This window comes from Phascolarctos cinereus, unplaced genomic scaffold, assembly GCF_003287225.1.
Source record: "Phascolarctos cinereus isolate Bilbo 61053 unplaced genomic scaffold, phaCin_HiC Scaffold_8;HRSCAF=390, whole genome shotgun sequence".
Lineage (NCBI taxonomy): Eukaryota > Metazoa > Chordata > Mammalia > Diprotodontia > Phascolarctidae > Phascolarctos > Phascolarctos cinereus.
The window spans coordinates 5,591,732-5,663,007 of record NW_027556291.1 but is presented as its reverse complement, the minus strand read 5'-3'; the positions used below and the strand labels follow the sequence as shown (position 1 = coordinate 5,663,007).

General features: G+C 48.5%; 1 protein-coding gene across 1 annotated transcript; it reads left to right on the top strand.

Moving 5' to 3' along the window:
- The first annotated feature begins 13,516 nt into the window (after positions 1-13,516).
- Positions 13,517-43,273, top strand: LHFPL1 (LHFPL tetraspan subfamily member 1). The gene is made up of 4 exons (XM_020980030.2): positions 13,517-13,772; positions 21,355-21,940; positions 29,688-29,786; positions 42,226-43,273. The coding sequence occupies exons 2-4, from the start codon at positions 21,499-21,501 to the stop codon at positions 42,378-42,380; spliced, it is 696 nt and encodes a 231-aa protein (XP_020835689.1). The 5' UTR covers positions 13,517-13,772; positions 21,355-21,498; the 3' UTR covers positions 42,381-43,273.
- The last annotated feature ends 28,003 nt before the right edge of the window (positions 43,274-71,276 follow it).

Below are 71,276 nucleotides of genomic sequence, written 5' to 3'. Positions count from 1 at the left end.
AGGCCTGCTTGCCACCCCTCTGTGTGATGCACCATTAGGCTGGCTGTTCCCAATCCCTCCTCAACTCTGCCTCTCAGAATCCCTGGTTTCTCCCAGAAGCCTTTCCTGGTTCCCCCTGCTACTGGCAAGTGCCTACTTCCCCTGCCAACTAACTTGCATGCACTTTGTATCCATTCTGTATAAACTTCTATATGTACATGTCGTCTTCTACATCCTTGATGGCAGGGGCTGTTTTTGTCTTTTCTTTGTGTCCCCAGTGCTTAACACAGCGCCTGGCACATAGTAGGAGTTTAATCAATACTTACTGCTTGATTCATCTGCTTACCTCTCCCCCCCCCGCCCACAACATGCCGCCCATGGCCTGACATTCAGATCCTGAGTAGGTCCTGGGAGGAGGGGGCCATACCCCACATGAAGTACCTGAAAGGGAAGCCAGAGCTCAGTGGGCAGTGCCAGGGCCCCTCCAGACCCTAACTGCTAGGGGAGACCTAGAGGAAGCACAGACTAAGCAAGATGTAGGCCAGCAGCAAGACACATGAGTATCCCAGGGGTTCATCACAGAAGCATTGAGTCTTAGAGGTGAAAACAATGTTAGAGGCCCTCTGATCCGATCTGTACCTTAACAAAAATCCTCCTTGCAACATGCCTGGTCATGGTCTTCCAGCCTTTGCTGAAGACTTCTAGTCAGGAGAAATGCGCTGTGGGTCCTGGGTTCCATAATCCTCCTCTCTCCCTCCACCCCAGCCCCCCTGTATCCCCTTCCACTTTGAGGCAGCTCTGAGCCCTAAGAAGTGTTCCTTGAAATCCAAAATCTGCCACTCTGCGGCTCTCCTCCCCCCCCCCACTCTGGGCCCAAGCAGAACAATCTAATCCCTCTTGTCTGCCCTTCAGATACTTAAAGGAGAGCTCTCATGTCCCCACTCCATCTTCTTATCCCTATGGTTTGATCTGGAGGCCCTTCACCATCCTAAAGGCCATGCTCAATGCTTGCCTGCTTACCCATGACCTTTGAACACCCCCCAGGATCACTGCAGTCACTTTCTTGGCTCTGCTGTTGATTCGGGGCAGCCTGCACTTTGCCCAAACTTTCCTCCTCCATCTTGTTTGGAGGAAATTGACTATTTTGAACCCAACTGGAAGGTTTTGCTGTTGCGGGGTGGGCAATCATGACATGCTTATCAGATGAAACTGCATTTCATCTGATCACATTTGGCCCAGTGTTCTCACCTTGGGAGATGTTTGGGGATCCTGAAAGTAGTCAGTGGCACAGGGTCAAAGACAGATCCCTCAGGGCAGAGGGTGCCAAGCCTTTTGAGTATACATTCTTGTTGGAAAATATTTTTGAACATGTACACCCAATGTGTAGAATACCTTATGTATAAATTATATACATATTCTACAGTAATAATTATAAACTCTATAGAACTTATACAAAAATAGAAGCTAAAAATAATGAAATAAAGATGAAATATTATTTGATCTTAAAGTCACTGGGAAGCCACAGTAGCTCATTGAGGAGGGGGTTAATGTGGTCAGATCTGGGCTTTAGGAGGATAGAACAGATGAGAGACAGCCTGGAAGCAAAGGGGTCTACTTAGAGAGTGATTATGATAGTCAAGGCAAGAGATGAGTGCTCTCATTGAAGAAGGGGGTGGCTATGTGAGTGCAGAGAAGGGGACTTATCTGAGAGGTATGAAGGAAGAGAGGACGAGATTTGTGAGAGGATCAGATACAAGGGACTGGAGTGAGGGAGGAGTCAGGAAACACACTGAGGTTGATAGCCTGGGCGTCTGGATGGACAGAAATAGAGAAGGAAGAAAGAGAATCCAATGAGAACTCCAATGTGGACCATACAACACATCCATGCTGGCTTGTTCTGGGTGACTTGCCCTCCCCTGATGAAAAAGTGAAAGGTGTGTGTGGGGAGGTCAGGGCTCTTCCTCACTTGGCCACTGCCAGGAGCAGAGATCCAGGGGCTGCCTCAGCTTTGAGATGATCTGGGGGATTGGCTGGGGGGATACTGAACACTGGACTAGTCAGTCACTCGGCAAGCATTCCTTAAGGTCTTGCTCTGTGCTAGGCGTTGTGTTACAATGAAAGGCAAAACCAGGTTGTCTGCCCTCAGAAAGCTTACATTCTACCAGGGGAAACAACATGCAAGTAATGATATACATGCAAGATCTAGACAGGCTCTATCTAGACAATCCCAGAGAGAAGGTGACAGGAAGAGGCAGAGGGGCCTGGAGAGGCCTCCTGGGAAAGGGAGGATTTGAGCTACTGGGAAAGTCTGAGTTGGGGTTAGGTTTTCATTTCTCTCAGGGGTCATGACTGTAAGAAGCCAGTGCTGAAAGAGCAAAGGAGGACACTAATGGGTGATAGTTGGTTAAGTTCTATTGGAGAAAAATTCATAATTGGCTTTCAAGGAGGAATATATTTCATCTCCCAATTGGTTGGTCCCTTGAGGTCATGCCATGGCCCTCTGTGGGTACAAGGATCCCTACCTGCAAGTTGACATCTACCCTTTTGTTGTTATTGAATCCTTCCAGTGTCTCCAACTTTCCATGACCCTCGTTTGGGGTTTTCTTGGCAGAGATATTGGAATGGTTTGCCATTTCCTTCTCCAGCTCATTTAACAGGTGAGTAAACTGAGGCAAGCAGGGTGAAATGACTTGCCCAGCTAGTCATAGCTAGTAAGTGTCTGAGGCCAGGTTTGAACTCAGGTCTTCTTGACTCCAAGCCTGGTGCTCTGTGCACTATGGTGCCACCTACCAGCTATCCTGTGGGTCTGTCCTTTTAACCAATACCAAAGCTACCTAAGTGCATTTCTCCTGTAACAAAAACAATTGCTGGAGAAACTTTCTCAGTTAGTCCACAAGCACTTACTAAGCACCTGCTATGTACCAGGCACTGTGCTAAGAGCTAGGGATACAAAGCAAGGTAAAAGACAGCCCTTGTCCTCAAGGAGTTCACAGTCTGATGAAGGAGGAAACCTCCAAACAACTAGTTAGATCCACGATCTGGTCAGGGTATCTGGAAGCTAAACTCCAGGGAAGGCCCTAGCAGTGGAGGGGTGGAGGGGGCTGGACAAAGGCTCTGTAAGAAGGTGAGATTGGAGCTGAGCCAGAGAGGCAGAACATTCCAGACTCAAGGGCCAGCCAGTGGTGAGCTGGATTGTCACATGCAAAGATCTTTCTCAAATACTTTGCTAAAAATTCAAGCAAATGATCGGAATAGCATTTCCCCTATGTGCAGCAAGGCTCTGGAGCTGGTCTGGAGGAGGCCACGCCGGCTCTGCCCTTTCTCAGTGTTCACTAATTGCTGTCTTTTTAATAACTTGGCCTAGAATTTTTCCAGAAATAATACCAACAGGTCATGTTCCTAGAGCAAGATCCCAACACACTTTGTTGACATGGCCTCATTTGGTGCCTAGAGTTTAGAGGCCCCATTCTTGCCTGTTTGCAAAATCAGACAGCCGCTTTCTCTTCTGTGGGAGTGCTGTGCTGTGAGGAGCCCTACCCCTCTGCTCCCCTTTCACTCCTTCAGAGATCAAGGCCGGTGACTGAGTCACTATGCGTGCCAGTTCTTTGAATGACCTCAAAGGGAATTTAGCCCTGATGAGTGGGGCCCATCAAGGACAGCTGGGTACTCTCTTGCTCCTTATCTTGGGCATCAGCTGTCTATTAGCCACGGCTTGTTCTGTCCTTTCCAGTACAAAGATTATTCTCTTTGGCAGAGAAAGCCAAAGCAATCCAGAAGTTGAGTATCCTTGCCAGCTGTCTCTTGTGCCTTATCACAGCCCCATCTACCCCAAGCAGGGGCCTCTCTTTGATCTTCTCAATATAGCATTTCTAAAAAAACTGCTTTGTTCTCATTTGTTCCCAAAGAGAGGTCTCCTTAGAGCAGCTGGCTCTTCTCTCCCCTAACCTCCATGAACTCAGAGAATAGCTGCAGGGTTCGGATGACCCACTCTGGGCTCTCTCAGGGCCTCTGGTCCTCCTTCAGGTCCTGCTCTCCCCACTGTTACCATTTGCTGCCTGGGCTGGGACTATCAGAGGACCTGAAGTTAGAAGGGGCCCTCCAATGCACTGGTTGCAATCCCTTACTTTCCAGAAGAGGACATCAAGGCCTGTGGTTCTGGGGACGAGCCCTGTGAGAGGGAAGAGTAGGGCCAACATGACCTATCTGTGAGATCCCTCCCTTCTCCTAGTAGAGTGGAAAAGATCCAGAGATGGCAAAGTTACAACAGGGCAAATTGGCCCAACCGAATCTGTAAGAGAGGACAAAACTGAGATAGAAGAACTCAGCTTCCTATCACAAAGCTTCGACAGAACAGCCTCTACCTTTCTCTAGCTCTGATCTTGGCCCACTGTTTTCCTTGTTTTTTAAAATCTGATAGCTTGAATAGATAGGATTGTGGGAGAACGGTCATAGAGATAAGGTCAGTGCCACAGCACCATGAGGGATTAGAGGAAGACTTTTTTTTTTTAGGAATGCCTAAGATTTTATTTTATTTTTTCCCTCAATTTTATTAATTTATTGATTTATTAATAATCACTTCCATATGCTTTTGAGTTGAAAATTTTTCTCCCCCTTCCTCCCCCCCAACCTCCCCAAGATGGTGCACAATCTGATATAGGTTTTACATTTACATTCCTATTAAACATATTTTCACATTAGTGAAGTTATAAGTATAAATTAAAACCAATAGGAGGAACCATCAGAAAGGAAACAAAACTCAACAGAAGGTAAAAATAAGTGATAGCGATTCAACTTCCATAGTTCTTTTTTTGGATGTGGATAGCATTTTCCATCCCGAGGCCTCTGGAGATGTCTCAGATCCTTGTAATGCTGAGAAGGGTTCAGTTTAACAATGTTAGTCATCGCATAACGTGGCTGTTATTGTGTACAAAGTCCTCTTGGTTCTGCTCACTTCACTCAGCATCAGACAATATAAGTCTTTCCATGTTTTTCTGAAGTCAGCCTGTTCATCATTTCTTATAGCACAGTAGTATTCCATTACATTCATAGACCACAACTTGCTCAGCCATTCCCCAATGGATGGGCATCCTCTCAATTTCCAATTCTTTGCCACCACACATTCCCCAATGGATGGGCATCCTCTCAATTTCCAATTCTTTGCCACCACAAAAAGAGCTGCTATGAATATTTTTGTACATGTGGGTCCTTTTCCCATTTGTTTGATCTCTTTGGGATATAGCCCTAGAAGTGCTATTGCTGGATCAAAGGGCATGCACTTTTTGTAACCCTTTGGGCATAGTTCCAAATTGTTCTCCAAAATGGTTGGATCATTTCACAACTCCACCAACAATGTATTAGTGTTCCAATTTTCCCACATTCTTCTCCAACATTTATCATTTTCCTGTTTTGTCATGTTGGCCAATCTGATAGGTGTGATGTGGTACCTCAGAGTTGTTTTGATTTGCATTTCTCTAATCAATAATGATTTAGAGCATTTTTTCATATGACTATAGATGGCTTTAATTTCTTCATCTGAGAATTGTCTGTTCATATCCTTTGACCATTTATCAATTGGGGAATGGCTTGTGTTCTTATAAATTTGTCTTAATTCTCTATATATTTTAGAAATGAGGCCTTTATCAGAGAGACTGGTTGTAAAAATTCTTTCCCAATTTTCTACCTTCCTTCTAATCTTAGTTGCATTGGCTTTGTTTGTGCAAAAACTTTTCAATTTAATGTAATCAAAATTATCCATTTTGCTTTTCATAATGTTCTCTATCTCCTGTTTGGTCATGAATTCTTCTGTTCTCCATAGATCTGATAGGTAAACTATTCCTTGTTCTCCCAGTTTACTTATGGTATCGGCCTTTGTATCTAAGTCCTGAACCCATTTTGACTTTATTTTGGTATATGGTATGAGATTTGGGTTTCTGCCATACTCTTTTCCAGTTTTTCCAGCAATTTTTTTCACAGAGTGGGTTCTTATCCAAGAAGCTGGGGTCTTTGGGTTTATCAAATTACTATAGTCATTGACTACTGTGTCTTGCATATTTAACCTATTCCACTGATCCACCTCCCTATTTCTTAGCCAGTACCAAGCAGTTTTGATGACTGCTACTTTATAATACAATTTAAGATCTGGAATAGCTAGGCCACCTTCCCCTGCATTTCTTTTCATTAGTTCCTTCGATATCCTGGACCTTTTGTTTTTCCAAATGAATCTTGTTATTATTTTTTCTAACTCTATAAAATAATTTTTTGGTAGTTTGGTTGGTATGGCACTGAATAAGTAAATTAGCTTAGGTAGGGTTGTCATTTTTATTTTATATGCCTACCCATGAGCAACTGATGTTTTTCCAATTATTTAGATCTGATTTTATTTGTGTGAAAAGTGTTTTGTAATTGTGTTCATAGAGTTCCTGGGTTAGTTTTCGTAGGTAGACTCCTAAATATTTTATAATGTCTACAGCAAGTTTAAATGGGATTTCTCTTTCTATCTCTTGCTGTTGGGCTTTGTTGGTAATATATAGAAATGCTGATGATTTAGGTGGGTTTATTTTATAGCGCAACTTTGCTAAAGTTGTTTATTATTTCAAGTAGTTTTTTACTTGATTCTCTAGGATTCTCTCAGTATATCATCATGTCATCTTCAAAGAGTGATAGCTTTGTTTCTTCTTTGCCTATTCTAATACCTTCAATTTCTTTTTCTTCTCTTATTGCTAAAGCTAAGGTTTCCAGTACAATATTGAATAACAGTGGTGATAATGGACATCCTTGTTTCACCCCGATCTTATTGGAAATGCTTCTAGCCTGTCCCCTTTACATATAATGCTTGCTGAAGGTTTTAGATAGATGCTATTTATTATTTTAAGGAAGACTCCATTTATACCTATGCTTTCTAGTGTTTTTAATAGGAATGGGTGTTGTATTTTATCAAAAGCTTTTTCTGCATCTATTGAGATGATCATGTGGTTTCTGTTGGTTTTGGTGTTGATATGCTCAATGATGCTGATAGTTTTCCTAATATTGAACCAACCCTGCATTCCTGGTATAAATCCTACCTGGTCATAGTGTATTATTCTTGTGATAAGTTGCTGCAATCTATTTGCTAGTATTTTGTTTAAAATTTTTGCATCTATATTCATTAGAGAAATTGGTCTATAATTTTCTTTCTCTATTTTGACTCTTCCTGGTTTAGGTATCAACACCATATTTGTATCATAAAAAGAATTTGGTAAGACTCCTTCTTCACCTATTTTCCCAAATAGTCTATATAATATTGGAATTAATTGTTCTTTAAATGTTTGATAGGATTCGGATGTAAATCCATCTGGCCCTGGAGATTTTTTCCTAGGGAGTTCATCAATGGCTTGTTCAATTTCTTTTTCTGAGATAGGGTTATTTAAGTATTTTACTTCCTCTTCGGTTAATCTGGGCAATTTATATTTTTGTAAATATGTATCCATTTCACTAAGACTGTCAAATTTGTTGGCATATAGTTGGGCAAAATAATTCCTAATTATTGTTTTAATTTCCTCTTCCTTGGTGGTAGCTTCGCCCTTTTCATTCTTGATACTAGTAATTTGGTTTTCTTCTTTCTTTTTTTTAATTAAATTAAACAAAGACTTATCTATTTTATTGGTTAGAGGAAGACTTTAATGGAGGGAAAACCATAGTGGAAGGAAATGAATGTTCTACTTGGAGTCAAATGACCTGGCTTCAAATCCTGGCTCTGCCACCAGAGGCAAGTCAGTAAGGTTTCCTTATCTTTAGTATGAGGGGTTTGAACTACATGACTTCTAAGTTCCATTATAGCCTTACATCTATATTCTATGATCTTAATCCTTGCCCATCTATCTTCCTCCTTCCCAGGGATATTGGAAAATCCAATGAGATAATGGATAGGAAAGTGCTTTGATGCATTGAAGGTACTGTTGGAAGATCCATTCGAACAAGTAATTATTAAGTGTCTACTATGTTCTAGGTGCTAGGGATATGTAGACAGAACAAAACAGGCCTTGCCTTCAAGGAACTTCCATTCTACTGGAAAGATATAATATGTAAAGAGAAGTATGAAGCTTAGGAACTAGATCTGTGATTTCTTTGGTATCAGGAACTCCCAGATAAGGAAAGTCCCTCTCCCAATTCAGGCTGGTCACTCCCCTACAATTTATAGCTTTAGAGCATTGAGGGAGTTAAGGGATTTGCCCAAGATGACTTTGCCAGTATGTGTAAGAATTGACTCGAACTTGTCTTCCTGACAAGGAAGCGCTCTCTCTCTCTCGCTCTCTCTCTCTCTCTCTCTCTCTCTCTCTCTCTCTCTCTCTCTCCCTCCCTCCCTCCCTCCCTCCCTTCTCTCTCTCTCTCTCTGATACTCTGCCATGTCTCATATAAATAGAAGTTTGTGCATGATAATTGGATGATGGAGAGAGAGAGCACAAACTAAGGGGATCAGATAAGGCTTCTTGTAGGAGGCAATTGAGCCTAAAAGAAGCTAGATCTGAAGAGATCAAAATGCGATAGGTAAGCATTCCTGATAGAAGGGACAGTATGTTCAGAGTTACAGAAGTAGGAAACAGAATGGTATGTACGAGGAGTACTCAGATGGCCAGTTAGACTGGAATGTACTGTGTGGGAGGAAAAGTACCAGAAATGAAATAAGTTGGAAAAAGTAGGATGGGTTCTACCCATCAAATTGGCAAAGATGACAAAAGGTAAAAATGGCTAATGCTGGAGGGACTGGGGAGAGACTGGTGGAACTATGAATCTGTTTAACTGTTCTAGGATACAATTTGGAGTTGTACCAGGACAGTCACTAAAATTGTACATACCCCTTGACCAAGTGATTTCACTGCTAGGCATATACCCCCAAGGAGGTCAAATACAGAGGGAAATATTCCATATACACCAAAATATTTGTAGCAGCACTTTTTATGGTAGGAGAGAGCTGGAAACAAAGAATTGAGGAATGGTTCATGAATGTAATGGAATATTATTGCAATAGAATTCAGAGAAACTTTGGAAGAGTTGTGTGTATGAACTGATGCAAAGTGATATAAGCAGAACCAGAAGTACAATTTGCATAATGACTACAATAACAGAAAGAAAAACAACCTCAAAAGACTTCTGAATCAATGCAGTGATCAACTGTGACTTCAGGGGAGTGATAGTGAACCAGGCATGCCTTCTACTCCTTCAGATAGGTGATGGGCTAGAGGTGTGCAATGACATGGCCAATGTGTCAGTGTGTTTTGCTTAATCATATTTCTTTGTGAGAGGGTTCTATCTATTGGTGGTGGGGATAGTGGAAGGGGGGGAGTCATTGGGAAATAATCTTTCCAAAAGAGTATTGATATCAAATTTCAAAAGAGAAAAGTAAATCATTCTAAAGCCAGATTTGGAAGGGCTTTAAATGCCAAGCAGAGGAGTTTGTATTGAATCAGAGAAACCACAAAGCTTCTTGAGTTGGTGAATGGTGAATCAGAGCTATGCTTTAGAAAAGTTTTAGTAGCTGTATGGAGGCCAAATTTGAGAGAACAGAGCGTGGAGGCCGGGAGACCATGGAGGAGGTTGCCTAGACAAGAGGTAATGAGGGCCTGACTGAGGTTAGAGATTATGTGAATGGAGAGAAGGGGAAAGGAAGGTAATAAGTATTTGCTAAGCACCTACTATGTGCCAGGCACTGTGCTAAGTACTTTACAAATATTATTTCATTTGATCTTCCTTGAGGGCAAGAACTGTCATTTTCTTCTTTCCTCCAGAGCTTAGCACAGTACACGGCACACAATGAGTATTTAATAAATATTTATTAAATGAATGAACAACAACCCTAGGAGATACAGGCTATTACTATCCCCATTTTACAGTTGAGGAAACTAAGACAGAGGTTCAGTGACTTGCCCAGAGTTACCAGCCAGGAAGTGTCTGAGGTTAGATTTGAATTCAGGTCTTCCTGACTCCAAGCCCAGAGCTCTATCCACTGTGCTATCTAGCTGCCCTGAGAGAAGATTTGAGGAGGTAGAATCAACAACTTTCCAACCAAGTAAATCAGAGTGGTAAGAAAAAAGCAGGGTACATTCCCCAATTGATAAATGGTCAAAGGATATGAACGGGCAGTTCTCAGAGGAAGAAATTAAAGCCATCTATAGTCACATGAAAAAATGCTCTAAATCACTATTGATTAGAGAAATACAAAACAACTCTGAGGTACCACATCACACCTATCAGATTGGCCAACATGACAAAACAGGAAATGATAAATGTTGGAGAAGATGTGGGAAAATTGGAACACTAATGCATTGTTGGTGGAGTTGTGAACTGATCCAACCATTTTGGAGAGCAATTTGGAAGTGTGCCCAAAGGGCTATGAAAATGTGCATAACCTTTGACCCAGCAATAGCACTTCTAGGGCTGTATCCCAAAGAGATCATACAAATGGGAAAAGGACCCACATGTACAAAAATATTCATAGCAGCTCTTTTTGTGGTGGCTGAGAATTGGAAATTGAGGGGATGCCCATCTATTTGGGAATGGCTGAACAAGTTGTGGTATATGAATGGAATGAATACTACTGTGCTATAAGAAATGATGAGCAGGCCGACTTCAGAAAAACCTGGAAAGATTTGTATGGACTGATGCTGAGTGAAGTGAGCAGAACCAGGAGAACTCTGTATATAGTAATAGCCATGTTGAGCAATGACTAACTTTGATAGACTTAGCTTTTCTCAGCAATGCAAGAATCTAAGACATCTCCAAAAGTCTCAAGATGGAAAATGCTGTCCACATCCAAAGAAAGAACTATGGGGTATGAATGCAGATCGAAGCATAGTATTTGTCATTTTTTTCTTCTGTTTTGTTTTGTTTCCTCTTTCTGGTGGTTCCTTCTATTGTTCTAATTCTTCCTTACAACATGACTAATGTGAAAATGTGTGTAATAGGAATGTATATGTAGAGCCTCTATCAGATTGTGCGTAGTCTTGGGGAGGGAGGTGGGGAGGGAGGGGGAGAAAAATTTTAAACCAAAAGCTTATGGCAGCGATTGTTGATAAATCAAAATAAATTAATTTAAAAAATAGATTAAAGAAAAGAAAAAAAAAGCAGCGTCCAGGAAGGCTCTCAGTTTATAAAACTGGATGGCTGAGAGGATGGCGGTACCCTCACTGGAAGTAGGGGAGGTGGGAGGAGGGGAGCTAATGGAGGGAGGGGTGAGTCACTCTGACTAGCCCTGAGAGAGGCCTGAACCTTTGATCTTTCCAATGGCCAAGGAAACAGGCCATTTGTCTGGGCTATTCTTGTGCCCTCTAGAATGGTGGCTGAGTCATGCATGGCCCAAGGAAGTGTCTAAGTCATTGTGCCAAAGCTGGCCTCCAGCTATGGCAGTGAGATTCTCGGAGCTCATTGATCTGAGGTGAGGGGGATTCCAATTCTAAATCAGAAGATGTGTCTCCTGAGGACATCAGGTGCCTTTTTCTAGGCAGTAATCACAAGTCCATGTTTGTTCTATACAGTGAAACTAGCAAGCTACAGAAACAGTGGGTATCTCAGGGGCTTGCATCCTGGATCAGGGTGGGCTGGATCATAGGAAACAGTGGGGATATAAAATGGAGAGTCCCGAGACTGTCCCCCTGCCATCTCAGGCCCTCTGTGGCTTGGAAGCTTGACCTGACTTCAGTCAGGGAGGCCTGGGTTCAGACCCTGGACACTTCAATATTGACTTTGGGCAAGTCACTCCAGCTCTGAAAAATGGGGATAATCCAACCTCCTAGAGGCAGTGCCAACTTTGAGGCACTAGCTGGATAGCCATTCCAGGCTCATTTAGGGCTCAGGACTGTGCTGGAGGAGGCTGGGTCACGGGCCCTGTCCTTGTGGATCCCAGACTCCCACACGTGCCACAGAAAGAGCTAAATGAAACTGTGTGGGACCATCCTTCATTGCTGCAGGAGTCATGGGCATCAGCCATGTAGAGCTGGGAGGACCGTTAAAGGTCTGTAGATGAGGAGACTGGGACTCAAAGAGCGGAGAGTGGGAAGAGCAATGGTCTTGAATTCCCAGGACTTGGATTCAGATCCTGCCTCTGGCATTCCCTGCCTTGGCAAAGCCCTTCATCTCTCTAGGCCTCCATGTGATGTCCTCCCTGTAGCCCTGGAGGTTTCTTCAGGCTCCGATCCTCTGCTCTGGCTCTCCCTGCAGCCACACTGGAGCAGACTGCCTCCTGCTGCACCCAGTCTAGCTCTTTTCACCACAGCTTTGCAGAAGGTGGCTTCCTGTGATGCTGGGCTCAGCCTTGTGCCCAAGCACTAGTGCCCAACTTCAGTTAGGCTGAACAGAGATGCCAGGAGTCAGGGTGGGACTTCATACACAGTGGAGAGAGCCCTGACCTGGGAGTGGGTCAGGAGATTGGCACTTTAGTCCAGAAGCTAGGCCTCTGCACCTTATTCAAATCCTGGCCCAGCCCAGTATCTACTGGGTATAGAACACTGGCCTAGGTAACGAGCTGAGACCTCTCCAGACTCTGAGTGGCTGACGGTGGAAGTTTGCTTCCCACCAACCCCCCACATACTCACTTTGGGAAACTGATCATTTCCTGTTTGAATAGTTTTCTGTGCACAGCTTTGGTAAGGCATGTGGATTTAGAGTTTCAATTCAGACTCTGCCACTTACTGGCTGTGTGACTGTCTCTGGGCCTCAGTTTCCTCCTTTGTAAAATGGGGATAATAAGACTTGCATTTCTTGCTTCCCCAGAAGTAAGCCTCTAGAACATGCAGCACAGTGGAAAGATTGCTGGATGGTGGAGTTGGGAAGGCTTGGGCTCAAATCCCTGCCTCTACCACTTTGGATCAGAGACTTAGCACTGGCAGGCATTGTAGAGGTCTTTTGATACAAATAAAGAAACCAAGGCCCAGAAAAGTTATGAAAATTTCCCAAGGTCACCCAGAGCAATAGCAATCTTTGAAGCCAGAGCCCCTTCGAATCTTTGGACTCAGGTCCCTTCATTTGTTACGCCCAGTGTTATCTACATGACCTTCACGGCCCTGGGCCTCAGTTTCTTTCTCTGTAAAATGAGGGTGAAAACCCAGATGATCTCTAAAATCCTTTCTGTCTCTGGAGCTATAGACTGTTACAGAAAATCTGATTGTTCCTTACAGTATGGAAGCTCTAATAACGTGGACAGAGTTGTACCAGGTGACCTTTAAGGGCCTTCCCAACTACAACTCTGATCCTTTGAAACCTGGGTTCAAATTCTGCCTCTGTCATTTACTCTCTGTATGACCTTGGGCAAGGCATTTCCCTTCTCTGGCCTCAGTTTCCTCCTCTGTCAAATGAGTGTGATGGTCCCTTCCGACTCCAGATCGATAGACTGTCATAGAAACTATTATTGTCGAGGCAGCTGGTTGGGCTTCAGAGACCAGATAGCCTGGAGTTGAGGGGGAGGGGAGAGAAGGGGGGAAGCGGGGCGGGGGGGAGGGGGGCCTGGGCGGGCGGACGTGGTAGGAGGCGGGAGGAGCCTGCGTCAATGACCCTCAGGAGGTGGGCGGACTCTTCCCCTCTCAGCTAAAGGAGCAGCGTGGCCAGCCCCTCGGTGGTCAGTGGCAGAGCGCTGCCCAGCCCAGCCCCTCCCAGCCTGGAGAACTTGGCCTCGGAGCTCCCAACGCCCAGACGGACCCCAGACGGACCCCCGACAGGCCGACCCCAGGCGGCAGAGGCGCCAGCGGCGGCTCTGAGCCCAGGCCGGTCCGACTCTGGCAAGTGCCTTCCCTGTGAGCCTCAGAACGCCAAGCCTTACAGCTTTCAGGGTAAGGAGGGAACTCTGCTGTCTGAGGCTAAGCTTGCCCCCCCCCACCCCCTAGGACCAAGGTCAGGGGCTCCTCTCCTCTGAGGCGGCTCCTACCCCCGACCCTGCGCCCCAGGCTCGCACTACAGACCAAGCAGTCGGCTCAGTGCCTCCTGCCTGGAGGCTCGTCGAGCACCCGACCGGCCCCCTGCCCGGGCTCGGGTTCCTTTCCCCTCCCATTCTCTTCCCCCTTTGACTCCGTTGGAAAAAGAAGTCCGAGGTTAAACTCTTCGCCCCGTCTCTCGAGGATTGAAGGAGAGGAGAGAAGGAAGAGAGATGGGGGCGTGGTGAGAAGGGGGGAGGGACAGGGAGATTATGGGGTGAGAGACTTAGGGCTGAAAGAGACCTTAGTTGCTTTCTAGTCCACATTTCTCATTTGGCAGATAAGGAAACTGAGACCCAGAAAGGGGGAGGAAGAGCCTTGCCCAATGTCACTCAGAGAGTAAGTGGCAGAGTCCTCACTGAAAGCCAGGTCCTTTGACTCCAGATGTAGCCCTAAGAATCTGAAGGGATGGAGGGACCTCTTCAGTGACCATCTGCTTTGGTTTTGCCTGTATGGCCCCAAGGAGCCTAGCAAGGCACCTGGCATCTAGGGGATGTGGAAGAGTGCCCCCCACCCCAGCATAACAGGCAGCGCTGGCAGGCCCCCAGGGAGAGGGAAGCCCTCGCCTCTTAGGGGCATTCCACTCCGCTTCTGGACAGCTCCAGAGGTGAGAAAATTGGCCCTGACTTCAATCCTAGCCCTGCCTGCCCCGCATCTGGTTTTCATGTTCTGTCATTGGCTCCACTGTCTGCTTCCTTCCATCAGAGAGAGATCAGGGACAGGGGCAGGGAGGAGAGGTGTCTGGCTTGTGCCTTTGCCACCCCTCCCCACCTGAATCCCCCCCGCCCGCAACCCAGCTCCTAGAGCAGAGCAAGAGAATTGAACTGAGCAAATTTGTGAAAATGGAGAAGCGCAAAAGAAGTTCAGAGGGGAAGGACACTCTTGGATACTGGGGTGAAGGGAAGGAGTTGGACCCCTCTGGCTCTGTAAGTCTGTAGGGAAGTAGCCTTGGAATCAGATTGGCATTGAGATTGGTATGCCCACCAGGCCAGAGGTGTGTGGTACCCAGGGGCAGAGGGCTGAGGTGCCAGGGAAGGAGCTCTGGAAATCAGTGTGGAGGCCCCCTTTGCATGTATGGCTATTGTGAAATTCGAGAGAAGAAAGATTTTTTTTTTCGAGGCAGTTGGGGTTAAGTGACTTGCCCAAGGTCACATAGCTAGTGAGGATCATGTGTCTGAGGCTGGATTTGGACTCAGGTCCTGCTGACTCCAGGGCTGGTGCTCTATCCACTGCTCTACCTAGCTGCCTCAAAGAAAGACATTTTAGCAGAGCAGGCAGGAGCAGGGGGGAGAGCCTGGTCCAAGTCCTAGCTCTGGTTTTAATTCCCTTGGTGGTCTGGGCTGATCTCTTTCCTTCTCTGAGCCTCAATTGGTAAAATGGTGGAGGTTGGAGTGGTGCAGAAAAACAGCTGACACTTCTGTAGAGTGTTTTCTATATATTTTGTTATTTGAGATTGGTGCTGTTATTATCCCCATTTTACAGATGGAAAACTGAGTCTCAGAGCAGTGAGGTGACTTGCCTAGGGTCACTCTGGGTGTGTTAGAGGTAAGATTTGAACCCCGATCTCCCTGCTTCCGAATCCAGAGGCATGCTGCACCATGCCTCTCTAGTTCCATAGCAAAGATTGATTCTCCTCAGATTAGCGGCCAGAGCGGCAGCCTCTTGGCATTATTACTAGTCTCTTTCTCTTCCATTTCTTCTAAATCAAACATAACTTTCTTTAGCTCCATATCAGCTTCCAGATCCATGTTTCATTGCGTGCACCCATTCAAGAGGCAAGGCCTAGAAATGGGTGAGGCCCCTCTCCGACCTTGGCTTTAACACAGGGCAGTCCGCCTCTGCAGGCACAGCCTTGTCAAGGTCAAGGTCACCCCCACACCGTGAGAGGGTGATGAGGCATCACAGGGGAGCCCACCTAGTAGGAGACAGTATCTTTTTTAAAGAGATGTTGGAAGGTATCTTCCTTTGGCCCAGAATCTGTAGATACGTTACAGTCCGCAGTGAGCTTCAGGCTGCCCAGGGGGGGTGCCACATTCAAATTTGGGAGGTTCTCTTTTTATACAGTGAAGTAGGATGGTGAAGCAGAGAGGACTCAGGACTAGGAATTAGGAGATGTGGATTCTAATAAGAGCTAACGTTTGTATAGTGCCTACTGTGTGCCACACTGTGCTGAGCGCTCTGCAAATGTTATCTCATTTGACCCTCACAAAGCAATGGGAGGTAGGTACTGTTATTATCTCCATTTTACAGTTGAGGAAACTGAGGCAAACAAAGTTAAGTGACTTGCCCAGGGTCACACAGCTAGTTAGTGTCAGAGGTCACATTTGAACTCAGGTCTTCTCAACTTCATCTGGTATCCACCTGGCTACTCCTAATTCTACTTTGTGGTCCTGCCATGTATTAGCTGTGGGAACTTGGGCAAGTAAGTCACCTCCCTTCTCCTGGCCTTAGTTTTCTCTTCTGTTAAATGAAGGGGTACCTGCCCAGCTCTGACACTCTCCAAATCCCTGGCTGGGGTCACACCCTCCAATTCTGTAGGCAGCTTCATTTGCTCTACCAGTCCTGAGTGGATGGCCACCAGGCTGCCCCCTTTACATGCCAGCCACGCTCCCATCAAAGATACTGCCCACTGTTTGTGACCCGTCACTGCAGCTGGAATAGGGGAGACAGACAAAACAGAGAGAGCCGGCTGTGGTAGGGGACACCAGGCTTAGTGCTGGGAACCTGGTTTGGGGCAGGGAAATCCCCAGGAGATTCCATGACTTTGGGCTTCAGGGGCAATGATCCAGGGAGGAGGGAGAGAGGTGGAAGAGGGAAGGGCAGGTTGCAGTGGAGATGAGTTAGAGTTACACCACAGAAATGGGGATGTGGGGTGAAGGGGAAGGTCTGGGAGGGGGCCAAGGAGTCACACCTTTACCACATTGGTTACAGGCTTTTAGATCAAGAGCTGGAAAGGACCTTAGAGGTCATCTGACCCAACCCCCTCATTTTACAGAGAAGGAAAGTGAGGCCCAAAGAAATGAAATGATTAGTCCAAGGTCACACAACTAGCAGGTGGCATGACTGCACAGTGAACTCAGAGTTCGTTCCTCAGTAGTGCACTGCGCCACCTAGTTTCCAGGTGTTCGAGTATCTGCAACATGGTGTGTGTCAAATGGGAGGGGAGGCAGGAGGAGTGGAGAGATCTCCAGGAAAGTTATTCACTTACAAAGGGCACATGCCAGCAGCATCTTGGGTGTCTTGTGGTCAGAAGAGACAAAGGGCAGAGAGAGAAAAATAGGAAATCCCTCCCAGACAGCTATGCAAGGGGCGCAGGCATGGTCACCTACATCCAGAACAGCAGCTAGCTGGTGGATGAGAAGGGCAAGAAGCAAGGGGAGGAATAGCACATTCCCAGTTCCTTCCGTGTCACTGACAATTCAGTCAAGGCCGGCTCTTCCCCCTTGAGCGAGATTCCAGCCCTTTTCCATAGCAGCTGCTGGACAAGAGACTCCCCCACCATCCTATTCAGAACTGGCTCCCAGCCCTACTCACTGCACTCATTAGTGGGGGATCTGCCTGTGGGGAAAAGGTCTGCATCTGAGAGCTTGTGACTTGCTCAGGGCCACAAAGCCAGTCTCAGAGGCAGGACTAGAATGTACCCACCCACCTTGAAAGCAGGGTTAGACTCTGACCCTTTATCCACTAGCCAGGTATCCTTGATTAAAGGATTCCGAGGTAGAGACCCCTGGAAGCTTCTTCATCTTGGACAGTTAATGCCCAAGATACGTCATCAGCCGGCTCCCAGTGGGCCAAGAGCTCTGGTGGGCAAGCAGGTCAGTTCAGGGGACATTATTAAATACCTACTCTGTGAAAGGCCCTGGAGAAACCAAAGCTAAACAAAGGCCCTGCCTCTTCTAAGTTTACATTCTACTGGAGGCTACAATAATCCTTGTTGTATTGAAGTCAGAAAATACAAAGTATTACCAAGTTAGTGCAAGAAGGAGGGGGTACTAACGGGGATGGAGGGAGGCCTTGTATACCAGATGGAGGCAGCCATGTAACATGGTAGTTTTCCTGAAAAGGATCTGGGGATTTGAGTGGACTGCAAGCTCCATGAGACAATAGTGAGATAGGGAAGCCCCGACTCCCTGACCTCCTAGATCATTTGATCTTGGGCTGCATTAAAAAGAGTGTCCAGGAATAAGGAGGGGATTGTCCCTCCATCCTCTGCTCTGCTCAGGCCACTTGTGGAGCATGGGGGTCCCTTCTGGGCACCACAGTTTAGGAAAGACATAGCCAATACACCCAGGGGGGCAAACAGGATGGGGAAAGGCTCTACATCCATGCTCTGTGATTGGTTAAAGCATGCCTACACAACCTGCATTTTGCCAAAGGATTTCCAGTGGCCGGCAAAACATCCTCTACATTTTTCGTGGGCCACCAGAAATCTTTGGCCGGTAGCTGCCCATGGGCCACAGGTTATGTAGGCCTGGGTTAAAAGTTGGAGGGGGACACGTGAGTTATGGCAGTAGATGGAGGGAGGGTCGTGGCAGAGACAGACTTTGGCTGGCTATCAGGAAAACTTCCTAACAATGTGCATGTCCCAGGTGGCCTGGGCTACCCTGAAGGGGATGGAGGGGCTCTCCTGCCTCAGTGGAAGGCTTCAGTCAGATGCTGGACAACCGCTAGTGGGGGAAATTATAGACAGGACTCTTGTTCCAGTGTGGATCAACCTAGCTGGTGGTGATTTCCACCCCCGAAATTCTGTGATTCTGTCATACAGCATACAAGAGCCTGTGCTAGGCCCCAGAAATACAAAAACAAAAACAACAGAAATTAAACACAGTCTGTTCCCTTAAGGAATTTATGGTTCCCTGGCCTGATACATTTATGCACACAGTGCCTATAAGGTGATTAGAGAAGGGGGGGAAACATCAACAACTGAGGAAATCAGGAAGGCTTCCTGGAGGAGGTAGCATGGTGAGCTAGGCCTTGAAGGAAGCTAAGAATTCTACTGGCAGAGGAGAAGAGGGAGGGCATCTCGATCATGGGGCCCAGCCTCTGCAAGGCAGAGCCAGGAGCCAGAATGCTGGGCTCAGGGGGCAGCTAGGTGGTGCAGTGGCTAGAGCACTGGCCCTGGATTCAGGAGGACCTGAGTTCAAACACAGCCTCAGACATGTAGCACTTAGTAGCTATGTGACCCTGGCCAAGTCACTTAACCCCATTGCCTAACCAAAAAAAAAAAACCCAAAAAACAAAACAAAAAAAACCCAGAATGCTGGGCTCATCTAACAGCAGAGATGCCAGTTTCAGTACAGACTACAGAGTAGGTAGATAGAGGCCTTCGGTGCCAGCCTAGGGCATTTAGACTGTACTCAAAGTGACTGGGAGCTTCGGAAGAGTTTTCAGCAGGGGACTGATCTGGTTAGATCTGTATGTTAGGCAGCCATACAGAGGATACACAGGAGAGGGGAGACTGGAAGCAGAGATCAATCCCAATACTCCATGAAAGAGGGGGTGCAGGCCAGCACGAGAGTGGTGTCTGGAGGAGCAGAGAGGAGGGAAGCGACTGAAAGGCAAGCTACAGGAAAGGCAGAAGCCACACACCCTGGCACCTGATTGGTGATGGCCAGTGAGGAAGAGGGAAGAATCCAAGGTGAGTCAGGAGGGAGAAATGAGGTGATGCCCTCACCAGCAGAAACCAGGAGGGAAGTAGGGGGCAGGGGGCAGATGCTGGATGTTTGGGGACACTCAGAGCTTGTTTATGACCTGCTAGATGTGTCGTGTGGGTCTGGAGACTCTAGGAATGTACAGAGACCAGCTATTGGCTCTTTCTGCTAAGCGCCCAACGAGAGGGTTTGGACATTAGTTGTAGGGGGAGAGATTTGGAAGGGCTCTAACAAAGAAGGCATCGGCAGTGAGTGCTATTAACAGCAGCACAGACCTTTGAGAGGCCCTTTAAAAATCGGCACCTGCCTTATAAGCAGGAGCAGGGGAATAGAGTGGATGACCTGGGAAGGTTCCTTCCAGGCCCGTGATTCAGTGAAGCTCTTCTGAATGATGCCCATCCCTGTAGACCGAGATGATGCTGGCCCTTGGCACCCCCAGGCTCTCGATGTCTCTGCTCTCTGTCCCTCTCTCTCTCTCTTCTCCCTCACCACAGCCTTTCCCTCCCCCTCCTTCCCTCCATCCCCAGGAGGACAGAACCTTGCTATTGGCACATTCTAGCAGGGAGGCATTGGGATCTCTCCCCAAGAACTTATTAGCTAAGTAGTCATGGACAAGTAAGTCACTTTCCTTCTCATCTGTAAAGAGGGTTATTAATCCTGTAGCGTTTACCTCACAAGGTTGTTGTGAGGATCAGAGAGGACCCAGATTCACATCTCACTTCAAAAGTTTACTAGCTGTGTGGCCGGTCACTTTCCCTTTCTGAGCCTCAGTTTCCTCATTTCTAAAATGGGAATAATGATCCTTACAGTTTTTACCTCATGAGGTTGTTGGGAGGCCCAAGTGAGGTAGAAATGACAGCTCTTCTTGGTAACCTTTAGAGAGGCTCAACCTCAGTTTCCTCACCTGTAAAATGGGGATAATAATAGCACCTCTATCCCGGGGTAGTTATGAGGATCAAATAAGATGATATTTGTAAAGTGCTTAGCACAGTGCCGTCTGGCACATAGTAGGCGCTTATTAACCTGCTGGGGAGCTGGGAGCTCCCGAGACATCTCTCAGTGACCGTCAGCACTTTCCCCCAGGCCTCTCAGGCTGGGGTTGGCTGGGCCTCCTTTGAGCAGCCCCATAGGAAGCTGGCTGCCCATGGATGGGAGTCACACAATTCCCCCCTCCATTCAATTCAGTTCAAGCATTTATTAAGCACTGGATGTATGCCAAGCGCCGGGAACACAGACACCAAAGTGAGATGTGCACTGCCTTCAAAGGGCTTACGTTCTACCAATGCCATGTCATGGGGGTACGGATAAGTGTGTCTCAAATACCAGCTGTCCTAGGAGTCTTAGTGGAGTTGTAATCTCGTGATTAAACATGTATACATACATACACATGCAGTAGTATAGAGAATAAATACAAGTAATGTTGATGGGGTGGGGGCAGGGGGAGAGACATTAGCAGCTGGGGGCTCAGGAAAGGTCTCATATGGGAGGGAGCGGCTGAGCTGAACTTTGAAGAACCGAGGGAGGTGATAAGGGTGCAGACCATAGACCCGAGGGACAGCCAGTACAGAACCTCAGAGGTGGCAGATGGGGTGTTTGGGGAAAGCAGGAAGAAGAATGTGCCATCAGCCTGGAAAGGGGCCTTGTAGCTGGACTATGGGAGGCTTTAGGATGGACCAAGGCTGTTGCTTACCTGGGCTGATGAAAAGTCTGTCTGCCCCCACCCAGCACCTTGGATTTGAGCTGGAGGATGGGCTAGCTACTAACACAGTTCTGTACCTCTCCCATCACAGCACCAGTGAGAAGCAGCCCACCACGCGAGCCACAGGAGAAGGCCTTGGGCCTGAGACCAGACAGAATTCTACTCCAGAGGGTTGGATCTTGCTCTGCCCTCGGGATCAGCCTCCCCATCAGGCCTCAGCTGGCAGGCAGGGTTCATGTGTGACTGTTGCAAGCTCTTTGCAGCCTTTGGTGGTCCCACTCGGTCTTCTGAAAGCATGAAGGGAAGCCTGACCCTGGTTGGGATCCTCTGGGCCGTGCTGTCTCTGCTCACCGCTGTGGCCAGCACCACCAGCTACTTCCTGCCCTACTGGCTCTTTGGCTCCCAGCTTGGGAAGCCAGTGTCCTTCAGCATGTTCCGGCGTTGTAACTACCCTGTCCGGGGTGAAGGGCGCAGCCTGGTGATGGTGGAAGAGTGTGGCCGCTATGCCAACTTTAACGCCATCCCCAGCCTGGCCTGGCAGATGTGCACTGTGGTGACGGGCACAGGCTGTGCCCTGCTGCTCCTGGTGGCACTGGGGGCCATCCTGGGTTGCTGCATGGACGAGCTCATCTCCAGGATCATGGGCCGATGCATGGGAGCGGCCCAGTTTGTGGGAGGTAAGGCTGGGGCAGGGCTGCCATCATCAAGGCCTGTGTCTTACCCATGGCAGGTTAATGGAGGCACCATTGCTGTTGCCCCCTTGGGCTCCTCTGCTCCTCTATCTGCTGCTTCCCTGAAGGTACCCAATCCTCTCTGTAGGTGTGTGCTCTGGCCCCCAGAGTCTATCTCCTATAAATCCCTGCGCCCCAAGGTATGGCTTTTAGCTGCCAGCTAAATGAATGACTCTAGTGGTAGAATTGTAGACATCTTGTCAACCTAGCAGGGGAGAAATGAGGGGGAGGGGAAGGGGCCTTCCGGTCTGCTCCAGCCATCCCAGGCCTCTCCAGAGAGAAAGCCTGCTAGACAGATTAGTGCTGAACTTGGTCAGGAAGCTGCCATGGCCTGGGCTGGAGTCTGAGCTTCCCCTTCTTCATTGGTCAAGTGAGGAGGACAGTAACCTTGAACCTGCCTAACAGGCTTGTTAGGAGACTTGGAGTGAGAGCCAGAAGCTCATTGGCTCTACAAACTTACATAAATGTGTTAGTGTTTTCCTCATTATTGTTGGGGCTAGTGATGTTATTATTGTTATCATTGTCATTGTGATTGCCCCACTTCCTAGGAAGGCTCACCCTGTTTTGGGGCCACTACTGGGCCTGCACACATTTTCTGGGGCCTTTCCCAGTGCCTGGGTCTCAGTTTCCCTCTCTGTAAAATGAGGGCCTTGGCCTAGCTCCTTTGGGTTTATGAGCTTGGGAACCCTGTCATCTCCTGCCTCACTTGGGTTCCTCGTCTACTCTAGGGGCCCTGGCTGCGTGGCCCCAGCCCCGGCCGCAGCCACAGGTGGGAGGGTGACAAAGAACAGAGAGGAGAGGCATATGGTCATGGGCTTCAGAAGAACCTCATCCCATCTAGCTGGTATTGTCTGAGAATAGATGCTCAGGCAGCCCCGTGAAAATCATGTGCAAATCTGGGGGAATTCTTTTGCATCCTTTGCATACCTGGCTGTGGCCCTGGGGTCAGCCTCGGCTAGGAATGGCTGCCCAAAGGAAGAGCTTAGGGAGAGGGCTGCCCTGGGAGGGGAGGCCAGCCAGTGCTGCTCTGTGAGCCTAGACAAGTGTTTTCACCTGAGTTCCCTTATTCTGGGATAATAATAGGACCCACTTTACTAAAGTGACCATGTCACTCCCAGCTTAAATTCCAGTAGCTCCCTTTCACCTCAAGGAACAACTCTGTTTGGCTTTGAAAGCCCTTTACAACCTGGCCCAAACCTAGCTTTCCAGTATTATTACATACTCATCACCATCACCATCACCATCACCATCATCACCATCACCATCACCATCATCACCATCACCATCACCATCACCATCATCATCACCATCACCATCACCATCATCGTCATCATCATCATCATCATCACCATCACCATCATCACCATCATCATCATCATCACCATCACCATCACCATCATCACCATCACCATCATCACCATCACCATCACCATCACCATCATCGTCATCATCATCATCATCATCACCATCACCATCATCACCATCATCATCATCATCACCATCACCATCATCATCATCATCACCATCACCATCATCACCATCATCATCATCATCACCATCACCATCACCATCACCATCATCACCATCATCATCATCATCACCATCACCATCACCATCATCACCATCATCATCATCATCATCACCATCATCATCACCATCATCATCATCATCATCACCATCACCATCATCATCATCATCATCATCACCATCATCATCACCATCATCATCATCACCATCACCATCACATCAACACCATCACCATCACCATCACCCTCACCATCACCATCATCATCATCGTCATCATCGTCATCATCATCACCATCACCATCACCATCACCATCACCATCATCACCATCATCATCATCATCATCACCATCATCATCACCATCATCATCATCATCATCACCATCACCATCATCATCATCATCATCATCACCATCACCATCACCATCATCATCATCACCATCACCATCACCATCAACACCATCACCATCACCATCACCATCACCATCACCATCATCATCATCGTCATCATCGTCATCATCATCATCATCACCATCACCATCATCACCATCATCATCATCACCATCACCATCATCATCACCATCACCATCACCATCACCATCACCATCACCATCATCATCATCATCACCATCAACACCATCACCATCACCATCACCATCACCATCAACACCATCACCATCACCATCACCATCACCATCACCATCATCATCATCGTCATCATCGTCATCATCATCATCATCACCATCACCATCATCGTCACCATCATCATCATCACCATCACCATCATCACCATCACCATCACCATCATCATCCTCCTTGGATAAACCGACCAATTAGAGATCTTCGTCATCTCCCATCTCCACCCTGTCTCTGCACAGGCTGCCCTCCATGCCCAGAATGCATTGGTCCTCACTTCTGGGAGGATCCTCATCTCTGAGGATCCCTAGTCTCCTTTAGGGCTTAGCTCAAGCACTGAGCTAAGAGTGGCAGAAGGGAGAAGAGAGAAGTACCAATAATAATAATAATAATAATAACACAATCACTAACTACCATTAAGTACTTTAAAGTTGGTAAAAACACTTTACAATCATCTCATGTGATCCTCACAACAACCCTGGGAGATAAGTGCTATATTTACCCCCATTTTCCAGATGAGAAAACTGAGACAGAGAGCAGTTAAGTAACTTGGCCAGAGTCACACAGCTAGTAAATGTGGGGGGTGGGATTATGAAGTCAGCTCTTCCACATTCATCCAAATGAGGGGTGCGTGTGGCACATTTCTGGGAGAAAGGTAATGCAAGTATGAGGACACTGAGGCTGAGAAAGGTGGTCTTCCCAGCTGTTAAGTCCCAGGTAATCTGAGAGGGGAGGAAGCATTAACATGGTGGGGGGAATCAACACAACTATGTACAGGTGGGTAAGTAAAGCCACGGTCCTTTCAGAAGAGCTCTAAATGCCAGCATTAGGAACTTGTACTTTATCCTAGCTAGAAGCCAGCTGAGTGAGGCAGTGATGTGGCCAGATCATAAGAGTATTTTGGTAGCAGTGTGAAGGATGGAGTGGACAAGGGAGAGAATGGAAGTCATGGCAGAGCTAGCCTCAGACCAGAGCTCTTTCCAGTCCTCCATGTTTCTTAAAACCAAGACTTGGGGATCTGGTCCTAGCTCTTGGGTGCCTCCTTCTTCCTACTTGCCTTCTCTTCTCTGTGCCTCAACTTCCCCATTTGTAAAATTCCCCTTTTCTAGAAGTGTACCTGGCAAGGCTCACTGGGATGTGGGGGTGGCACTGCCCTGGGGGATAGACCCCCCCTGGGACAGCAGTACCCCAGGGTGTCACTTAGGAAAGACTATGTGGGTACCAGATACAGGCTGGCCACCCAAGTCCCAGAGGCCAGCTTCCTCCTGGGCAGGAAGGCAGCCAATTGTGTGACATGGAAGGAAGACACTAGAGAGACAGGAGGTGGGCTTCCCCAGCCCCCAGGTCAGCTGAGGGAGATTGATTTTGTCCTGGGTCCTGCACTTTCTCGGCAGTGTGTGCATTAACCAAAATACATCAGCGAAGGAGCCAATTACGTCCAGGGAAGATTCATGTCTATGGGCCCCCAAACCACTGAGAGAACATCCATTAAGGACCCAGTCTCCACTGTCTCTGCCAAGCCCTTGACCGCGGAGATGAGATGTGGGAGCCAAAGTGCAGGAAGGAGTCAGGAGCTGCTCCTGCCCAGAGTCAGAGCAGACAAGGTGACCCCAGCACCCCCACCCCACCCCTCCCCCCACAGATCCCTCCTGCTGCTCTAGCAGGGGCTCATGGGGTGGAACAGCACCTTAGGGAGCTACTCCAGCCCGTGGGGGGAGAGAAACAAATACAGAGCACATTTCACTTCCAGATCACTCCTCCCATAAGGAAGAAGGGAGCAGCTGGTCAGGTGGGGCCTCAGGTGGGGACTGCTACCCCAACAGCTGCCAGGGCCTCCTTTTCAGCTATGACTCCAAGACAAATCCCAAGGAACAACCATAGGAACGTTACACAGGAAAGTCTTGCTGTTTTTTCTGGAGCACAGATTGAAACTGGTTTCCCAAGGTCCTTCCAGACCCCAGCCCTTGCAACTGATTGCTAAGCAGCCAGGAAATGCAGCTTAACTACACTCTGGAAGTGCCCGGCTGGCCTGAGGCCCTCTGCCTCAGAGTGGGGCCCAGGCTGGGTGATGTAAAGGACCCTCCCTCTCCTACCACAAGTAAAAGGGCTTAAGGAGCATCCTAAATGTGGCTCTAGTCTGAGGGGTGACTTGTCAGGCCTCTACTCCAGCCATGCTGAGGCCCCCATTTGGATCCATGAAGCCAGCCCTGCCCTCTGGGCTCTTGGCTCTCTGTGTGGCTACAGTACGCCTTCCCAGGGCCCAGATCATCCCAAACAGCCACTCTTTTGTACTTTCTCCCTTGGCGGTCTAATAGTTCCCAAGGTTTCAACTGTCATTTCTACACACAAACTTCCAGCCCTGGTCTGCTTCCTAAGCACCAGGCCCGCATCACTGCCTCTTGGACACCTCCAGCTGGATGTCCCGTGGACGGCTCAAACCTCCCCTCCTCACTTCCTTGTTCCTGTCGTGAGGCCCACCACAGCCTTGGAGTCAGCCTTGATTCTGCCTTCTCCTCCCATAATCCATGGCTCCTACATCCAAGAAGTTGTGAAATCCAGTTGCTTCTACCCCTCCATATCTCTCATGTGGGTGCTCTCCTCTCCACTCACACATTCAGTACCCTAGGCCCACTCTCTAGGACTATCACATCTGCCTCCCGATCAGTCTCCTTGCCTCCACTCGGCATTCCTCAAGCGCAGTTCTGACCACATCACCCCCTCCTTGCCAAGCGCCACTGATTCCCTAGTAATCTCTCCTGCCCCTCCATGCAAAGTCTTCCTGACTTGTCTGCCACTACTCCTCTTCACAGACATTGCTTTCCAGCTAAACCAGACTCCTTTCTGTTTCCTGCAAGTGGCATTCATCTCTTGCCTCTGTGCCTTTATCCATGCTGTTTCCCATGCCTGGCATGCCCTCCTCCTCCCCATCTCTCCTCACTTCTGGCTTCCTTCCATGCTCAGTTCAGGTGTCATCTATGTGCATGGCGCCTTTTCTGAATCCCTCACTTGGTAGGGCTCTCCCCCAACCCCACAAATAGCTTTTGTATATACTTTGTTTAAATTTATGTGTGCATGTTATCTCCCCTGATAAAATGTAAACTTCTGAAAGGCAAAGACCTTTTGACTTTTGGCATTTTGACCTTTGTTGCCCCAGCAGCTACCACCATGCCTGGCACATAGTAAGAGCTTAATAAATGCTCATTGAATTACATTGAATAGAATCTCTACCCTAACATAGCCATTGGAAACCGTGTGCCTGGACTCCTCAGAATGGAGCAATGCCTCCTCCCATCTTCTCTGAAAGCCTCCAGAGTCCCAACAGGCATTACTATTTTTTTCATCCTTGCTGCACTCATGGTAAAGGAGAAAGAGCCCTAGATTTTGAGGCAGAGACTCTGGATTCGAATCCTGCCCTATGCATTTGACACTAGGCAAGTTCCATAATTGTTCTCAGCCTCAGTTTCCTCCTCTGTATAATGAGTGGGTTTCCAAGGTCCCTTTCAGTACTAGCACCTGGGAAATAAAAGCCCAGGAAACGTAGAATCCTTTGGCCAAGGCCACCCAAAGTCAGTGAGCCAGAGTGAAGAATCCAGTCCAACTGCCTGGCCACCCTGTTCTTTCCCCTCCTTGTCCTTCTGCCCACGGTGGCAGTGAAGACGCTTTCTGGACTTGGCCCAGCATGCATGCCTCCAGCAAGCCACACACAGGCTGCTGCAATTTACCCCAGTTCTCCGGCCTTTTGTAGAAGTGCGTAGGTTGCTATGGATTCCCAATACACTTGCATGTAATTGACCGTGGACTTCATTTTGATTTTTTAAACATGCATGGAAGAGTTGGCCTCAGTCTTTTGAGCAAACATAATGGGATTAGTTGAGAGTTACAAGGCAGATGGCTGGGTGGAAATGCATGTTTTCTCCAGCTCTCTTAGCCTTCTCCCACCGGATGGCTACACCTTGGCATCCTTTCCCTGGATGGACACAAGTGATGGCAGTGTGTCCTTCCCCCCAAATCACCTCTGTGTCAATCTGGGCACACTCTGATTGGTCCTTTATGGTGCCTCATCTAGGGCACAGTTAGAAGGAAAGGGAAGGTAGGGTGAGGAAGCTGAATGAAGCCTGGAACAGGGGTCACAGGGTGGAGCCAACCTAATTGTTACTATTTCCTCTCTAGCCTTTGGCAACTGAGCCCCACCCTGGAGAGGGCTGGGAGGAACCGTAGGGCCTGGGGCTCTACCCCTCATGTTTCAGGGGACCTTGAACCAGTCCTTTCTCCTCTTTTGTCCAGGCACCTGCAGTCTCTTCTAGCCTTGGGCTCAGTGGCTAAGAGGGCACCTGACCAGAACCCACTTTGCTCCCTGAGAAGCTGGGCCTGGGGCCTGGGGCCTGGGCCAGAAGGCAGATTTGCTTCTCTTTGGTTTCCAGCCAGTTTGAGGTGCTCTTTGGGATGACAGTAGGCATGGGCACTGGGCAGAGAGGCCTGACCTTGCCTACCTTTGCAGCCTGGCCCTGAGCCTCTGGTGTTCCCAGTGAGTGAACCACAGCCTCCTCCTTGAGAAGGAAAGTAGCATACTAAAGTCAGAAGTGCTGCAGCCTCAGGAGTCAAGAGAGCTAAGTTTGATCCTGGCTCTGATACTTAGAAGCTCTGTGACCATGACTAAGTGACTGTTCCACTCTGAGCCTCAGCTTTCTCATCCATCAAATGGGCATGCTAATACTTGCACTGCCTAGCTCACAGAGTTGTTGGGATCTTGTTCTCATTGGAGAGAAGTGGGAATGTTACTCTCTGAGCTCCCCCCAATCCTCAAGGCAAAAATACCACAATGAAGTGATCGTCCACAGGACAGAATCTCATCTATTTTTAAAGCTATCCCACGAAGGAGACGCCATCATTTGCCTTGCTTACTCGTTGCATTCCCATCAGGGAGTCATCCCTGATGCCGTACACTTACTTCTGCTCAAGCTTCTACCCAATTTCTTATTGTTCTGCTCTCATCAGCTGCCAACTTGCATATATACCAGTCTAGTTTGGAAGATGCTTTGACATCCTGTCATGGAGGGAGCAATCCGAATGGAGAGTGAGATGATTCCAGATGCTTCCTCAGGAAAAAGAGGAGCACAGAAGAGACCTGGGCCTCCTCTCTTCGGTGCTTCACCCAGCTGTCTGAACACCTGAGCCAGGCCAGCCTCACTCCCCACCAGAGCCCCTTTCAGAGTCAAGCTTGGTGGTAGGTCCCAGCAGTCCTTGGGAGTGATGGAAGAGACACGTTTCCTATCGAGGCACAGGTCTGGCCAGACCTCTTGCTAACAAGGTCTTGCTAACAAGCAGTTCCTCCCTCAGTGGCCTACATTACTCACTGAGTCCTGTTTAGATCACCACCTTGACTATTTTCATGGTATACATGACTGAGACTATGGAGGTTCTAAAAAAGGAAAGAATGAGGTAGCTGGGAATAATAAGGGAAGGCTTCCTGGAGGAGGTAGGCTAGGGCTGGGGCTTCTCAACCCATTCTCCAGTATGTATGTTTTTGTCCTAGGTCTGCTGATTGGTGCAGGCTGTGCCTTGTACCCCCTAGGCTGGAACAGCCCTGAGGTGATGCAGACCTGTGGGAACGCTTCCAGTCAGTTTCACTTAGGTAAGAGGTGCCCAAGAGGCCTCAGTGTGCCAGAAGAGGGGAGTAGGAGGGACAGGGAGGGGTGGGGTAGGGCAGGGAAGGAGGGGGGATTCCCAGGCCATCAGGTCTACTGCTGGGGATTCCCAAGACCTCAGACCTGCTTGGGGGGCAGATTCCCAGATTTCAGACCTGCTTGGGGGGGATTCCCAGGCCATGAGTCCTGAAGAGTCCTCATGTTGGAAGGAATCTCTGAGGCCACATCTAACCATATCACAGACTAGAGGGCATTCAGATTCTTTTTGAGGCCCCCAGAGAAGGGGCGCCCCAGGTTGTCTGTTCCACTGTTTGTTCTCACTGACAGAAAATTTTTCCTGAAATCAAGCTTTAGTCATTTAACAACCATTTAGCAAAGATTTCCTTAGAGCCACGTGCTACGCTAAGCACATTCTCTGCCCACAAGGAGCTCCCAATCTAGCTGAGGAGACAACGTAAAGATAAGTAGATCCATGAAGCCAGGGAAACCAGAGTTGAGTCTTGAAGGAAGCCAAGGAAAATGAGAGGCAGAGGGCAGGAGGGAGAGAAGTTCAGGCCCGGGGCACAGCCAGTGCAAAGGCCTGGAGATAGGAGATAGGCACAGCAGAAGGCCAATGTGGTTAGATTATAGTCAGTCCATAGAGGGAAGTAAAGTATAACACTTAAAAGGGAGGAGGAAGGGATAGGCTGGTAGAAGTTTTAACACCAAATGGAGGACTTTTATTTGACCGTGGTGACATGGTCAGACCTATGCTTTGGGACAGACTAGTGTGGGAGAGAGTTGTGGCAGGAAGCTTAACCAGCAGGTGCTAAGGGCCTGCACCAAGGGGTGGCAGTGTCAGAGGAAATAAGGAGGTGTATCCGAGAGATGTGAAGGTCAAATCAATAGGCCTTAGCAGCAGATTGGCTGGAGACAGGGAGAGAGTGCAGAGTCAAGCAGGATACTGAAGTTGTGAGCCTGGGGAACCCTTGACAATAATAAGGACGTCAGGAAGAAGCGAGGATTTGGGGGAAAGACCCAGAGTTGGGTGGAATTTGAGATGCTTTACAACATCCAAATTGAGATGTTCAAAAGGCAGTGAGGGGGTGAAATGAGACTGAAATTCAGGAGAGAGATTAGGGCTGATGTATATAGATCTGGGCATCACCTGCCTAGAAATCACTGTTGAACCCCTTGGGGGTTGATGAGATCAAAAGAGATAATAGGAAATTATTAACAGAGGAAGGCACAAGAATTAAAAGGGGTTGGAGAAGGCTTCCTATGGAAGGTAAGTACATAGGTAGAGACTGAAGATCAGAGGGTCAAGATGAGAAAAGGGGGCAATGTGCTGGCCAGGAGGGCAGGGCAGGGGCCTTCTTTGGCTTTGGCTTTGCTGTGGTGTGGGATGTTACTTCTTCAGAGAAAGGAGTAAAGGAGGAAGCAGTGAAGGAAGATGCCTGAGTAATAGGAGAGAAGGAAGAAGGTGGAAAGGGCTTCTCAGCTGGAGAGGGAAAAAAGGAGCTTTGCAAGAGCCTCTTTGGAGACTGGGTGACTTGGGGAGAGGTGCCGTAGGGAGGGCCCAGCCATGATTAGGTGATGTATTTGTAGTGGGTCCAGTTTGGTGACTTTCACCTGTTCCACTTGTGATGAGGAGCAAACATGGCAGGTAATGGGGTGTAGCTTGGCAAGGCATGGTAAGCAATAAGCCGAGGGGGCAAAGGCTTCTAGAGGAGAGGACAGTGTGGAGCCGGGGAAGGGAGCAGAGGGTAGCCAGGAAAGGGCTGATGCCCTGAGGAGTCCAGAGACTGGAGGTCACTGTGAGGGGAAAGAACAGTGGTAGGAGTAGAGTGGAAGAGCAGGTCTCGGGAAATGAGGACATTGAGGAACTGGGAGGTTGGATATTTGAGAGAGTATACATGGGCATGCAAAGTCCCAGTCTGTGCCTCCACCACCTGACCCATCGCTTCTGCCCCCTTCTCCTCCTCACACGTATGTTGTTCCTGTCTTTCTCCAGGGTCCTTCGGATCCAGTTCTGGGGCTCAGATTCTGACCTGCCCAGAGGGAGGGAGGGTGTCAGCATTTACAGGCTCCCCTTGGCACTGGCTGCTTGTAGGCTGCGTGTCCCCACTTTGAATCATTTGCTAGCCCACTGGCTCCATCTCCAGGCCTCTCTTTTGACTGCTTCCTTCTTATGACGTCCAGCACATCCTTTGTGCTCATGCAGGGTGCTGGGAGACCATAAGCAAGATCTGCATCCCCAGAGTGGCAGCCCTCAGCAAGCCCTGAAAGAAGGCCTAGAAGGCACTGGGAAGGAGGAGAAGGCAGGAACCCTGGCTCCTTGGGTACCCTTGGCCAGGTCCCTTCTCCAGTGGGGTTCAGGCCTCGTGGGCTCTCAGACTCTGCCAGTTCTGAGCAGAGCCGTGGAGGCCGAGAGGAGAGCTGCTCCTGGGATAGCTTGTCTCTCAGTCAGCAGCCACATGGTGGCAACAAAGACAGCCAATTTCACCGTAGCCTCCCTTCCCCTGGCCCTGACTCACCATTCTGTCCATCACATCACTTTTCCTTCTCTTCCTCCTGCCCCCCACTTCCACTCTGCCCTTGGGGGACCTCTTCTCCTCCTGCCTTCTTTCCTTAGTGGGGTGCTTGCCTCTCCTGCCTTGGTTGGCCTGCAAAATAGCCCAGAATGCCTTGGAAAATGGACTGCAAGTCTGGGCCCCAAAGCCTTGAGTTCCAGGCCTGGGGTTTGCCTCATTACTAGCCATGTAATGTCTGGTGAGGTGCTCCTTTCTCAGAGCCTCAGTTTCTCCATGTGTTAAAAAGAGAGGAAAAGAAAGGGTGCATTTGGGGCTGGGGGAGGGATAGTAATAGCTGCTGCCTTCCTGGGGGGAGCTATGCTGTCTAAATGGGGCAATGAAGGCCAGGCCAGGGAGGCAGCTGAGGAGATTGAAGCAGTTCCCTCTTCCTCATCAGAGGCTTGGGACCCATACAGTCACCAAAGCAGCAACAGGGCCCCACTTGTATTCTCGTACCCATGATCAAAGTCAGTCGCACATGGCTGCAGACCCTCACCACGGACCTAGCACTGAGACACGGGCAATGACAAAAGTTTCTTTCACCTTCTAAGGCCTATATGTCCTTTGTGAAGTGGGTAGTGCAAGTGTTTATTATTAGCCCCATGTGACATATAAAGAAACTGAGACTCCCAAAGGGGGATTGACCTGTCCAGAGTCACACAGCTAGGACACTGTAGAGCTGGTACCCCATTAGCTTTTTTTTTTTTTGCTAGGCAATTGGAGTTAAGTGACTTTCCCTGGGTCACACAGCTAGTAAGTGTCAAGTGTTTGGTCTGAGGCCGGATTTGAACTCAGGTCCTCCTGACTTCAGGGCTGGTGTTCCATCTACTGCACCACCTAGCTGCCACCCCCCCCCCATTAGCTTTTGAAGGCTGTTCTGCTCTGCATCGGCTCAGCAGGCTGCCACAGAGAAGGGCCAAGAAGGTGGCCAGCTGCTCAAGGGGGCTACATGAGGAGGCTGGCAGCCTTCTGTGCCCCTCCATTTTGCCAGCTGCTCGAGGGGGCTAAAGCCACAAGCTGCTGCTATTTATTGCTTAGTTGTTTCTCCGTGACCCCATTTGGGGTCTTCTTGGTAGAGATACTGGAGTGATTTGCCATTCCTTCCCCAGCTCATTTTACAGATGAGGAAACTGAGGCAAACAGGGTAAAGTGACTTGCCCAGGGTCACACAGCCAGGAAATGTCTGTGACCGGATTTGAACTCAGGAAGGTGAATCTTCCTGACTCCAGGCCTGGCACTCTTGCACTCTGGCGCCACCTAGCTGCCCCAAGCTCCAAACTGCTGCAGCGTACCCCAAACCCAGAGGGCAGGGAAGAGGCCCTTAGGGCCAGCTCTGACTGCCACCGGGGCCACACCCAGAATGTCTCCCATACACAAAGCTTTCTACCTCTAGACCTAGAAGGGCCCTTTGAGGCCCCCTGTCCATTTAACAGAAGAGGAAGCCAGGACCAGAGAAGGAAAGGGACTTGGCCACAGTCACACTGGGAGGAAGTAGCAGATCCTCTTTCTCCCAATTCAGCAGCAGGTTCTGGGTTATGGTTCCTGGAGTTCAGGGTACCTTCCTGTTGTGATCTGGGGAACCTTGGCCGTGAATCTCCACTTTCTTGGCATTTTCCTTTGGAGATGTCTGTCTAGGGGAGGCAGTGAGGCATTCCTGGGTGGCGCCCATTCCTGGCCCCAGAAGGCCTCCATTTCAGCAAGAGTTCTCCTAGAAGAGTCTGCCAGCTTCTCAGCAGCCCCCAAGAGAGGAAAGGGGCAGGCACATGACTTTGCAAGCTCAGCTGGGGGTGGGCAGGGGGAGGGGGCAACTGCTGCTCTTGGGCCAGGTGGCTGTTGGAGGAAGCTACCCCCACATTAGGAAAGAGCCAAGGAAAGGGCCTAATCCTGCCTCCCTCCCCCCATGGCCAGCCCCCACAAGCATCCTGCCTGCTGTTCTCCAAGGAAAACCTCCTTTCTGCCTCTTCTGGGTCCCCTCCCCTCCTTTCCACCTCCCTTTCTCTCTCTTCTTTTGTCCTTTTTCTCTCATTCCTTCCCATGCTCCATGGAAAGCTCATTGCCCTGGGCTGCTGGCTCCTCCCCAAGACTACTTGGTGCCCGTAAACCCAGGAGTAATTTTGGCCCCTGTAATACAAGAATACTCGGGACACAAAAGGGACCCTGGCTGTTTGGGAACCTATTTCTATTGCTACCACCCCAGCAGGCTAAGGGATTTCTCTTTCAGAGCCCAGACCAAGGGCAGGGAACCTGTGGCCTTGAGGTCACATGTGGCCCTCTAGGTCCTCAAGTGCGGCCCTTTGACTGAATCCAAATTTCACAGAAGAAATCCCCTTCATAAAAGGATTTGTTCTGTGAAACTAGGACTCAGTCAAAAGGCAGCACCTGAGGACCTAGAAGGCCATGGATTCCCCACCCCTGGCCCAAACTCAAGGGATTACTCACCTTTTCCTATGGCTGCCAATTCAACCCTCCTCCCCACAGCATCTACAGTTAAAGGGCCCACCTTAGGGCCATTTCAAGCTACAGCTTCTAGATAAGCAGCCTGTAGGTTTCTGATTGGCTGAAAGCATGGCCCTATCTTTTCCAAGTCCTTCCTTCCCACATAGTCTCCAGACGGGTGAGCCATCTCTCTTTCCGTAGCACTAATCATTAGCTTGGGCTCTCTTGTCTTGGTAGATAAGCCTTCCTTGTGGTTCCCAGCTCCCTCAGTCACTGGTAAAATAGAAGCCTTTCCTCTTAGGGTCCCACACCCATCCCGAGGCCCATGACCAAATTGCTCTTCTTTCAACCACCCAACTCCCAACTTGGTGATAGCTGTTGTATCTTCAGTGATGTTACTGAGAACTGAAAATGTCCTCTGTTCCAGATACACAGCCTTCTGTTTAGCTCCCCTACGCTGGTTCTGCCCTTCAACCATCTTCATTCCCTTCTTCCCAAGCTCCTTCCAAATTCTGCCTCAAATGACACCATTCAAGGCTTCTCTTTGCACACCCTGGCTTCGTCACCTACCCTCTTAGAGAATAATCTCTTTCACAGGCCTCTCTCTCTCTCTCTCCCCCTCTTCCTCCACCCCCTCCCCATCTCTTTCTCTCTCTGTCTCTCCTCCTCATGTACCCCATTTCTCTGTCTCTATCTCGGCATCTACAACTCAATCATGTCATCAGTGACTGCCCCCAGCCAGAAGGGGGGTTCTTAGTCTAACTGTACCTGTACCACTTGTGCCCTTAAGTGTCATTCTAACTACCCATAAAGGCCACTGTTTCTTCTTCTCCCTCTTAGAACCCTTAGCTTCCTTTGAGACTCAGCGAAAATGTTTTCTTGTGCAGGAGCCATTTCTGTGGCCTCCCCGGCTGCTAGGGCCTGCCCCTCTCAGATCACCATCTAGCTACTCTGTATACATCGCCTGTTGTCTCCTCCATTGGAATGTAAGTTCCTTGTGGGCAGGCTCTGGTTCAGTTATGTCCTTACAGCCTCAGTGCCTGGCACACAGTAGGCACTTTTAATAAATGCTTGTTGACTGCCTGAATGCCCAGAATCATGTATAGATAGATAGAGAGATCGATGCATGGATGGATGGATGGATGGATGGCACATGGAGGGGTGGAGTCAAGTCTTGCCCCTCGTGGACGTAGAACCTGCTCTACCTCGGAGCTGGCCTTGCCCTCCCTTCACTCTCCCCACCCCCACTTGCCACTGTCTCATGCCCTAGTTCTGTTCAAACTCAGCCCAGTCACTCACAGCCACCCCCAGGGATTGGAGAATGGTCTTGAGGCCAGGGCCAGTACCATCTGCGGTCCCTGTGATGAGTGGAAGCCCAGCAGGGAGACCCCAAATCAAACACTCGTTCTATATAGCATAATTTAATGCAAAATCTAAGGAAACAGAGTCAGGCTCCAAACAAATTTGATTTGCAACTTGGAATAAAAGCAAAGTGTCTGATTTAAATGTCAGCCCCATTGCTGAGTGATGATTTAATAACTTTTATGAGGGATCTTGTCACAGCAAATTCCACACTGGAATAGAATGACTCACAGATAGGGTGTTAGAGATGACACAGCGAGCAAGCACAGAGTAGAGAGGGATGAGATTGGCCTCGGCCTCAGCCAGGCACTGCAGCTGCCATGGCCAGGGCTCCATGCTCCGAAGACCCTCCATCCTTTTCTTCCATGAGCTTGGGGCCATGTTTGCCAGGAATGCTGGTTCTTGAGAGAGTCTGGTGTGGGCACTGAGAGTCAAAAACCATGCAAAGAATGCCCAAGAACAAGGTGCCCAGCTCTTGCCTTTCTGCCATCTCAGGCCCAACAGAGGCTGAGTTCTAGTCATATATTTCCAGATATCTTAGCTCTTTCTGGCTAGTAGAGGCCACAAGAGAGCATTGAGCTCTGCTTCCTGCTTCTTGTTGTCCCCATTTTACAGAAAAAGTAACTGAGGCCCAGAAATGTTAAATTATTTACCCAAGGCAACCCAGGTAGTGGAGAGATGGAAGAGTAGAAACAAGGTATCTTGGTTCCTAGCATCATGCTTTTCTTTTTAGGGTCTCTCTCTCTCTCTCTCTCTCTCTTCTCTCTCTCTCTCTCTCTCTCTCTCTCTCTCTCCCCCACCCTGTCTCCCTCCTCCCTCCTTCTCCACTTTCCCTATCCCCCTCCTTTCTCCCTCTCTCCCTCCTCTCTCCCTATCCCTCTTTTCTCCCCTCCCTCTCTCTCCTCTTTCCCTATCCTTCCCCTTCTGTCTCTCTCTCTCTCTCTCTCTCTCTCTCTCTCTCTCTCTCTCTCTCTTCCCCATCTCTTTTACTCCCTCCACTTTCCTCCTTTCTTCCCCCAGAGAAGAGACAATGTGGTGCAATGGAAAGAGGACTGGATTTTGCAGGCAGAGGACAGGGCTCTGGCCCTCCCTAGCTGTGTGACCTTAGCAAAGTCCCTTTTGCTCTCTGCATCTCAGTTTCTCTATCTGTAAAATGAGGGGGTTGGATCAAATGACTATCCATCTCTAAGTCTATGATGCTATGATTGGGGGTCAGAGGGCTCAGGTTGTATTCATGGCTCTGCTCCTTACTCCTTGGGTGATTTGGGGCAAGTCCCTTTACATTCATTCAGTAGGCCAGGCACTGGGTGCTAGGGACACAAGGACAAAGGGGAAACAATCCCTGCCCTCAAGGAGCTTCCATTTGATGAGGGAACGGGACATAAATACAGGTCCCTCTGCTAAACTAATGGCCATTTGATGGGAGCTCCCTCTCCTCCCCTTTTCTTCACCTCAAAGCCCCCACTCCCATTCTCTCTTCCATCTTTCCAATCTCCAATAAATCAATGACTCCTCCTTACTAAGGCCAACCCTTCCTCTACAGGTTACCCCTTCCCCTTCTATCTTCTCCAGAAGATCACACAATCTAACCATCCTTCATCTCTCTTCCATTTCTCAGCCAAGGTCCTCGAAATGAATTCTATGCCCTCCCTTCATTTCTTCTTGCAATCTGGCTCCCTATTGCCTCTAGGATCAAATCTAAACTCCCACTTAGCTTTTGAAGCCCTTTGTAACCTGGCCCCAGTCTATCTTCCAAACTCTTGAATACTCTTCCCCTTCCCACACTCTGTGATCTAGCCAAACTGGTCTTTTCTTCATTCTAAACCTATGTCACTTAGTCTCCCATCACTATGCCTTTGCATTGGCTGCTCCCTGTGCCTGGAATTCGCTCACTCCTTACCTCTCTGCATCATAGAATCTCTCTCTTCTTGTAAGCACTGCCCTCTATGTGAAGTCTTTCTGGATCCTCCCTCTCTCCCTCTCGCCTTCTATTAATTTGTATCTATTCCATTTATACCTATACGAGTACTTGATGTCTTCCCCATAGAATATAACCTCCTTGAGGGCAAGAACTGTTTCATTCATTGCATTTGTATTGCTGGGGCCTAAGTAGGCACTTGGCAAAGACCTATAGATTGACTTGATAAATAAATACAAAGGAATTTAAAGAGGAAGCTTGTACTAATACCAAAAGGCTATCAGAAAAGGCCTCTTGGAAAAAAACAGTACCTGAGCTACTGATTGCAAAGATGCTAGGGAATTCTGGGAGAAAGAGTGATGGAGGCAGTCCATTCCATGGGGACTACCTGTAGAAAGGTGCAGAGGTAGAAGATGAAAAGTCAGATGAATTCAGAACTGCTTAGAAGGCCAACATCAAAGGTGGTTGTGACTGGTCCCATGTCAATATGGCGGAAGGTCTTCCATGGAATGTCCCAAGGACATGCATGTGGCCCTGTTTCTCATTTCCATCAGTGACTGGGGTGAAGGCATGGATGGTCTGCTCATCCAGTTTGCAGACAACCCAAATGTGGGAGCTACCCCACTGGACCAGAGTCAGAATTCCAAAGATCTTGCCAGGCCTGAGCTCTGGGCTAAATCTAATAAGATATAATTCAATAGGGATAAACAGAAAGTCTTTTCTTTTGTGTATGACTTTACAAGTATAATTTGGGAGGGCAGCAGCTGTTCTGAAAAGAATCTGGGGGGTTTCAGTGGACTGCACGCTCGATGCATAATGAAGCATAAAATGGCAGCCAAAGAGCTAGCCCTTTCTCAGGGCAGCGATTCTTGGTGGAGGGAGCTGACAGTCCCCCTATCCTCTGCCTTTGTCAGACCACACTCTGGGTGCCATGGCTTAAGAAGGCTGTCAAAGAGGTGGAGAGTGTTCAGAGAGCGACCAGCGTGGCAAAGAGTCTGGAGTCCGTGTAATCTTTGATCAGCTGGAGGAGCTGGGAGGGTTTAGTGCAGAGAAGAGGAGGTTCAGGAAGGATGGGTGTGTGAAGGGCAGTCATGTGAAGGAGGGAGCGGAGGCGTTGTTTGTCCTGAGAGGAGCAGTGAGAAGAAGCGGCAGGGGGCTCGTGGAGGCTTGCCGTCAGAAGGAATTTCCTCCCTATTTGAGTTGTCCCAAAGTGGTGTGGGCTGCCTGGGAAGGTGGTTGGACCCCCCTCCTTGGAGTCCTCAGGAAGAGTCTAGACAACCACTTGGTGGGCACGCTCTAGGATGGGTTGGTTCAGATGATCACTGAGGTGAGGTCCCTTCCAACTCTTCAATCCTGCGATTTGGTGAACCTGGGATTCGTTTGATCAACAGGAAGCAGCTTGTTTGGCTCAGATACACCTTGAAGGCAGCTCCTAGCTCTTGATCCTCTGATCTGAAGATTCTGAACACTGTCCCTCTGTCTGCGCTGAATCCACCCCACCCTCTGCAGTCCGCTTCCCTTCAGTCTTCAAAGCTCCTGTTTGCCTGGCGGGCCCTCAACCAGGGGTGGAGCAGGGCTGAAGCAGATGAGGGAGAGTAGCTATCCCCTCTCCCCCCCCCCATCAGTTTTCCTGGCCACAACCTGGGCCTTAGAGATTACTCAATGTGTGTGTGTGTGGGAAGTCCAGCGTACCCTCGGGGCAGGAGACAGGAGCCAGCTCACTGCTCCAGGCACTGTCTCCCACTCGTCCACAGCTTTCTTTTTGCTGAGGGCTTTGGGGTAATGGCACTTTATGCATTTATTCTGTTCATTTAGAAAAACAAGTCATTCCCTGGTCCCAAGGTGCACTTCCATAATAGAAATATCCTGTCTGCTCTAACAAGGGGCTGACCTGACAAGCAATAGCAGTAGGGAGACAAGCTGGTTGCACTCCCCAAGGTCTCCGGGCCAGGAGGGAGCAGGACGCTGAGCTGGTCGGACCCTCTGCATGCAGAGATGACCCCAGACTGCCCACTACCTGGGTGGTTGGGGCAGGGGCCAGCCCGACCGAGAAAAAATATATATGTATGTGTGTATGTGTGTGTGTGTGTGTGTGTGTATATATGCATGCTTCTGTGTATGCATGCATGTATGCATGCATATGTACGTGTATGTATATACATGTGTGTGCATGTGTACATATGTACATGTGCGCATGTACGTGTGTGTATGTGTGTGCATGTATACATATACATATATAAAGAGAGAGAGAGAGAATATGGCAGAGACAGATTTGAACCTAGATCCTCTGACTCAGTCCCTCCATTGTTTATCATACCCTGGTGCCTCCCAGAGTAAAGCATTGTACCAAGGTGCTAAGGATGATAAGACCAAGGGGAGGGAAGAGGAGGATGGGTTCATTTTCCACAGACTCAGCAGCAAACACTTAGTAGGCACCTAATAGGTGGGAAGCTGTATTTCCATTGCTGGAGATCCCAAAGTAGCCGTGACATCGTCCATCTCTCCAGGAGTTTCCAAACTTGGGGGTGGGGAAGGATATGAAAGGTACATAAATAAGTCTATCATGGGGTATATTGTGATTAGGGGTGGGGGATGCAAAGGACAGACCCAGACAAAAGTCTCTGGGAAAATCTAAAGAGGGAGAAATCCTGGGGGGGGGGGGGTGGCTGTGAGAAGCCTATTGGATTATTGGACCTTTATTGGCATTTATTCATTCATTCATTCATTCAGTTATTTATTTAGAGGCAATTGGGGTTGAGTGACTTGCTCAGAGTTGCACAGCTAGTGAGTGTTGTGTTATGTGTCTGAGGCCAGATTTGAACTCAGGTCCTCCTGACTCTAGGGACGGTACTCTATCCACTGCACTCAGTTAGCTGCCTCAAAATTTAATCCTGTAAATTTGTTTTTTGATCTGAACTTATGATTTCATCAGTGTGGGAAACTCCCCAGGTAGACAATCACTTCACTGATACAAATCATCAATATGACTATAATCTTTTTTTTTTTTTTGTGAGGCAATCAGAGTTAAGTGACTTGTTTAGGGTCACACAGCTAGTGAGTAGTGTGTCTGAGGCCACATTTGAACTCAGGTCCTCTTGACTCCAAGGCCAGAGCTCTATCCACTGTGCCACCTAGCTGCCCTGGACCTTTATTGGACCATAGATTTTGGGACCCTAAGAGATCATCCAGACCAATCCCCTCATTTTCATAGATGAAGAAACTGAGGCCCAGACAGACTAAAGGGCCTTGCCCAAGGTCGCACAGAGAGTATGTGAAAAAGAATCCAAGTCTTCTGAATCTAGCCCCAGCACTCCCTCCCCTAGACCACCGTGAGTCAGGCAGTCTGGGTTCAAATTCTAGCTCTGCCATTGACTGGCTATGAGAATTGGGGCCTATCACTTCACCGCTCCTGGCCTCAGTTTCCTCATCTACAAAATGGGGAGGAGGTTGGCCTAGATGTACTTCAGGTTCTCTTCAGCTCTACATGTCTTGTTCTGTGAGCTCTAAGCTTGGAGGATGGGCAGAGGGTTAGCAGGGCCTCTCGTAGGACATGGAAAGGGCAAACTGAGATGAGGGTGGCCTTGCCTGGGATGAAGAGTAAATGAAGGGGAGCAAAGGGAAATGAAGCTAGAAAGGAAGACTGGGGCCCACTTGTGGGGAAGGGCCTTCCTTGGTGAGGAGCTGGGGATTTTGGCCCAGAGGCTGAAGGACCCGTTGGAGGATTTGGGGAAAGGGAGGGCCTGCGGCTGACCCGTCTCTTAGGAAGATGATTTTGGGAACCATGGGGGAGTCTGGTTGGGAGATGGGTGAGCCTGGAGGTGGGGAGGCCATGTGGGTCCAGCAGGGAAGTGCCTAGAGAGAGCCTGAGCTATGGGAACCGAGAAGAAGGGTCAGAATGTAAGCAGCACTGGGAAAGGACAATGCGGAGGACTTGAGAGTGGCTTGGCTGGGGCTCAGTGTTGATTTCTTCTTTGATTTCTCGTCCAGCTTTCGTGTGACTGGCCATTTGTGAATAGTCCCTGGCCAGCCTAGAGGCCCCTCAGCGTTAGGATGCTCAGGACCCTGCCCAGTGTGAGCTAGGCCAGACCAGGCCAGTGATAGGAGGCCAGCTCCCGACTTTGTGCCCCTCCTGCCCATTTCTGCTTCTTCTTCCCCCAGGTACCTGCCAGCTTGGTTGGGCATACTACTGCGCTGGGGGCGGAGCTGCAGTGGCCATGCTGATCTGCACCTGGCTCTCCTGCTTTGCTGGAAGGCTTCCCAAGCCCATCGTGAATTCGTACACCATGGAGCTGGAGCATTGCCTCCACCCCTGAGCCAGCCTGCCGTTCTAGTCTCTTGGGGTGCTGGGGGTGGGGAAGGGCATGGGTGGGAAGGAAGTCCAAGGCTTTCTCCTTCCCAGCTCCCCCCAACCCCCAAGCCTTAGTCTTAGCTTACCTCTTTCTCTTTCCTTTTCACTTGCCCAAAGCCAGGGGGACTAGGAGCGATTGACCAGATTAATAGGATATTAGCTTTACAACTGTCACACTTTTCTTCTTCCCCCCCCTTCCCCCTGGGGTCTCCAGGCCCTCAAGGGTTCCTTTCCCCCAAATCCCTCAAGATTCCTCCACCAAAACCCATCAGTCCTTCCCTGAGCACTTATGAACCATTATTCCTCTGTGGTTGGCACAAACATCCTTTCCTACTGGATCACAGACCTAGAGCTGTAAGAGATCCTTGAACTCATTAAGTCCAGCCTCCTGCTTGGATACATAGGGAAACTGAGGCCCAGAGATCAGGAAGCCCCAGAGCTGGGATCTGGGCCCTCAGAGCTCCTCCCCATGCTGCCCAGCCACATCCTGCCACGGGGCAGCTTCCCCTTCACCTTCCAAATGAGGGTCCCCTCCATGCTTCTTGCCTCCATCTTCCAATTGTTAATGATGGCTCTGTCCACCCAGGAATCCTTCTGGATAGACACCACACAGAGAAGGGTAGGCACATTCTAGCTGATTACGGGGGTTCCTACATCAGGCAGTGGAATCAGGGCCAGCAGGGGCTGAGAAGGGAGATGAAGTGCAGGGGTGGGGGGCACTACCCTGGCAGTCAGGAGGCCTCCCACTCACTCGCTGTGGGCCCCTCCCCATGCCTCAGTTTCCTCGTGGTGATTTCAGAGGGTCCTGATTCCAGTCCTGACATTTTACAATTCTTCTGAATCCCTTGGAGATCCCCCCCCAAAAAGGCCATGGAGCCTCCATCTGAATTGGAAATGGGTCTGGGGAGCTTGCTCTAAGAGGATTTCTTTCTGAGCTCTTGAAGAGATTTCATACCTTAGCAGCTTTCTTCCCAGGTGGATAGAGATGCATTTTTCGGCTCTGATTTCCCTTTCATATGCTTACAAGAGAAGTCTGCCAGCATTGACTCCCCTCATGACCCCAGCCCTGGCCACTATCCTGCTTCCTCCCAGGGCCACACAAACAGTCTGAAAGGGATTGAGGAGCCGCCTAGGCAGCACTGACTGTAGCGGGCAAAAAGGCCTGGCTTTCAGTCCCAGCCCTGATGCATACTAGCCATGGGACAGTGGGCATTTAAAGTCTCCATCTCCTGTGCCTCAGTTTCCTCATCAGCACAATGTGATAGCAATACTTCTGCTCCCTTTCTCCTTCCCAGGGTTGTTGGAAGGAAAGCATTCTACGCACCATAAGGAGCTTGAGAAACGGGTCTGTTACTCAGAAGATAGCTTGCTACTGAGCAGTCCAGGGCCAAAGCATGACCAGGAGGGAGGGGGAGGCTGACTACTGACTGTGACAGATTCAAGGGAAAGAGGCTCAGGAAACCTCTCAGGCACCATTCTGGGACCACCAGAGCCCCCCTGGGTAGCCTTCTGTCCTCATCTGGGCAAAAGCTGCAGGGCAAAAAGGACTCACTCATTCCACGGGCATCTCTTTACAGAATCAATCGTTTACAGAGATTGGATTTGGGGCCACTTATGAAAATGTCAATGCCTACCACTCATGGCCATCTTGTTGAACCCCGTGGTTCCTTGGGGCAACAAGAGGCAGGGTCCCTTTGCTGAACCCATGCTGCCATGGGGCTGCGCCTGCTGAGAGGGACATTGCCCGGGAGTTCTCTCTTCCCCCCTCTAGCACATGGTAGGGTCTCCAGGGCACCCACGAGTTTCACAGCATCATGGTGTGGTCTTAAATAAGCCAGTCTGGGCTCCCTCCAGGATGGGAGGGGGAGGGGGAATGATATCAAGGCTAAAAATAAACCAGCAGGCACTTGGTGCCCTGGTTCCTGGGCTTCTGAGGAGTGAGATGCTGAAGTTACACTTTGAAAATTGTCATGAGAATGGAGCCTGTTGGGGGTCATTACTGTCAGGACACAGGAGGTGTTTCAGATACTTTCAAAAACATGAGTTCCTTCCCTTGTAGCTCTCTTACCAGGGGTCTGTTACCCCGGGCTTCCCCTCTTCCTCTCCTCCTTCCTATTTCCCTTCCCTCCCCAGATTCCCTCCTCCCCCCTGCACTGTGCTACTGCTGCTGCTCACTTCACTGTTTAACAGAGAGAGCAAGGGGCCTAAAGTGGTATAGGAACACCAGCTCCACCTTGGAGCCAATAAGTTGCCCAGGGTTGTTACTGAGGCATCTTCCCATCTGGAGTAGGAGAGACAATGGAACAGTAGAGCAAAAATGAATGATAAGACCTTTGCTGGGATATTTGAAAAAGGTTGAAAAAGAGGGCTCAGAGAAGGCAGAGGTCCTGTCCCTTAGCAATAAGGGTAGAAGGCCTGAACACTGTAACCTCTGTGCTTCCCTCTTCTCATGGCCCCAGGGCTCAGAGCCCTCAACATGGGCCTGAAATGGAAAGACTACAGTCCCTGCCCACAGGGGGAGCTCTCAGCCTCACTGAAGAGACAACATTGGGCCTGTGGTTGGTAGAGAACAGCAAAAGAGACTGAGCAGGGAGTGGCTTGGCAGAGAAACCAGCAGTGAAGAGAATAAAGCAGCAGAAGACCCCAGTGGTTCATAACACCTTATAGTTCAATGATGTCGCTAGGCCAGCAGCAGACATCAGCATTCCCTGCGTGTGTCATCTCCCAGTGATGATGTGGGAAGCTGCGGGAGAATGAATGCCTCTGTGTACACTTGGTGGTTATGTTCTCGTGGGAATTCTTTTCACTTACAGGTTGGATTAGATGGTCACTGAGGTCCCTTCCAACTATCAGATTCTTTGTGTGTGCATAGTGTGTGCCAATTGGGGAGGAGTTCTTTGTCATTTATTTGCTATGCTCTTTTAATTAAACATCTTTTGCTTTGAACTAGAGTGTCTTCTGTTTGGTTTGGGAAAAGAAACTTTGGTGGGGGCTCATGAGCTGGGGCTTTGAGTAGCTGCTGCCTCAAAGTGTGACTTGAACCTGGAGTGCATTGACAGAGAATTAGGATATAGACAGATGAGGAAATTTTGCCCCCACCCCAAAGAGGTTAAGTAACTATCAAACATATAGTAAGTGGAAGAGCAAAGATTTAAAAGCAATACCTCTGACTCCAAATCCAGTCCTCTTTCCTCTGATTCCATGATAGGGATGAAACATTTGGTTTTCTTGCCCTTCACAGCTTAAACCCTACCCCCAGATCTGGCACTGGACAGGTCATTCATTGGTTCTAGAACCTCCCACGCCAGGTCTGTGATAGCAAGTGGAATGTGGGACCTACAGGTGCCTCAGTGAATGCTAAGCCAGGGACTGGTGAAGGGTAAATGCCTTGCTGGGATGCTAAGCCAAGAGGAAGCCCAGCTAGCCATCACAATGAGGTATTTTATGGTAGCTATGAGCTGTTTTCTGCCACTCATTTAGTGAGGTTTAATCCCTCCATGATCAACTGTTCCCACCCTCTCCTCTTCTTCACTCTTGGAAAAAATCTCCCAACCAGCCCTCGAAAGGCCCACCTGTGTCTTCCCTGTCCTTTGCTGCACCTTCCTGGGGACACTCATGTAGTAATAATAAAAATAATAATAACGACAATAAGAGTAACAACAATTGCAGTAATAGTGGTTAACATTTATATAGCATTTACTATGTGCCAGGCACTGTGCTAAGAGCGTTATCATTATTACCTCATTATTTCATCTTCACAACAACTCTGGGTCACACAGCTAGGAAGTGTCCGAAGATGCACTGGAGCTCAGGTCTTCCTAATGCTAAGCCTAGTGCTCCAACCACTGCACCACCTAGCCAGGGCCACTCAAAGGCAAGGCTACACACAGTGGGCACTCAATAAATGTTAACAGGACCAGTGAAAGAAAGGATTCTCCTCGTGACTTAGGCCCTTCCCCCACACTGCTGCAATGGCCACAATGGTGCTCTGAGCTTCTCTTTGTACCCTTACCCCCAAGCCTCATGACTCTTTTCCAGTCGCTGGCTGGCCTGGCATCTGCCGTGGCCCATCTCCCTGCCTCCCCACCCAGTGAGGACCTCAACCCAGAAGAATGCCAGGTTCAGCTTGACCTTTGATAGACTGAAATCCATATCTGCAAAAAGATGAATTGAATCAAGTCCAAGGGACCAGCTGCTCCCTGACTCAGTTCCCCTCAGGGAATGGGCTCTCTGTGGCTAGAAGATATTGCGGGGAAGGCTGCCTACCATGTCACTCATTTCCCCAGGGCATTGAGGCCAAGGCGCACCCATCTGATTAAACATTTAACAAAATCAAACAATTACACACTCCACATAAATAGTACCAGCCCTGAACTCCTGGGGGACCAGATACTCCCTGGGACCTAAAGGAGTTGTGCTGAGTGTGAGCCCCCAAACCTCTGGCAGAATCACTGGCAGCATCCTCTTTCTCCTGCTTTGATGACCAGACAGATTTATCTACATGTTAAATGTTTCTGTGGGGCCTAGGGACTGGTCTTCAGCCAATAGCAAGAAGCAGTGAAGAGGGGGTGTAAGCTGGGCAGATCCACTGGGCAAAGGGTTAGTTATTTGAACTCCTCCCATTCTTAACAGAGGCTCCTGTATTTGCACATGATTCGGTTTTGTCCGATGGGGTTGCTGGGAAAGAGGGATGCTCTCAGCATTGACGAAAGGAATTATGGGGAGCAGACCATTTCTGATGATGAGCACTCAGGCTCCCAGCAGAGCTGGAAGGTCAGAAAGAAGACTCTTCAAGGGGGAAGTTGCAACTTCCTACGTGAGCAGGAACAGAAACACTCCAGCTGGGCCCTGGCCTGGGACGATGGTGCCTTAAGGATAAAACAGCACAAGTGCCAGCCCAGAACCCCACAGTCGATCTGCCCTCTGCCTTCCTGAAGCATTTCACTGGGCACTCAGAGCCCTGCAGTGCCCCATGGGTGGGCTCAGCAACCATGGCATGGCTGGAGGTGCCTCAGGCTGGATGAAGAAGGACCAAGGTCAGGAGATCAAGGGAAGGTGGATCCTCCTCACTCTGTGTGTGTGTGTATGTGTGAGAGAGAGAGAGAGAGAGAGACAGAGACAGAGAGACAGAGACAGAGACAGAGAGACAAAGACAGAGATAGAGAGCGAAAGACAGAGACACAGAGAGAGAGCTAGAGAGACACAGAGAGAGACAGACACAGAGACAGAGACAGAGAGAAAGACAGAGACAGAGACACAGAGATAGAGACAGAGAGAAAGACAGAGACAGAGACATAGAGAGATAGAGACAGGAGAAAGACAGAGACAGAGACAGAGAGACAAAGACAGAGATAGACAGCAAAAGACAGAGACACACAGAGAGAGAGCTAGAGAGACACAGAGAGAGACAGAGACAGAGACAGAGACAGAGAGAAAGAGAGACAGAGACACAGAGAGATAGAGACAGAGAGAAAGACAGAGACAGAGATGCAGAGAGAGACAGAGAGATAGAGAGACAGAGACAGAACCAGAGAGACAAGACAGAGATAGACAGCAAAAGACAGAGACACAGAGAGAGCTAGAGAGACACAGAGAGAGACAGATACAGAGACAGAGACAGAGAGAAAGAGAGACAGAGACACAGAGAGATAGAGACAGAGAGAAAGACAGAGACAGAGATGCAGAGAGAGACAGAGAGATAGAGAGACAGAGACAGAACCAGAGAGACAAAGACAGAGATAGACAGCAAAAGACAGAGACACAGAGAGAGCTAGAGAGACACAGAGAGAGACAGATACAGAGACAGAGACAGAGAGAAAGAGAGACAGAGACACAGAGAGATAGAGACAGAGAAAAAGACAGAGACAGAGATGCAGAGAGAGACAGAGAGATAGAGAGACAGAGACAGAACCAGAGAGACAAAGACAGAGATAGACAGCGAAAGACAGAGACAGAGAGAGAGAGAGCTAGAGAGACACAGAGAGAGACAGATACAGAGACAGAGAGAAAGAGAGACAGAGACAGAGAGATAGACAGAGAAAAACAGAGAGAGAGCAGAGAGAGACAGAGAATAGAGAGACAGAGACAGAGCCAGAGAGACAAAGACAGAGATAGACAGCAAAAGACAGAGACACAGAGAAAGCTAGAGAGACACAGAGACAGATACAGAGACAGAGACACAGAGAGACAGAGACAGAGAGAAAGACAGAGACAGAGACACAGAGAGATAGAGACAGAGAGAAAGACAGAGACAGAGACGCAGAGAGACAAAGAGATAGACAGCGAAAGACAGAGACACAGAGAGAGAGAGCTAGAGAGACACAGAGAGAGACAGATACAGAGACAGAGACAGAGAGAAAGACAGAGACAGAGACACAGAGAGACAGAGACAGAGAGAAAGACAGAGACAGAGACATAGAGAGATAGAGACAGAGAGAAAGACAGAGACAGAGATATAGAGAGACAGAGCCAGAGAGACAAAGACAGAGATAGACAGCGAAAGACAGAGACACAGAGAGAGAGAGCTAGAGAGACACAGAGAGAGACAGATACAGAGACAGAGACACAGAGACACAGAGACAGAGAGAAAGACAGAGACAGAGATGCAGAGAGAGACAGAGAGATAGAGAGACAGAGAAAGACAGAGACAGACACACACACACACACAGAGAGAGAGAGAGAGAGAGAGAGAGAGAGAGAGAGAGAGAGAGAGAGGGGGGCAGAGGGCACTAGAAGCAGGGCCATCAACTGAGAAGCTGCTGCAGTAATGCAGCTTTGATGCCTGGCTTCCCCCATCCTCTGTTCCAAAAGTCTCACTGTCCCCGTTGTGCCATGATTCCTGTTTGCTAGGATTCAGAATGTCCTTTACAGTGAGGATGTCTTTAAAATGGCTTTGGGGGAAATAATGTAGTGGGATTTCATGAAGAGGCATCCTGGGAAGACAGGCAGGAGTGAAAAGAGCTTGACTGAAAAGGCTTGAAAGGCCGAAAAGGCCTGGGCTCCGTGCCCGGGTAAGGGGAGGGAGTGCCCTTTGCAGGTCCACCATGTTATTCTGTTTTGTCCTTTTCCTTGTCCCCCACAAGTGGCTCTTGTAAACACCTGATGACAAAGTGACCTGTCTGTCCTGCTGCCCCCAGGGAGCGGGGAGACAGCATATGAGAGACAAGCCCCACTACAGATCACATGGGGAGGACAGGGAGAGAGGCACAGCTACCAGATTTCCCTAGAAAATGGCAATAATAATAATAATAACGATGATTGATATCTACATGCAAAGTATCCCCAAAGTCTTCAGAGAGTTTTTAGTGCTTAAAACCACACCCAGATTCTGGGGACATCCTGTGTATACCCCATCCCCATTTTAAAGATCAGGAAACTAAGGCTGGGACAGATGGGTGCTTTGCCCAGGCTCACACACAGCTAGCAAGTGTCTGAGGCCAGAGTTGGACCTGTCTTCCTTATGCCAAGTCCAACACCCTACCCATCCCACCATGCTACTTCTCAAAGACGAGAGGGTAAATGCGATCCCTATTGAGCAAGGAAAAACAGAAAAATTAAAGAGGGAAAGGAGTGGGCCAAAGGTCAGACCAAATATGCCAGGACAACTGTTCAGAGGAGCCCATGGGGATCGGGAGAAGCAAAAAGCATTGTTTTTGGAGTCAAGGAATCTGGGATCAAATCTCAGCTCTGCATCTTACTAGTAGTGGGACTTGGAACAAGTGTTTTCCCCTCTTGGGGACTCAGTTTCTCTGTCTATAAAGCATGGGAATAACTGGTTCATTGAGGTCCCCTCCAGTTTTGCAGCATGTATTCCATGAGCTAGGAAGGAGTTCAAAGGTCAAACTGAGGACTCAATTGCCCAAAGAGTTATCACATCCAGCTCTGGTCCTGTTGGGCTGGAGAGGACTTGAATTGGGCAGCAAGGCCCAGGGGAAGAGCTTGGTCTATACTGGGCTGCTGCCCCCAGGGAGTTGGACTGACCCTCTGGAAAGGGAAGGTGCTGCCAATCCAGGCTAATCCAAGCCCTTGTCCTGCAGCTAGGAGCTAGCAGCTACCCCCAGGAGGTTTCTCCCTGCACCCCATCCCAGAAAATTCTGAGAATTGCAGGATCGTAGAGTTGGACAAGACTCTAGAGTCCCAACCCTCCCTAACCAAGAATCCCTTCTTCAGCATCCTGCCAGTCACTGCTTGAAGACTCCAGGGAGGGGGAGCTTCCCAGGCAGCCCACCCTATTTTGGGGCCCCTCTCGCCTCCTGTAGGGCCAAGCAGTACAAGGCTGAGCCCTCTTTCACCATGACAAACTTCAACTACTTGAAGGTAGACAACATGTCCACCCTCCCTCTACCGAGCTTTCCTCCTTTCCTCCCTCTTTCTTTCCTTCCTTTTTTCCTTCATTCCTTCCTTCATCCCTCCCTCCTTCCCTGCCTTCTTTTCTTGATCCCTCCCTTCCTTCCTTCATCCCTCCCTCCTTCCCTTCCCTCCCTTCCCTTCCTTCCTCCCTCCTCCCTTCCTCCTCCCTCTTTTCTTTCCTTCTTTCTTTTCCTTCCTTCCAGTTGAACATCCCTTTTCATATGGCACATTCTTCAGTCCCCAAGTCATGCAAGGAGAGGTCAGTGAGAAGGAGATGATTCTCAAGGCAAGGATTCAGAGCCAAGGGGGGCACTTTGAGGTCCTTACAGAATGTCGAGTATGGGGTGGATGGGGAAGGGAGTGTCAGGTCCCCATCTGGTTCTTGTCTCCTGGTGGAGATGAAAGTCAAGACAGACAAGGAAGAATGGATGGTAACACAGAGCACTAGCAGAGCTGACCTTGATGACTCTAGTATTCCTGTTCCCTAGCCCTCCCCATTCTCCCCAACTCCCTTCCCCTCACAACAAAAACCAAACTCAGAAGGTTCATAAAGCACTTTTAAATACATTGTGATCTCATTTGAGCCTTACTACACATATGACAGGCATATATCATATCGTGTCGCATATGATAGGCATCACATAATACAAATGAGGAAACTGAGACTGAGTTGTCCAGGGTCATACAAATTGTGTCAGAGCCCCTCTGGGCTATGTTTGGCTGGGAGCTGATGAGCAGCAGCAGATGTGACAAGCTGCCCCCCCCCATGTCCCTCCCCCTCCTCTTCCTCCTCCCTTCCCTCCCCCCCATCCCAGGCTCTGTGCAGAGCTCACAGCTAGCTCAGGGGAGGAGGAGCAAGATGGGCCCCGGTGTACATCGTGGGAAGCGACCAAGCCAGCATCGCTCCTGGTGCACAAATAGAACCAGGAGAGAATTATCAATCCTAAAATTAGAAAGGAATATTTTCTATGAATATTTGCAGTTCATTATTGACTTTGGAGACTCATTATACGGGTATGAAAATATGGTATTTGATGATTACCTTGTCTAATTATGTATAGACAAGGAGAGCCAAGCTCTCTTTCAAGTTAGTGGGAAATATGCAGAAAGGACCAAAGTCGAGATTGGGCCCTGAGTATTTTTAAATGAGGCTAAGTGTTGAATTCGATATTTAAAAATGATAAAATAATAATAGCTCACTTTTCTAGAGTGCTTCCACAGTGGCAAAATGCTTTGAGCCTCCCAACAACTCTGGGAAGTAGGTGCAATTATTATCCCCATTTTACAGATCAGGAAGTTGAGGTTCTGAGAAATGAAATGCTTGGCCCTAGGCCACAAAGCTAGAAGTGTTTGGAGGCAGGACTAACCCCCAGGCTTTGGGGCCTCTATGTCCATAACGTTGTCACTGTTCACTCACTCAATCCAACTCTTCGTAACCCCCTGGACCATAGTGCACTAGATCCTTCCATCCTCCCCTCTCTCTCCAAGTCTGTCCACGCTCATGTTCATTGATTCCATGACACTCTCCATCCATCTCATCCTCTGCTATCACCTTTCCCTTCTGTCTTCAATCTTTACCAACATCAAGGTCTTTTCCAATGAGCCCTGTCTTCTTATATGGGGCCAAAGACTTCAGCTTCAGCTTCAGTATTTGACCTTCCAGTGAATAGCCTGAATTGATTTCTGATTTGACCTCCTTGCTGTCCCAGGGACTCTCAGAAGTCTTCCCCAGCCCCACAATTCCACAATTCAAAAGCGTCGATTCTGCGGCGCTCAGCTTTCCTTATAGTCCGGCTCTCCCAGCCTACATTGCTACTGGGAAGGCTGCAGCTTTGACTTTACAGACCTTTGTCAGCAAGGTGATGTCTCTGCTTTGTAGTCTGCTGCCCAGATTTGCCATAGCTTTCCTTCCAAGGAGCAAGCAAACGTCTTTTAATTTCACGGCTGCAGTCGACGTCTGCAATGATCTTTGAGCCCAAGAATGTAAAATCAGACACTGCTTCCATTTCTTCTCCCTCTGTTTGCTAGGAAGTGATGGGGCCATCATGCCACAACCTTAGTTTGAGTCCAGAATGCAATCCATCAATTCTCATGTTGCTGTGTTTTCACATTGGCTGTGAGCCCAATAGTGGTATTTTCTTTATAGAGCTCTTTTTCTTCTGGACTTTGCAGACAAGTTCTGATAGAATCAGAAAGGGGACACATTGTATTACTCCCCCATTTCCCAAATGTGCACAGGGACACCCAGAGTAGTTAAGGGATTTATTAAAGATCACCCAAAGGAACCATCGACTGGCATGCCCAGGGAGGACCTTCTGATGGGGCTGACAGTTGAGCTGAGCTCAGGAGTTGAATAGGTGCTTTGCCACCTCTCTGGAAATTTTCCTCAAGCATGAGGGGATAGAGCAGTTTTGTGGATAAGATGGGACCTCCATCCACTGTTACTAGGGCCCCATGGTGTAGCTGATGGACTTAGCGAGAGAAAGACTGGATTCAAATCATGCCTCACACACTAGCTGTGCGACCCTGAGCAGGCCCATAAATTGGAGACGTACCTAAAATTCTCTGACTGGCTACTGGTTGCTACTTCAGGTCCATTACCTGAGTGAATAACTTAGCCTCTCTTCTCAGTTTCTTCATCTGTAAAATAGGAATAGCAACACCTTTAGTGCCTACTTCACTGGGTTTCTTTTGAGTGCAGCTCTCTATCTACCATTTCACAGTGCCTCTCATATGCTGGGTGCAAAGCGGAACTCCTATTAAAATGTAAGCTTTTTGAGAGCAGGTTGTTTGCACTCCCAGTGACTAGTACAGTATCTCGCACATAGCGGGAACTAGCCAAGTGATTGTCTAATTGAACTGAATTGAGCTGTGTCCTTGCTTGAGGCTTGGTGAAGTATAAGTATGGGAGCTGGGAAAGGGGTCTGGAGTCTGACTGGGCAGTGAGCTGTTGAGGAGGACTGAAGAGCGCGGCTGCCAGTCACGGCTTGCAGCGTTTTCTTTCTCTCGCTTTCACAAAAGCCACCACCAAGACCAAAAGCCTCTCTGAGGATATCAGAGCAGAAGGCTGAGTGTGAAGTAAGTAATAGGAGCTGAGGATTTAGAATGGGATGACTTTGCAGGCATCTAGTCCCATGTCTTCATTTTTAACAAGTGAAGAAATGGAGGCCAAGGAAAGGGAAGTGCCTTGCTCAAGGCTACTTGTCACGTGTCATGAATGTTCATTCTCCAACAAAGTCCTTTTCTACTGCCTCGTTATGGAGTGGCCTCTGCCAGTGGAGTACAAGCTTTGGCAGGTCTCAGGCCAAGCTGGCAAGGCTTTGAGTGCAGGCCCCAGGGACAGACTGTGGGTTTGCTTTGTGAAATCCAGCTGAGCTAAATACAAAATGAATGAAGTCCAATTCAGCCAGGCAAAGTAATTCATGAATTCTGGTGCCCATATCTCTTGATCCCCAAACTGAACCACAAGGCCTCAAAAAGATTTTTGTTGGACATATGAAGGTAATGGGACAGAATATGCATTTGAAATGTGGACTGCCACTCCTCACCAAAAAAAATCTGGAACCTAAGGTCAATGTAGTAATGAACCTTCTCTTCTTAGATTAAAAAGCTGCAGCTGGGGCCAGGCACTCCCTTCGTTGCTAGGAAAGGGAAAAGGGGCCTCAGCTCAAGAAGGATGCTTGAGGGGAGAAAAGGTCATTTCTGGGTCTATTCTGTTTGACTGTTGGGAGCTGAGTTAGGGCAGCTCTCTTTGCCTCCTTTGTTCACCCCCAGGGTGGACATGCAGCCCCCACATGTGGCAGCGGGTGGCCTGGCCCTCTCCTCTCTCCCCACACCCCCCTCCCGTCCCTGACTCATCCATGGGCACTTCATGTAGTAAGCATGAAAACGGTATGCCCAAGGAGCTCACCAGGCTGCCCCGTTGACTCCTGAGGTAGCTTCCCCTTCTTCAGAGCTCTCCTGTTACTCTGTTCCTGTCTGGCCCAGAAGTTGCGCACTGGGAATGCACTGAAGTGGACAGGGCACAGGATCCGCCTGGTGATGGGTGCTGTCAGGTAAGGCAAATAAACGAATTCGGTTTGTATGGATACATCCCATTCAGGGCTGGGCCCCAAACAGCCAGTGGAAAACCTGGGAGGTTTCCATTCCCCCATCCACACATCCCCAAGCTGGAGGTCAGAGAGCATCCTGCCTCCATCACAACTGCCCCCTCCCCCCACCCCAGCCCTAGCAGGGTCCTGGGTCCTGCCTTTTAGCAGAGGCGTCCCGGCAGTGAGAGCAGACAGCTTGGTCTCCGTGTGTGTTCTCTCAAACATCTGACCCAACAGCAAAGTTCGGCCCCACAGAAACGTGGCTCAATGACAGGAGGTCTCCTACAAGAGATGGCCATGGTTTTTCTTAGGGACAGGACTCTTGGATGCATTCTGACAGCTTTTCTCTGGAGGGATATTTCTTTCCCTGTTCCCATGTGGCAACGCCTTGCCCTGGGGCCCCTTTCTGAGTCTGGCATACAGAAGAGGACCCCTCCCCACTCTCCCACCCAGGTAGAGAGGTGGTCTGGACAGACTTTTTGGCTGGACAGCCCCAGATGGGGGAGGAACTAGGATGCCCTACCCCCTTCACCCCACCCCCCCCAGCCATGGCCCCAGGCCCAGTCAGGGAATTGAAAACTGAATGGCAGATGAATTTGAATCTCAGTGTGGGTGAGCAGCCAGTGAATGTTTAAGTGTCTGGCTTTGGTTAGGGATGTGTTTTGGGCCCTTTCTTTGCTTGGGGATCTCCAGAGGGGTACAGGTAGGGAGGCCAGAGCTGGGGAAATGCAATGGTCTGTATGTTATCTCCTTGTTGGAGGGGGGAGGAGAGGAGAGGAGAGGAGAGAGAGACTACACCAGGCTACTGAGCTCTATCACCTCCGTGTCTTTGCCCAGGCTGTCCCCCTTTCCTCTTCACCTCCATCTCCTAGAACACACAGCTTCCTGCAATGTACAACTGGGGTCCTGCCCCCCCCCCCCCACCTTGGAACCTTTCCTAATCCCTGACACCCTCCCCCCCAAAAAAAGTTGTCCTGTTGGAATTACTTTGCTTTAAATATGATTTTGTAAGAGTGTGGAAAAGTCTTCTTTTTTTTTTTTTAACTTCTTCTTTTGTAGACCTGAAGTAGCAGTATTTGTGTATGGAAAGGCTAGAAATATACTGATCAACAGGCATTTTTTCATGAAAAAAGTAAAACTTGGAAAACCCTGAACCTCAGAGATGTTGTGTAGTTATTGGGAAAATGGCCAGTACCTGAGTACCTGACCAGCAGAGATGAAAACTGAAGAGGTCTATTGGCTAATCATCATAAGGATGAGATCTCTAATTGACCAAGGACACGTGGTGAGGGACCAGAAAGGGGTGGGATGTCCAAGCTTGTGTGCAACAGCTTGCTAGCACCCCCCTTGAGTTGTGAAAGTCTTGACACCTGAGACTGGGGACCTCCAGCTCAAGAGATGGGAAGTCTCTAGGTCAAGTCTCCAAGTGAGTAAAACAGGAGAGGCTTCCACCGGTCTGATGGCAAGGGTCTCACATCATCTCTTCTGTCTAAAAGAGCATAGCAGTCCATTGCTTGAGAGTTTTGGTGGTTCAGCATCTGATGGAGCACCACCTAGGAGTACCAATGGTGTGCCAGCTGGTAGTGCCCAGCATAGCCTACTGAGACCAAGGTCAACAGGAGCAGAGGCTGGAGTTACTCCTCATGTGAGTGGCACTCTGCTTGCGGGCTTTATGTGTCTTCATTCTTCCTATTGTGTGCTTGTGTTGTGTGTTTGCCCCAGGGACAGTGTGCCCCAGGTTTATAAGGAAGAGGTTCCATTTCTTGCTATGTCATTTTGATGAATGCCTTTGTTTTGGACCAACACATCAGGAGGAGCTCATGAGCTATTAGCGACAATAGCTAGGTGGTGCTCTAGTGGATAGAACTCAGGAAGACCTGAGTTCAAATTCAACCTCAGACACTTACTAGCTGGGTGACCCTGGGCAAGTCACTGAACCCTGTTGACCTCAGTTTCCTCCTCTGTAAAATGAGCTGGAGAAGGAAATGGCAAACCACTCTGGTGTCTTTGCCAAGAAAACCCCAAATGGGGTCGATGGAGAGTCAGATACAACTGAAAACAACTGAAAACAATGTAGACTCATTTTGATTGTTTTGGCTAGCCAAAAGGTAGTTCTGTGGTTAAAGTAAATAAAACACATAGCTGCACAGCTAATGTCCTGAATAACTTATTATGTGACATGAGACTCAAGTGTGCATGGTAAGCAGATGACATCAATGAAAATAATGAGTGTAGTTTGTACCTAGCCTGACCAAGGACTTCTGTCATCAGCTGGGCCAGCTGTCTCCTCTTTCCACTTGGACAGCAAACCACTGTAAATCAGAATATTTTGACCTCTTACTTATTAAGCAGTTTCCCTATCTCTAGGCTCACCCCCAATGCCACATTACTTGTTCCTTTAGCAAAGCTTTGATCATGTTACTCCCCTATTCAAAAGTCCTCCATGGCTTACCAGTGCCCACAGAAGAAAGCCCATTTTTTTTTATCTCAATCTCCAAAGCCCTCCATGATGTGGCCCCAATCTATTTTTGCAAACCTTGGCTCCACCATTCCCCTCCATGAACCCTTGCTAGGAAGAAAACCCGAGAGATCAAATAGGAGCAGATGCATAGGACCGTGAGCCACATGCTTCATGAGCATTTCTGGGGACGTGGCCCTCAGAGTGCGTGTATACGGCGTATGTATGTGCACATACACGTGTGCATGTGACTGGCAATGACTCTTCCTCTCCCTCTGGGTACCAGTCAGGGATTTTGCTGGTCCTTTAAGGGGCTGGCAGCCTGTCTGCCATCTGGATGTCTAGATCCTTGCCAAGCCCTAATGTAAACAGAAACTGCCCTCCAATGTCATCTCTAAAGAGTTTGAACATTGCAATCTGTGTCTGGGTTATGCAGGTTTGTATTAGAAGGCCTCTTGTAAACATTTAAACAATCAGATATGGTAGAATCTCCCTATGCATCACTATCCTTTCTCTGAATAATTGATATCTCTTTAGCAATCTCGGGTCTTACTGAAGTACAATTTTTCCATTGGAAATGTAGGAGAACATGATCTCATTCATGCCTTTCTCTGCGATAGAAAATCCCATTGGCCATGACAGATTGTCTTGTCTTAGGCACTCACGCACACTTTTTACTCATCTCTCAAGGCAACACCCAATTGTTGGGTTGTGGGGAGGGGTAGCTATCCATAAGCCTGACTGTCCATTTGTTCAGAAGCCATTCTCATGGTTTTAGGTCCCCAGTGCTCAGGCTTCTGACTCTTCCATGTGAAGCCTGGAAAAGGCAAGCTTGACTCGGCCCAGATTCCCATCTCTGAGCTCATTACCTAGAGCAGATACCAACGTGTGTACCCATCCTGGACTCTGCTCCTACCCACTAGGGATGCTGGTCCTCGGTCTGGTCCCCTGTGGCTCTGACAATAGCCCAGAGAGGCCAATGCCACATTTCACTCAGGCCTGGAATATGTGCTTCCTGCTTGCGGTTGAGTGTATCTTGTAATTCTTGACATTCAGCCATGGTTTAACCTGAGAGTCACTCCTACTTGCCTTTGAGGGGCTCAGAAGGGAATCCCTGTGGCCTGACCAGCCCCTCCCAGACCATACTGCCCATCATCTCCAGGCCATCATTCCAACTCAGCTGGGATAAGGAGCCTCCAAAAGAGGATTATCTCTGTTCCCCTTCTCAAGTACATATGGCACAGTCTTCTTCCTATGAACTTGGGGCGAACAATTGGTGGATGCTAAGGGACAATTGTTGCCTATGTCTTCTGTGAGAATCAGTAAATCATAGCTGAAGGAGCACACAGGTGTTAGAATTCTTTGGGGCAACACAATTCTGGCCTGGCTCCTTACTATGTAAACCTTGGGCAAGTTCTTCTTTTAGGGCTTCAGTTTCCTTTTCTATAAAGGATGAGCTAGATGACCTTGAAGGTTGGCAAGAAGCACACATCCCATGAGGTCTGTGACCAAGAAAGACCAGTGTAGTCTCTAGGTTCCAGCCGAGGGAAGAAGAGAGAGGAGGTAGACTCTAAGAGTTTATCCAACCTCTAGTGGATTGTAGGACTGGGGTTTGGTTTTGGTTATCTCCAGGTATCTATCACAACAGCTCTGTGCACACAGTAGGCTGCTTAATAAATATTGTTGAATTGGATTGAACTCAATGAAGCCTTATTGGTCATTGGATTGCAACTTTCAAACTCTTTAGAGATGACATTGGAGAGCAGTTTCTGTTTACATTAGGGCTTGGCAAGGATCTGTTAATTGCCAATCAAAGACAGTTGAGTAAATTATCATACCCTGAGAAATGCAGGAAGCCTTGCTCAGAAACTGTGAGCAATGAAGTCTCCAGGCAGTAGACCACCACGTGGTCCAGGCGGTTTGCCTTCACAGTTCCCCTAAGAGTTAGGCAAGAAGGTGGCCAGCAAGCAATAGAGAAGAGTGACAATGTGACTTCCATCAAGCATGGAGGACAAGGGTATTACATGGTGGCCTTTGTTCTGCCAGGGCCGGCTAAAAGCTATCCATGCACAGAGTATACCAGATTGGTCTCTCTATTAGAGAAGATAAAAGGGCTGGAGGGATGCCTTGATACTCTCCTGCCTGAGGAAGAATGAAGTGTTCCCAGAAAGAATGGAAGCAGTACAAAGACAAAAATGGTTATGAAGAGGCTGAGGCAAGGTTAAGGAGTGGGAGGGAGGAGAGTCTGAACCTATGACCGAAGGTTGAAGAGTAGAAAAATGCGACACAGAGAAGGAACAGATGAAGGGTCCTTGAACACTGGGATATGAAGCTCACTCTTTCTTTCAACAGTCTGAGGAAGAGCAGCTGCTCGTGCTCCCAAGAGTAATCATTGAGCAAGCCACAGGATCCTTATCCTAGCATGGCACCTTGCACATGGGGGATGCATCTCTAGGATGTTACAGGGAAACCGTCATGACTTGTCAAACTTCATGATGGCACAAAGGATACCATCACTTGGAAACTCAACTGCATCACTAGGGATTAGATGGTGCTGGTCATCACCTCCACTCTGGCCATCATCCCCACCTCCTCCAGAAGAGCTGGAGAGCTAATGGAGAAGAGCCAATGAGCTCTCCTAGAGTCTTCCCTTCCCTGAAGGCCTCCCAGTGGAGCCTGGATGCTCATTTGCAGGAGATACAATCAACAATCCTGTTGTTGCTTGGACTAGCCAACTGACCAATGAACTTTCCTCTCTCAGGAAGGTCACGATTTTAGGATAAACACCTTGGTGGCACTTGGCCTTCTCCAGACTATGCTACCCCCATTCTGGCCTTAATTCCCACCTTCCCTCAGAGGAAACTTGGACTCTGCCCCAGACACTAGCCTGGGCTCTGCCAACTCCAAACTAGCCCCATCTCCTGTTTTCCAGCTTCCCTTCGCGCATTGTCTTCCCTTGTTAGAGTACAAGCTCCTTGAGGGCAGGGATTGTCTTGGCTGCCTGTGTCTATACCAGCAGCACTTAGCATTCTGCTGGGCATGGAAGAAGTGCTCAACAAATACTCTGCCTATCTCTCTCTCTCTCTCTCTCTCTCTCTCTCTCTCTCTCTCTCTCTCTCTCTCTCTCTCTCTGTCCGTCTCTATCCTGGACAAGAAACTGAGGAAAATAGGATCCAGGCTTCTGATTGAAGGTAGGGGCTTCAGAAGAGAGAGGCAAATTTGGGAATCAAACAACTGATTAAGAAGGTAATGATAAATGTTGGGTGGATTAAACTGATACCTGAGACTGAGATTTGGCCTTCTGGATCATGGCTTAAAATATCGGAATGATGGGCTCTTAGCCAAGGGTGGAGTGCATCTAACAAGGGCTGGTAAAAATAGATTTGCCTGCAATCATATGAATCTGATTTAGAAGGCTTTAAACTGGAAAGGAAGGAGGAGCGAGAACATTCCCTGCATTAATCTGCCAACACAAATACTAGAGACTAGAGACTAGCAGGCACAACAGAAGAGGAAAAGTAGCAGTCGTTCCGAGGATTAGGAATTCACAGGAGACAACGGCCAAGAAGAGAGCTGGCACTGAAAATGGATGGCCTCGGAGGTCTAGTTAGAAATAAACAAAGTATGGCCAATCAGGTGAATTAGTGCAAAGAGGGCAATTTGACCTCATAGCAATCGATGAGAACTGGTGGGATGGGACTCCCTACTTGGCTACATGTCTGGGGTGGTGGCAGCAGCAACGTCTGTGATATAATCTGATGGCAATAGCCCTTCTGTTTCTTTTCTCACCCAACTGATCTTCACCACATCTCACCCTTCTGGCTCCTGGATGTCCTTGTGGACCTAACTCCTTACTGCTCTAATCCCACTCTCGTCCCAGTATATCATAGTGCCTTTCCACTGGCTAAAAGTTACTGAGGGGCTGGTGCATACCAACGGGAATGGACTCCCAGCAAAGAATGTTGATTAGGGGGTGCTGATGGGGCAGGCTTGAGCCTTTCTAGCATCTAGTTCACTTCCTCGTCTCTGGGAATTGGGCCTGCAGCTATCAGATGACTTCTTGGGGACGCAGAATGTGGGGTACATTAGGTACATTACATCCAGCAGGAATTTGAACACACAATGTTACCCCAATGGAATCATTAGTTTTCAAAATAAATATTTTATTCATCCTTTTTTAAACTATAGATCACTGTCACATCCCACTCCTCCCTCTCTCCCTACCTCACACACCTCATAGAACCTTCCCTCTGAATAAAGCAAAAAAAATGAGCAACACCCTGGCCCTCAGTGCCCCTGCATGTGCCTTACTCTGTATCTCTGGTCCATCACTTTTCTGCCTCCAGCCCACTCAAACCCTCAGATTTTTTCAACTGCTCTGGAACCACACATTTTTCATCTTGTACTGGTGAAGTTTTTCAGAACCCAAGTAGACTTTCCAACGATTCCCATTACATTTCTTCTTCTTCGGTTCTAGAGACTGTCTACATCTTTGGACCCCGACTCCACCATTGGCAGTGATCCATGTCCCCTTCATGGTATCTTTGACTTTTACTCTTGTCATCAATGAACTCTTTGAATTGTATGAGGATCCTTTGTCAGACTCTGGGTCAATTTGTTTTACTTAACTCTATTTCTTTGTTACAAGGGTGGAGTTTTGGCAGGGCAGGAGTCATTGGGAAAGGATAGCAATATAAAGAAGAGCATTGATATAACATTTATTTAAATTTTTTAAAAGAGAACACATTTAACCCGAAGCCCAGGATGGTTCCTTGGGGATCACTTCCCTGTTCTCCCAGGTGCCCAGCAGCCCATTAATCATTGCTTTCCAGGGTCTGGGTATGCTTTACTTTAGGGAGCTTTGCTAACCACTCTTAGGCCACAGTAATGCCCCCTCTGGCCTTCTGATAACACTTAAAGTTAGCCCCATCCATCTGGCTCTCCTGCATTTTCATTTTGGTGCATGTGTGCTATTTAGTAATTTGGCAAATATTTATAAAATGCCTACTATGTACAAGGCACTTGTCTGGGCACTGGGTATCCAAGAACAAAAAGAAACTGTCCTTGTCCTCACAGAGCTTGTGTTTGCCTGGTCCAGAGGGAGGATATCGTGAAGACATGATGTGCATAGACAAATACGCTCCAAGTTGCGGAGCAAAGCTGGGGCAAGGAAATTTCGAGGATGGAGTTGAGTTTTCCTAAGGGCAAACCTATCCGGGGGGGGGGCACCAAAAAGAACTAAGAAGGAGTGAAAGAGGGCCTAGGCCCAGATCCTGGACTGCCCCTACCTCCACAGATTTGTTTATTCTGCTTCAACCACATCTCTCAAGTGAGGACCTGCCCTCTGCCGCAGCTCTGTAAGATTTACACATTGACCAAGACTGCCTCCCCATTGCTTCTCCAAAGTTAGGGAGTCAGAGATCACTTTAAGTAGTTGAGTTCTCTTTAGGGCCAAGGGAGTCCTTGGTGGAGGCTGGGGTCAAGGTAGCAGGCCTGGGCTACCCTTAGGTAGCCTTAGATCCTTAGATCAAAGGCTTGGAAAGACAGTGAGTGGCTCAGCACAATGGGCAGGGTTGGCTGCCTTTTCTGCTCAAACCATCCTTTGCTAGGGGCTGCCCAGCTCTGTTTAGCCTGAAAACTGTTGTTCCTGAACATTTGGCCCCGACCTTGCCACAATGTGAACCTATAGCTGCCCACTCCTCAAAGCCATCTCTGCTTCCACATTCCCCGCCACCTGTGCCAAGGGCAGGACCCCATTCACACTAGACCCAAGAGGTGGAAATAGAGTGGGGAGAAGGCAGCTGATGGAGGACTGGTAAAGGCCTGACAAGGGTAGACAAGGGAGCAGTGAAGGCTCCTCTCTGACCCAGGAATGATGAAGTTAGGACCCCATCTCTTCCTTATCCCGGGTTCAAGCACGTGGGTTCCTTGGCCCTTGGACTGTGATGGCACCTTGGACCGAGGGCTTGCTGAGACTGGGATTGCACTGTTACAGGCTGGAAGAGCCCATCTGGGGGAAGATATGTCTTCTATTTCCGACTGTGCCTTCTGAACCTGTTGGCTGTAAGTAAGATAACTGGAGAAAGCAACATGCACACACATGTCCTGGATTAATAACTCTTCTGAAGGCTAACTGTTGCCCAGAGAACATTTGATGAGGGAGCTGTGCAGTTGCTGAAACCAGAGCAGCTACGGAGAGAAGCGCTATAGCAGGCAGAGACTTTTTCACGTCTAAGGCTCTGACACAATTGCCCATCTTGGGCTCGGACTGCAAAGCCTAGAGTTAAAAGGGGGAGGAATGGTGAGAGTTTGGGTCATTGGCCAGTGGGATAATGGAGACTAGGCAGTCCCCTGACACTACAGACCCAAGATCACCTGGGAGTGTGTAACAAATCTCTTTGGCTTCAAACTCCAACCTCCAACCCAGAGTTTTCCATGGGAACATCAAAATCCCAAATGAGAAGGGAACAAATATTTATTAAGTACCTACTATGTGCCAGGCACTTTGTTAAATGCTTTACAAATACTTTATCAACCCTGTGAGGAAAGTTCTATTACAACCCTTATTGTACAATTGAGGCAACCTAGGCAGACAGAATTCAAAGGTTCTCATTTTGCATGCAAGCCCTCAGGCTAGTAAAACAGAATGTATGACAGGTTTTATTCAACCTAATAGAACAGTGCAAAGGATGTATACCAAGCCCACAAAAAATCCAGGCAGCTAGCTCTCCCTTCTAGTGGGCCCCACCTCCCCTGGGGATCTTAGTCACTACAATTTCAATCACCTGTGATTGAAAGTCCCTCATTCAAGAAAGAACTCAGAGTTTCTGGGGAGTTGGTAGCCCTTTCTTCTGGTGAGCCCCACCTTCCTCAGGGACTTAAGCAATTACTCCAAAATGCCTTCTGCCACTATTTTCTCCTCCACCTCTGTTTCACATGAAGAGATGGTCTTTCTCTTTGCCAAGGCTAAGCCCTCCACACGTACTAGTGATTCCAATCTATCCTGTCTCCTCCAAGAGATCCACCCCTTCTGTCACCCTCATTCTCTCACTGATCTTCAGACTCTCCTTGTCCATGTCTTCCCCATCCTCAGAAACCTCACTTGATCTATCCATTCCCACTCACGATTGGCCCATATCTTGCCTCCCTTTTGTGTCTAAGCTCCTCAAGAAGGCCATCGAGAATTGGTGACTCCACTTTCTGTCCTCTCACTCCCTTCTTAAATCTTTGCACTCCGGCTTGGGACCTCGTCGTGCAATGGAAGCTGCCGTCTTGAAAGTAACTCATGCTCTCCTAAGTGCCAAACCTACTGGCCTCTTATCGAACCGAGCCTTCTTGACTGCTCCTCTGCCTTTGCCACTGTCAGTCACCCTCTTCTCTCGAGGTTTTTGTGTCACTTCTCTCTCCTGGTTCTCCCCCTACCTGTCTGACCACTCCTTCTCAGTCTCCTTTGCTAGATCTTCATTCAAGTCCCTCCTATTAACAATGACCTTTGTAACGTATCTCATATACGCTCCCTTCTCTCCTCTGACACTGCCACCACCCTGGTGTGGGCCTTCATCACCTCATGCCTTATTACAGTAGCCTGCTGTGGGTCCTCCTGCCTCAAGTCTCTCCCTGCTCCAATCTATCCTCCATTCAGATGTCAAATTGATCTTCCTAAAACATAGGCCTGACCAAATCATCCCCCTATTCAATCAGCTCCAGTGGCCCCCTATTACTGTCAGGATCCAATATAAAATTCTCTGTTTCGCCTTCAAAGCCCTTCTCCACCTTGCCCTTCCTACCTTTGCAATCTTCTTACAGTTTAGTTTCCTCCGCATCATCTATGATCCAGTGACATTGGCCTCCTTGCTGTTCCTTGCCCATGACACTACGTCTGCTGGCTGGCCCCCATGCCTGGAATTCTCTCCCTCCTCATCTCCACCTCCTGGCTTCCCTGGCTGCTTTCAAGTCTCAGCTAAAGTCCCTCCTTCATCAAGGAGTCTTTCCCAGTCCTCCTTCATCTTGGTGCCTTCCTCTGAGACTGCCCCCAGTGCATCCTGTCGAGAGTTCATTTGGATGTAGCTTCCATCTTGTCTCCCCCCCATTAGACTGGGAGCTCTTTGAGAGCAGGGTTTGGGGTTTTTGCCATTCTTTGTATTCCCAGGACTTAACAGAGTTCCTGGCACATCGCAGGTGATTAAAAATGCTAGTTGACTCCAGATTTATAGAGCTCCCTCAATGTAGGGATGATCTTAGGGTCATTAGGGGTCATGTATACCCTCTTACCCCTTCAGCCTACACAGTCCACATGACTGATAGGGCCAAGAGAGAGTTAGGTCCAAGTCATTCCACAGTTCCTAGAACATAGTAAGTGCTTGTTGTTGGGGGGGGGGGTAAGGGCGGTGCACGGTGAAGTTTCCTTCATAACATGGCTTCTTGCCGTTCTGATCCTTTTCTTTCAGGACCACACAAATGTTGGAGTCCCCCAGGTGTTTCTTGAGATCTGCATGACACTGGGCATCTCCATCTTCTCTCCTACCTTTGAATAGACGGAGGGCCAAGGACACATCCATATTGCTATTCAAGTCATTTAAAAAGCTGTGAGACAGCAGAGGGCCAAGTATGAGTCCCTGGAGGTGCAACCAGATGCTTCCTTCCAAGTTGACATTAAGCCATGACTGATTTTTCCCCCTGGTCCAAACATTCAAATCCACCTCATTGTACTCTTGCCTACTTTACACACATCCCCATCTCTGTTGTCTACTGAGAGTGTCTCATTATCTAGTCTACATGTCCTCGTCTGCATTACCCCTGAGAGTCCCTGAGAAGAACATGAGAGCCCCTGTCAATTGTTTTACTGAAGCCTAACGAAACTCTCTCTCTAGCATTTCCCTGATCTGCCAATTTAATAGCCCTGTCAAGAAAGGAAATGGGGGCGGTCTAGCATGAACAAGGACACTTGTCTGGCACCTTGTGAGCCCCCATTTCTCTTTCCACATGTTCACCAACCATCTCCTTAGCAGTACTTCTGAGAATTTTGCTGGGAATTAAAATCAAGCTCCCCAAACTTAGAACAACATTGGCCCTTTTGCAGTTCTTCTCTGACGCTCCCGTTCTTTCTGATGTTTCACACATGGTAGCTCGATAATCACATCTGTTGGTCTTTTCAGTTTCCTATGATGTCATTCACTTGGGCAAGGTGCCTTGGACTCACCTATGGAGCTATGGGAGGCGGTATGCTGGGTGAGGTGAGGGCATCTTCCCTAAACAGTGATCCTATCCCTATTTTGATATTCTTCTTTTCTCTAACATAACCGTAAAAACAGCCTCAACTTGCCCTGAACGTTAGCTCTCCTGATAGGCATATAGAACCATGCCTCACTCTAGTCCTCACACTTCATCACCTGCCTTTTCTTGCATCTTATGTACATATTTCTTAAGATCTACTGAGTTCCTCACTGATCCACATTATTCTCTTTAGAGAACTCTACTCAGTTTTCTCATCAGAATCATTTCCCTTTGCATCTTGTGAATTTCATTCTTGAGACTCTCATCTTCCTGGGCTGACTTTTCCTATAGAATTTTAGACCTCAGTATGCTAACCATCCTTCCTCTGAACTCTTGGAAACCTGTGTCCCAAAATCTAAGGTCGTGTCAGACCATTCTTGCCCTTCCTCTTCTCTATGACCAACTTTAAGATGCAATGGTCACTGACCCCTGCCCCAAATTCTCATCATTTCCTTTTAAAAATGTTCTTTTCATTGTAAAATTAATCAATAAATGCAAATATTTTAGAACACAAAAAGAACAAGGAAAAGGTGTGTAAAAGAACCTATAAACTTCTGTTATGCATATCTTACATGTACACGTATATGTAACAAAGTAGTAACAAGACTGTCCTATTTGCCTGTATGTTTTTCTGCATGTTTATTTTCTTCTGTGAATCAAAAAAAAAAACAACAAGTTTTATTGCTCTTTTTCATGTATCTATCACTACCCCCTAACTTACCACTCCCACCTTCTCTCCAAGCATAAGCTCTCCCTTGTAACGATATGTATGGTCCAGCCAAATAAATCCCCCATGGGCCATGCTTGAGAACGTATATCTCCTTTTGCATCTCTAGTCCATTATGTCTCTGTCAAGAGGTGGGAGGTATGCTTCATCCTCAGTCTTTTGAAGTCAGTCTTGTTCCCCCAGCAACCAGTTCTTACTCGTTGGTAAAAATCACCTCCAGAATCAAATTTCCCCTTTTCGGTTCCTTCACTTTTTGAAGGATGGAATTATAATTATGGAAAGTCAAGAAATGATCAGCTGCTCAACTTTTGTCAGCGAGATCATTCCAGCAGGTTTCCAGATAGTTGAAGTCCCCCATCCCTACTGTATCAGGCTTCAGTGTCAGTCTCATGATCTGTTTCCTATACTCCTCATCAATTCCTTCCTGTACCAGTGGTGTGTACTGTATTTGGGGGATAACACTGCTTGGTTTTTCCTCCATCAGAATTCACCCAAATTCCCTGAACCATGTCTTCCCTGCTCCAGTTTCTTGCTTCTTTGTATGCAATGCTGCTCACCATCACACCACACATCCCCCTTTTCCCAAACCTTTTTTGAATAAGGTGTAACCTTCCAGAGCCACATTCTAAGCCGGAGTCTCCTACCATCAAGCTTCAGTGACAGCTTGAAGGTGTCCCCTTTGCAGGGATGGTCATTCAGCGTCCAGCTGAAGTGTTCAGGTGATGAGGAACTGACTACCTCATCAGGCAGCTCAGTTGATGAAGGGGTTTCTCCTTCTATTGCCCCAGCAACTCCACCCCCACCCCACTGCTCCACTGATCTTGGTTCTGTCCCCACTGGGGCCGTGCAGGGCCAAGTTTAGTCTCTGTTCCCTATGTCTATACTTTAGATATTTAAAGACATTGACCATTAGACCCTGCCCTCACCTCCCATCCTCCCCCTGCACCAAGTCTTTTTCTCTACCAACATATGTATTCAAGTGAAACCAAGCTAAAAGAAAAGATCAGGGTAGCCAGGAGAAGTTGAAAGGGCTGCATCCCTATCCTCCAGCCCACACAGCTCTCAAGTGACATTTCATACCATTTTCTACTCAGATGTGTTTTACCTCTTTATGATGCATGGGCCTCAATTACTCAGGTGCTATTTTGTCAGAGCTGGAAGGGACCCTGGAGATCATTTAGTCTGACCTCCTCATTTCATAGTGGGAGATAGCCAGAAACCATCATTAAAATCCTGAGTCAATGAGCAAAAGCAGCCTCAAGCAGAAGCCGGAGGCCGAGGTATTTTTAGATATGTCAAAGAATATTGCCCAACTCAATGGAAACACAAATGTCATTTCAAAGTGCTGGGAAGCGTGGAGTCGTCTCTGTTCCCTCCTTATTCTGCTGTCCAATAGGTCCAGTATCTGCCATGGTGCTCTGTCAAATCAGTCAGCCACCCTGAGCCTCAGAGCAGATACGTGGCAGGGAGAGTAACTCCAGCAGCGTTCCTCTCCTTACTGGGCCCCTCACAGTGCCCAGCTCTGAGTGTGCAGCCCTCTCTCTCCAAAGTCATCTTTCTACTATGCAGCCAACTGAACCCTGTATTAGGAAAGACTTGGGAGAGGTGGTATAATACAGTGCTGGGCTTGGAGTCAGCGAGACCCGGGTTCAAATGCTGCCCCCTCTAAGTCACTTACCTCAGGTTAAGTCCATAGGCTTTAATGATCATAAATGCATTGTGATCTTCCTCAGGGGTGGGAGTTGCTCCCTCCTGCTTGACCTGAAATCTGCTATTTTGATTATCTGCCTCCATGAGTCTCCTTCCCTTTCTGTATCTCAGTATCCTTCTCTGCAGAATCAGCTCTCATTTCTGTGGTCCTAAAGCTCTTCTGTAAGTCTGATTTTCTCATAGGAACAATGTGATGTGTGGTGCTTGGCTCTTAGACCACCTCAGCAGTAGTTTCGCTTTTGATTGCACAAGTATTTATGGAGCACCTACTATGTGCTAAACACTTTACAAATATCTCAGTTGGTCTTCACATGCACCCTGGGACATTAGGTGCTAGTATTATCATTATTTTATAGATAAGGAAATTAAGGCAGAGAGAGGTGAGGTGACTTGCCCGGGGTCACCCAGCTAGCAAGTGTCTGAGGTTTGAGCTCAGGGCTTCCTGATTCCAAGTCCAGAGCTCTGTCCACTGTGCCTTCTAGCTGTAGTTCTGGGTCCTGGCAGTAGAGGGCTATGTGATGCCAGAGGGAGGAAGAGTAGAGTGGGCAGAGTGGGCAATTGTATAGCCTTGAATAAGTCACTTAGCTTCTCCAGGTCTCAGTTCTTTTTAACAAACGTATGGGATGGGACAGCCTCGACATCCCCCCCACTCTTCCAAAGGGAACGGGTCTCGCTCCTCACATCTAATGAATGTTATCCTTGCCAATGCCTGTGTCATGCCCAGCCTCTGTTTGGCCAGCTCGGTCCCTGTTGCGTGAACCTTCCACCCTGGCTCCCCTGCCTCACCACCCCCCTCCAAGACTGGCAGGCTGGCCAGCATTCGTGATTTGACTGGTGGTGCTGGTTATTCATTCATTTGTCCCAGCTGCCTAGGCCTCGGCTGAGGTCACAATTTGTTGCTGCGGAGATGATTAAGCCATCACAGGCGAGATGAAGAGATAAGGCTGGGAAGCTGAACGAGAACAGAATCTTCTTAAGCTGAGATGATTATTCGAACAAAGCAGCCATAGCCAGTTAGGAACAGAGCCTGCACACATGGTGCCTAGGCAGGGGGTGGGGAGGGGGGATCTGCCCACTTGGATGCCACTCCCCCGCCTGTCTCCTGAGTGCTGCTCTTATCATCCCCACCTGCCTGCTGGACAGTTCAGTTCACAGCCTCAGTCAGCCTTGACTCTTGTTGTCCTCACTCCCCGTATTCACTTGGTGGCCAAGTTTCGTCCATTCTACCTCCACAGCATCTCTTGAATGTGAGCCTCTTTCATGAAAATGGTTCCCACCCTCTTTCAGGCCATTATCATCCCTTGCACCATGATAAAGAGCCTCCTAATTTGTTTCCCTGCCTCATGCCCATCCCCTCCATAAATTATTTCCTTAAACACAGATCTGACATGTTAGTCTCCTGCTCCAAAATCTTTAGGGGCTCCCTATTGCCTCTAGGATAATGTCTGGAATATACTCCCTCCTACCCGTTCAAATCCCTAGCCTCCTTTTCCAAAGTGGCTTAGTACTGCCTCCTCCATCTCCTTAATTGTCATGCTTTCTACCTCTTGGTGTGCCCTTTCTGTAACTTGGCATCTGGGTACATCTCACATCTACCCTATCAATGGCAGCTCCTGGAGGACATCTAGAACAGTGGCTTGTCCGAGCGGGCACTCGCAAGAGATTTGCTGAATCTAATCAATAGCGACTTTCACCTTATCACCTGCCAATAGTCTTGCACCTTCCTGAGCTGTGGGAGGCCCAGTCCCATCCTGTCATTAATTAGTCACACGATCTTGGGCAAATTCCTTCTCCTTATTGGGTTTATTTCCTAATCTGTCAGTAAGCCGGACTAGGTGGGCTCTCACTGTTTCAATCTGTGTCTTCATTGGCTTAGTCCTAACTCTTGTCATTTGCCTTTCACCCATTGCCTTTTCCCTCAGCCCCCTCTAACAATGAGGGTAGTACCAAGATGCAGCAAAAATCACAGGCATTAGCCAAAAGGCAAATCACACAACAGTTGTTGTTGTTGACTTGTATCTGACTCTTTATGACCCAACTTGGGGTTTTCCTGACAGAGATACTGGAGTGGTTTGCCATTTCCTTCTCCAGTTCATTTTACAGAGGAGGAAACTGAGGCAAACAATGTTAAGTGACTTGTCCAGAGTCACACAGCTAGTAAGTGTCTGTGGCCACATTTGAACTCAGGTCTTCCTGATTCCAAGTTCAATATTCTGTCCACTGTCCCATCTAGCTGCCTCATCCCTGCCCTGG

Coding starts and splice junctions, on each gene's coding strand:
- LHFPL1 (XM_020980030.2), top strand. CDS start 21,499: ATGTGTGACTGTTGCAAGCTCTTTGCAGCCTTTGGTGGTCCCACTCGG. Junction 21,941..29,687: donor AGCGGCCCAGTTTGTGGGAG/GTAAGGCTGGGG, acceptor TTTTTGTCCTAG/GTCTGCTGATTGGTGCAGGC. Junction 29,787..42,225: donor TTCCAGTCAGTTTCACTTAG/GTAAGAGGTGCC, acceptor TTCTTCCCCCAG/GTACCTGCCAGCTTGGTTGG.